Source organism: Larimichthys crocea, chromosome IX (genome assembly GCF_000972845.2).
Source record: "Larimichthys crocea isolate SSNF chromosome IX, L_crocea_2.0, whole genome shotgun sequence".
Lineage (NCBI taxonomy): Eukaryota > Metazoa > Chordata > Actinopteri > Sciaenidae > Larimichthys > Larimichthys crocea.
This window is the reverse complement of record NC_040019.1, coordinates 4,256,427-4,314,582: the sequence shown is the minus strand read 5'-3', so window position 1 is coordinate 4,314,582 and position 58,156 is coordinate 4,256,427. Positions and strand designations below refer to the sequence as shown.

General features: G+C 42.1%; 1 protein-coding gene across 25 annotated transcripts; it reads left to right on the top strand.

Annotated features, from left to right (window-relative positions):
* Positions 1 to 3,523: 3,523 nt before the first annotated feature.
* Positions 3,524 to 57,658, top strand: fnbp1b (formin binding protein 1b). Of its 25 annotated transcripts, XM_019269081.2 has the most exons (20): positions 7,796 to 7,918; positions 20,199 to 20,314; positions 24,118 to 24,174; positions 24,365 to 24,512; positions 30,944 to 31,006; positions 33,005 to 33,109; positions 36,180 to 36,194; positions 37,792 to 37,920; positions 38,486 to 38,632; positions 40,716 to 40,904; positions 42,618 to 42,806; positions 45,308 to 45,400; positions 48,351 to 48,365; positions 48,676 to 48,711; positions 50,885 to 50,994; positions 51,082 to 51,214; positions 51,600 to 51,721; positions 51,842 to 52,014; positions 52,945 to 53,103; positions 54,894 to 57,658. In XM_019269081.2, the coding sequence occupies exons 1-20, from the start codon at positions 7,877 to 7,879 to the stop codon at positions 54,899 to 54,901; spliced, it is 2,049 nt and encodes a 682-aa protein (XP_019124626.1). In that variant the 5' UTR covers positions 7,796 to 7,876; the 3' UTR covers positions 54,902 to 57,658. The 25 variants fall into 25 exon arrangements, with proteins under 25 accessions (XP_027137734.1, XP_027137733.1, XP_019124623.1 ...); XM_027281933.1 differs by lacking the exons at positions 7,796 to 7,918; positions 54,894 to 57,658 and adding an exon at positions 3,524 to 3,859 and having other exon boundaries at positions 52,945 to 53,869; XM_027281932.1 differs by lacking the exon at positions 54,894 to 57,658 and having other exon boundaries at positions 7,795 to 7,918; positions 45,311 to 45,400; positions 52,945 to 53,869.
* Positions 57,659 to 58,156: the final 498 nt, after the last annotated feature.

Here is a 58,156-nt window from a genome sequence, read left to right as displayed (position 1 = left end):
AACTGTAGGTGTTGACCTTAAGTATCTCATGTGGCTGCACTCATGCTCCTTTTAAAGTGGAGCCAGGAAGACCTCAAATTCATGTGACCGCTCTTCCTACAACGCTTAATTTATTGCACGAGCTTCAATCTCAACTTGATTTCAGTAGGTTTTGTGTTTCACTGGTGTCAGTGAAGGTCCTTGTGCACCCCCTGTTGGTGAAACAAAACCTAATTTCAAAGGATGTGATTCACAGATCTACAGCTAAATTTAGTTGCCCCAGATTAAGCCTTCTCAATGAAAGGTGTCCGGGATGACTGAGAACCTTGACAGAAATCTATCAGCCAAATGTAAACAAAAAGTTCTCCCATTATCTTAAAGGATCAGTAGGTAAGATTTAGGTGGATCTGTTGGCAGAATATGGTGGAAATGGTAAGAATTGGGCCCTCATCTATGCAATCCACCATGTTGCACCACCATATTTCTACAGTAGCCCAGAAAGAACAAACAACACACTCGCTCTAGAAAGGGCCTTTCGCATTTTTCTCGGGCTTCATGACCACTGCAGGTTTTCCTCTGTGCTTGGGAGAGGAGGGTGACTGGAGGAGTGTTCAGTTGGTTGCAACCTGTAACTTCATCGCTAGTCTCTAAATCCTACACTCTGTGACAATAGCAAATTCAGTTTAAGTCATTAATGGTTTCCCAACTAACTTCTTGTGGTTAAAGGTTTTAGTTCAGTACTATTTGTTACCTATACTTTAAGACACAATGAAATACTTAGCTTTTATCATGAATCTTTTTCTGTGTATGCAATTATAACTGCAATCTATACAATACATCCATTTTCCATAACCGCTTATCTTTATCAGGGTTGTTGGGGGCTGAAGTTAATGCCAGACATTGGGTGAGAGATGGGTTACACACTGGACAAGTCGGCATTTCATCACAGGATATTTTTTTGTCTCTATGACACAATGTTACAACCATCCACAGATACTTAATCAGTGACCAATTAACCTATAAACCTGCATGTCTTTGGACTGTGGGAGAAAGCCGGAGTACTGAGAGAAAACCCACAAAGACATGGGGGGAGAACATGCAAACTCCACGTAGAAAGCCGCCAACTGGCTGGAAAGTTCTAAGCAGGAACTTGTGAGGCTTATGAGGCTAACTACTGCACCACCATGCCGCCCTTGTATACAGTCCAAAAAATACAAACGCTTTAATGATTATTGGTACTTAAACTTCTGGCTTATTTTGTATAACATTCACTGCACATGCATGTGCACTACAGATGCTCTCTGGGAAAAAAAAACTTAACTGTCATCAAGTAGTTCATTAAGGATAATCGACTCAATAAAAACCAGATCCTTGTTACATAGATAGAGTATGGTGTCAGTGTTGAGCTGCGCTTTAGACTTTAAACTTATTTCTACCATTCAGTCTATCATTGTTTTAATCTTATCAAGTCACGTCTTGACTTGAAATTAAAAAGTAAAAGTCTGCTTCCCATCACAACACAGCAGTTATGTAACTTTAACAACACTTCATTGTGATAGATTACATTAAAAGCAAAAGCCCCCTGCAATGTGATACTTTGTGGAAACAATTGGCTGCCTGAAACAATGTTTTAAAAATCTCAAAATCTACAGACCACTTTGGAAAGTGGTCAGCAGAAATGATTAACTGTAAATGAGCTAAGAAATACCGAACGTATAAATGGTCCTTTGAGGAATGTTTGAGTCCAGTATAACAAGGTCATTTTGGGAGCACAAGCTATGAAGAAACAGCAGGCATTGATCTTGAATGATTTGATTCAATGAGTAATTCAGACAGAACAACCTACTTTGAACTATATTTCTGTCATTTTCCAACTCAAAGTGCAAAGGTTTATTCTATTTGGTGGCTGTACAAATGCTGGGCATAAAATCTTCCAAGAATTCAATAAAATTGGTCATCTGAAGGTCTCCCACTGATACAGGCTGGCTGTAAACGGTGCAACTACTTAACCAGTTGATACTTTAAAATATTTGCCATTTATAAATGCCACAAAGAGATGAGCTCAGGAATCTGTTATGTCATAGTTGACTAGAGACCTCTTTCCGCCGGCAGACGTTTTCACTTATCACCTTTATGAAAGCACCAGGTGTAACTAATAAAAATGTCTGAGTAAGCCGTGCAAAAGTCCAGAGCTCTGGAACACACCTGAAAAGAATAACCACATTAATTAATGTTATTTAATACACCTGTGTTGGACCAATAAAAAGGCTTACTGTGAAATCAGTCAGATACAGATGAGGCAACTGTTACTTTTGGCTTTCCTCTCTGTGTTACTTCCCTGTGTTGTCCGTCCATTGTGTAAAAATTTCCAACCACTAGATGGTAGTGCTGTTGTAGCAATGCAGGCCACGATGAATCAGTCACTTCATACTCTCTACATGAACACAAAGGAATCATTCTAATAAAACTTAATGCTTTTGCAATGATCCATATAATTAATCACAGTGATTATTACAATCATGATGATGATAACTGCTACATACAGTGCATGTTTTATATCTGGATGAGATGTCAGTATAAGTACAGTGTAGTGAGATCACAACTTACTCACAACCACAGATATTTACCTATTTATTTTTGTTTTGTTTGTTTCAATATTTTTACATGTGCTCTATAATTAACTTGACATGACTACTGATGGTCTCATTTCATTTTTGTTTTCCTTTATTTAATCAGGTAAGTCTAGTTGAGATGACCAAGATGGCAGCAGAAAAACATTGTTATAACTATAGATATAGTGCAAATGTAGAAATGTACCTTAAAGCTTAGCTGTCTTTATAAAGTCAGGACAGAAATACTATGAATGGAACAACTATGAGAAGATAAGGATGAAAAAAAAGATGCATATGCACTGATTAGATGCTATTTTAGGAATAATTATGGGGTGATGGGTGTCCACAACTAGTTTCCTGTATAGATTTATAGCTGATGTCTGGTCACATCTCAAATCAAGTTGTAATCTTGTTTACAGATCATGTTAGTCACTGTTTGGGGGCTTTTGAACTTTTTTATGACGTTGCAACAGGTTTTATGTTCTGATTCTTGGTGCATCATAGTTCCTCAACTCCGCTCCTTCAACACATCCCGTGTGCAAAAGTGGAAGCTTGTGGCCGTTGTGGGTAAGATGTTTAAGCAAGTATCTCGTGAGGGTGTTGTCAAAGGCATGCATGGATTACTTTAGGTCTTATCAGACAAGAGAAAGAGAAAGTAGGGTTGATTGCCCAGAAGTTAGTGTTAAGCCCTCTGGGTGTAGTCAATGAAACATCTGCCATGGGTGGTGACCTTTTTTTGAAAGGCACCCCCACCCCCCACCACGACCACTCTTGCATTCATTTCCAAATGCTCAGTGAGTGAGTGAGTGAGTGAGCATCGATATTCATAAAAAGGCTTTTGCTTATTGGACAAACCCTGCAGAGAGACACCACCAACACCAACACCAACCCCACCACTAAACAACCATTTTTTTTTCTTTTCTCCTCCTTCCTCCTCTCACGTGCGCGCGCGCAGAAGCAGCAGCAGCTGTCATTGGGTCGAGAGCGGGTGCACGACGCCGCCGCGCTCTGCATATAGCGAGACTATCCTGTTTGAAGATTATGCTGCAGCTACTGGCCATCTTGTATCATCAGACAGGATGAGACGGTGAAATAGTCTCATAATAGAGGGAAGCTCGGAATACGGAGGAGAACCACAGAGGCTTAACAAAAAAAATAAATAATAATAATAATAATCACGTTTTGCCTGCTGTGTGTGTGTGTGTGCGAGTTGTGGATTATTCCGAGGACATCGTACTGAAACCATGAGCTGGGGGTCAGAGCTATGGGTGAGTCCTCTCTGCTGTTTTTTTAAATATATATTTATTTATATATATATATATAGAGAGAGAGAGTCTGTGCGGTGTTTGGACATAACGGTCCTCTGATAAAATAAACGTGCGTATGACAGTACGCAGTCTGACTCCATGTTTTACCGCTAAAAAAAACGCGCTGTTATGCGGTTTGTTCACCCCCTTTTTTTTTTTTGCAGCCACTTTAAAACGTGTGCTCCAATGACTTTAAAAAGGTTATATATCCCATAGCGTGTTACATTATGCAATATCAGCGTGACATGTATGTATGTTCGCCAGTTTGGCAAACGAGGCTATGCGTGCAAAAAAAAACCTTGCTCATTAACTAACTAACTAACTAACTAACTAACTAACTAACTAACCATCCATTTTAGTTCACATTTCAAACAAACAGCACGCCTCGCAGTCCGCACACACCCCCCTCACAATATAACATGTTCGTGTTCATGAACGTGTAGCAAGCACGTAAAAATGAACTCATGGTGTCCATGCAGAGGAAGTGGATGAGGTTATTAAGTTCTCTTTATTTATACTCGGTGCTGAAGCTCATTACTGCATTTAAGTGATTAATAAACCACTGAACAGCCTTGCAGATGTGTTTATGATCACAAAATACACAAATCTTTTCAAATTTTATGTATATTTTATACCCTAAATCTGCAGCTATTAACTGTTAACATGCACTGAATGCCTGGTTATAGACCACACATTGCATTGCATTTAACTGAATGACCACAACCTTCACAGTTTCATCCTCCGTACTTGTGCAAGAGCCTACTATGATGATCTTATAATGTTATACACCTCCTGAAATGATATGTGATTTATTTTTGACAGATAAAATGCATCCTCTCCAAAACTCTCCAAGCGTATCGAAGCGAAAAATTAAACCACAATGTGTATAAATAGGAACATTTTTTTATATTCATCACTTCTTTTTGAGTAACATTACAAGACAAAGTAAGAGGCCCAGTGACCTTACTATAATAAATTCCTCTGCAGTGATGTCACTTTTCATCCCACTTAAATTCACTTTTTTTTTAAAGGAGTGAACTTCTCACAACCCGGTAGTAGCCCCTTATCAAGCCAGCCACTGTGTATCTTTCTTCAGATTCAGACACACAGATACTCATACACATTTTTAAGGGCAGCGTCTTTGTAAAACTTCCCAGCATACCCATCATAACGACGATTACAGGACTGGTTCAAAAACTATTTTTATGACTTGATAATAAGCAGTCATGGCAGGAGGAATTCCTGATGTCAGGGGGTTTGTCTTTCGGTGTCTCGATGTTGTTATTTTGTTGTGGGAAATGATCCACCGGAAAAGTCATCCTACTGTCTGTCTGAGTGCTGGCAGAGGTGCCGGCTTGTTGTTACAGGAACTCGTCACACGTTTAGTATGAATGGTGGTATGTACTGTATGTGTTCAGTGTATGCGAGCCTGTGTGTCAGTGCAAACACTCAGGAGCTACTACAATTCTGTTTGAACTTGCAAGAAGGGTCACGGTTTATTGACTTAAACCCACGTTGCACCTCTTGGAGGTAAATAACAACAACTACTTTTTTTTTTTGAGTTCATGGATCAATTTTTACTCAGTTTTTTTGCTCGACTCTTGCACAACACCTGACCACAATACTTGCAGTTTTAGTAAGGTCACTGTTATGAGTTGGAAAGCAGAAAAAGGGGGTCTGGAGATAGTTAAATCGGGGATGTGTTTTCCTTTCTAAGAAAAAGATGAGGGGGGGCAGGCAGGCACTCCCATGAATTCTCCAGTAATTTACCTGGTCCAAAGTTCACAGAGGGGAAAAAAAAACACACTAGTACTGCACATTCTTTGCATTTTCCCAGTGATGTCAGTGTATTTTAACAGTACCGCAATGCTCGACCGAGAAACGCCGCTGCCCAGGTAGTCATGCAAAGCGAACATAGCCTGTAGGTATTCTACGGGCATTCATGTGTACCTTAAGTCTGGAAAGCCTTTGAAAGAGACTGAGCTTTTTGCAGAGAGTAATGTATTACAACCAGATGCTCGCTTTTCTTTTTCTTTTTTTTCTCTCTCCCCTCGTAGCGGTCTGAATGGAATCCAGACACTTGTTCCTTTAATCTTAGTCCCTGCAATAGGGCAGCAGACAGAGCACAGCGATACCCTACAGGTGGCTGTTTGTCCCAAACCGGATCAAACAGAAGAAAAACATACAGCAACACCAATGCAGTTACTGTGGCAGCACAAACACTTTATACTAGAGCAACGGCAGGATGTTGCGGGTTAGGCCTCAGATGTTCTTTCCTTGCCCAACTAACAGTCCACCACCCAAAGATAATCTGTTTACATTGATTAAATAATCATATATATATATAATTAATTGATTGATTTATCATTGCAGCATTGCTGAATTCTTAATTAGCCTTGCAAAATCCTCAATTGCCTGTTATTTACAACACCAGCTCAGCACAGATGGCTGCAATTAAACTATTTTTCAGGGCATGATGCAGTATTGATGATTTTGAAAGTGTTTACGATCACTTGGCTTTAAAAAAATGACATGACACACGAAGGATGAGGCACCTTTTATCGTGTTCATCCTGTTGTTCCTCACCGTGAAACAGGAAAGCGAGAGACATTTCAGGAAGTGAAGTCACAGTCGAGCAGAGTTTCTCAACCTCGCATGAACACGACTGCTCTGGTGAGGCAATGCGAGTGTGCTGAATCAAGTTACGACACTTTTGCTCCCGTTTATTTCCACGAGCTCAAGTAAAAGTTTCAAAGATATGCACCCAAAAGGTTTGTTTCTCTCAACTTTTGAAACGTCCACTGGAGCTGGAGCTCGAGTATGAATGTTTGAATGTTTATTTCATTAAGTCATCTCCAGCTCTGTTTCAAAGAATCTGACAGTTCACCTCATACTCGCAGACAACGTGCAATCACACCTGCCACCTGATACAACACTTGGTTTTTTACAACTAAAGAATTTATGCACAAACTCAACAGAAACAATATCACGGAAGCTCGTCTTTGAGTCTCTTGAACCTGACTGCAGTTCTTAGGCGTAAACCGACTTGAGCGGGCAAATGCTCACCTTTGGTGCCGTCTGGCACTTTGGAGGTGATTCCCAGTTTGCACCGTAGTGGACAGATGGCAGACACGTGTATGGTGTCATGCCCCCCCCAAAGAATATGCATATGTGTTGGCCTTATATAGCCATAGTTCAGTGTCTTTCAAAATAAAACTGCACACAGAAAGTTGGAGATATTATGGCAGGAATGGGTATTGTTTAGGCTTTGTGAGTCACATGATAGCCTCCAAAATGTTAGATGCCTTTGGTGCAACATCATACCACTGATTGTAGTCTTTACTAGCCACTTAAAGACAGACTCTGGGAATGTTTGCTGCCATGAAAATGATCAGCATCACTGGCCTGTCCTTGTAACATTACCAACAAGGTAACATATTCCATTGACCTGAATATTCAGGGCATTAAACCTCACTGTATTCTGTTGAAATATAGAGAAAGAATGGGAGTTTTGATTAAATCATTTGTTGCGTAAGCAGAGAATGGCGTAAATGGATCAGTACGCTTCAACATGCGTGCACAGTGAGCTCCTCAAACCCCTTTTTAAGGAGTCATTATGTAAAAACGCAACCGAGGAAGAAGGAAGTCAACTGTAGTGAAACATGTGACGGTTTCTGAGTGGAACAGGGGTCAGAAAGAAAGAAAAGAAATCATAACTGGACTACTTCATAACTAACTATAGATACATTACACTCTAAGTTTGAAGAAAGTTATTTTATCGATGACACACAGGTGGTTATAACGCACACATAACATTGGCCAACAGTACATAGTAGCTTATAATCTTGACCTTTCGCTCATACACCTTTCCTCTGCGACCCACCTTAAACGTTTCACTTCTCCCGTGGGGTTAATTTAGGAACTGGATGCAAGCTTTTCTCAGTCGCGCACACAGTTTCCTGTCAGAACTAACCCAACATGGATAGGGTTGAAACTTTACTCAAAGAGCAGCAGCTTAAGGTGAGTTGACTTTAAAATAGTTGACCCAAGAACCACATGTTGCCAGTTATAGTGTGCAAATGATTGAGTGTTACTCTGTTTACTCAGTGTAACTGGAGGTGTGAATATCTGTACTTCTTGCCATAGGGGACAGCTTGAAAGACAAGCGCACCGCTTAGTCTAATGTTGTTAATTGTAGGCACATGCTATTAGCCATCGCCACCAATGTAACTGAGAAGGGAAAGTGGTATTGTCTGGAGAGAGCCTTTTAAAACGTCTCTTGTTTGCTCTCATGTTGTTAAGTGGTGCGGCAGACTTTGCCAGAGGGGCTCAGACAGAAACCTTCAATCAAAAGCTCATGGTCTTAATTTCAGGCGTACATTCAGAGCAGTGAGACATCAGGGCTGTCCTCCTTGGTAGAGTCACGTTGCGTTTGAAACAACTTTGTGTTCGAGCGAGAGATCTCCTCTGTGTTTTCTGCTGTTGTATCTCATCTTGACTGAGACTCCCCCAGGGGGGGTCCAGCCTCACCCCCTGCTGTTCACTTGACATTCAGGCCACTTCCAGGATTGAAACTTGAGCTAGTTTGTATCCTTCTGTCAGTGTGCTGGAGTCAGAGGGGGGAAGACTTCGACTGACACCCCCCACCCATTAAATCTTACACTCATTGCCACCCACCTGCTGACTCGGTGATACCACCCTGAGCCCGTTTTCTCTTCATGTCTTTTCTTTGAACCTCCATGATGGTAAAATAGTGATGAATGGATTCGCATCTGATCTGTAGAGCCCAAGACTGCACCCCGGGGAGTGAGGAGGAGGAGAAAGAAAGGAGGATGAGAGGGGGGTAGGTGAGAGGGCATTCAAACAGAGTTGGTTTACATTGACATATGTAAAGACATGCAGATGAATGACAATAAATAGGCATGTCTGTTTTTGTACAGATGCTTTTAAAATAGTCTAAAAATACAAGGTTTGGTGGTGGAATATTCCTGGTTTCTCAAAGATTTCCTCTTTTTCGCCAAACGATGGATTGAGATGTTGCTGTCCTGGGCGTTTTCTGACCACACACGTGTCATCCTTCCGCTTTCTTAGAAAAATTAAAAGCAGCGGGATGAGTTATTTTGTAATTTTGTCCCTGAAAAGGTGACTCAATCCTTCCCCACCACGGACTGCTGCAAGCCTCTAATCTTTAGCCCCTTCTGTTATTTGTAAAGTCAGCCTCTAATCACTGCTGTGACAGTGGAAACTACACCACCGTCGGGTCTCAGTCACATGAGCTCTGACACATCGTCACCTGAGCCCCATAGACTTCCGTGTTCTCCTAATTGCTGCTCCATTGCACTACGTACTGTAAACATAATTTGTTCTTTCAGGCCTTGACAGCATTGAGTTTCCCTCGACGGAGTAATGGAGTAACACTAGCACGGAGACTGCCTGCACTGTTAGCCGTTTTTTACGACTATTCAAGGTGAAGGATGGTCGAACAAAAGGGCCACAACCTCTTTTCTCTCAACAAAAAATGCTTTCAAGTCTTAAGTGTGCTTCGTTTAAGGTCAAACTGCGTAGCTCATAAAAAAAGGAATCATTCAGTGTGCTAAAGTAAATGATCAGATATGTGTTTGGACTGAATGCAAATAAAATTCCATTTTTATTCCTGCAGATTTAAGCCCTGGAGAGATTTTTGCATGCTGTGTTTATGAGGCCCTGACAGCACAGATGTTTACTGCGGCGAAGCTAGCACATAAACAGCATGTGTGTGTGCGAAAGCATTAAAGATGCTACTGTAACTTTTGTTGGCCCTCCATCTGTCCTCTTTTGTAATAATATAGTAAAGGGACGTTTCTGAGACAAAACTCTGGGTTTGCTGCACATGTGTGACAGTAGTGGTCTGTTATTGTCCCTGAAATGTCTTCTGGTCTTTTTTTAAGGGATACCAGATGTGGTCAGTAGACGTGGATGTGGTTGGTACCATGTGAACCTTTTTAAGCAGTCACTTTATGGCTGCTTAATGTTAAATGATTCAAAGCCGTAATGAAAACTGGCTCGTGCAGCTGCGCAGTTGCCACACATTTGTTTCCCAACTGGCCTGAAAATATTCGAACTGCTGGAGGTCGGTCCAGCTTTCACTCCAGCCCACTCTTCGCTTCACTTTCTTTAAATTTCCTTATTTGCTCTGCTTTTAATTTCTGCTCTCTGCTTTCATCACACTGACTCACTGGCCTTCCCCCTCTCCTCTCCTGCGATCGCCTTTGTGAGGCTGATATTAATGCATACAATCGCGTGTGTTACATCAAAATAAAGCTCGCTTGCCATGCTTCTTCAGTGTTTCTCAGCTTGGATCTTTTCCGATTACAGTGGGAGAATTAACCTCACATTTTTGTGATTATTGAGAGGCTGTGTGGGCTTGAGGAGGCTTTCTGGCAATATAGTACATCATTGTGGTCTGTTACTGGTCTCCAGTGTGCGGGATGTTGCATCAAAACCTTTGTGCTTTAGCTGAAATATCTTGCTCAATTCAGCAGTTATTTATAACAGGGTGGACATTTGTTAATGCACGTACAGCCAGACATAGAGGGTGGAGGTCATTGATTGTATTAGTAAATGGTTTTGGCAATAAATGGCATTTGAAATTATATCCATCACTTCCTCTAGCGAGGTCTGGCTTCATTCAATAACAAAGACCGTCTTCCTCACAAACCTAATAAGTTTCCATATCTTCTCTCCCCGAGTAGGTGTTACCCGTGGGTGCAAATGTCATGCATACAAGTGCATTAAACACACCGAGAGATCTTTCCCAGATGAGTAAACAAAGTGCCATCTTTACTCATACCCCGAGATGAGACATGGGTCAGGGTGAAAGTGCTGCCACCCGTTTCACAGGACTGAAAAACGGTTACCGATGCCAACGACAAAAAAGCACCATGAAGAGATTTGATGATACATTTTGATGATACAGTGAAAGTACTCCTATGAGCCTAAAAAAAATGGGGAGGTTGTAAATATTCTAGCAACACCAGCAACAAGAGAGAATAAAGCTCCTCGTGGGCTGTCGTGGTGTTTAAAAAGTGTTGTCTTTTCATTCAGGAGAATAAAAACAGCCGAGGAGCTCTATTTTTATGCGTTGGGTGGAGGAGATGATGTAGTAGGGGGATTCGTCATGTCTTCCATCGCTCTGGTAGTTTTTTTTTTCTTATTCTACTAATTTAGAGTCAATATTTCATCAGCAAATGTGCGTGAGGGAGTAATGCACTGTTGATTATTAACAGCAGTGATCAGCCACAGCAGCTATATCTGTGTTTATTCCAGTGAAATACAATGCTCTGGCTTAAAATAGCCCATCGCCCTGCTACACTAGCTGTACGTATCTGCCTGACTTTTAGAACGACACCTTTCTGCAATTATTTGGAATGTTCACCTGGAAAACAAATTGTCTGAGGCTCAAAGGAAAAAAAAAATGATGATGATGAAAAAGAATCCTACTTCAATATGATTTGAGCCTCAAGGGAGACATTGGGCTCTTGTCATCTGAAGCCAAGTTATTAAGTTGTAGCTGTTAGTGAGTATAGAGCCAGTGCAAGAAGAGAAGCCTCACACGACACTGACTGACTGAAAAGGGCAGCACGTCACACGGGTCTATTTATGAACTGAAACTCTCAGCGAGACTGAGAGAGTCGGGTATAAGTGTAAAAACACATAAAAAACAAATGTTTAATCTAGTCTCTCATTTACTGACATCATGTTTGCCAGCAGACTTAATTATACGCTGGTGCTGTTTGTTTGTAGCTTATATGTTTTTTTTCCCCCCTTCAAAAAGTTCCACGGCAGCTACAGTATGATTAAATTCAAAGACTGACACCTATTGGCAAGGGAATATAGTAATCACGAAGGTATTATTTTGACCCTCTGCAGGAGAACATGTAGTTATTATGTTCAAATCATGGTCGTTGTTCGGCGGAAAAAAGGTCACACAGCACATAGCTCGAGTGCCTTAGCATGAGATTCACCTGAGCCATGTATAGCATACTATTAGTGGACAGCTGAGCTGGGGGGGTGGTGTCATTTATAGTAACACTCAAGTGTTAACTAACCCCTTTTTGCCCATTTACCGTTTACCCAATGGACCAAGAAAACATGGTGTAGTCGGACTGGTAGTGGATTTTTGAAAATGTATAACTTCATTTATTCATTTTCTTTACATCTTGATATGGATACCTTAGATTTTTTTTAAGTCCAAAACACTTGTTGAGTGAGAAATTTCACAGTGTAAATAACCTCAACCTCAATTTCTGTCCTGAAATTTCTTGGTACTTTCTTGGGGTAGATTCACAAGAGAGTCTCAAATAGTTTGTAAGACTGGGTGGAAACAATTTAGGGTGGTGACGTGTGAAAAAAAAGAAGTCTTAACAAGCTTTCTCCGTGTTACAAAGTGATTCACTCCAGTTTGTTACACTTAGGAGAATTAGGGGAAGAGCATTGTTTCTGGTAGGGCGTGTCCTTGAAGTAAGGGGCGTTTGCTAATTCTTAAGAACCTCGTTGCATTTAGAAATCCCCAGAAGATTGGTAGGCAACACCAACAAACACAAACACCCACTGTATGTCAGTACCGTTGTATTGACATGGATCAATTTCTCCCTCAGTACTTGCTTCCACCATATCCATGTAATATTATATGCGCTGAGAGATGGCTTATCTCAGTCTGCATCGCTTGGTGATTAAAATCGAAGCCAACAGCTTGCTGCGATGTAGCACTTTTAAAGTGTCATTGCGGCTCTCTCGTTTTGGGTATAAGTTTGAAGTTTTTCCTTAATTCCAGAGAATGTGTTACGTAAGAGTTAAAGAGCTTTATCCTCATAAAAGAACAAAAACAGCTCAACAAGAACAATGGCTAATGTGTCTTTGCCGAGCAGGTTTAATCCACAGAACGGCGGAGTCCTATTGGGTGGTTGGTTGGTGGAAAGGAGGTGTAGTAATCCGATTAATAACGTCATTTTATCAAGGTCTTGTAACTACATTCGTCCCCCGTCCTTATACTTGTAGTTTTGCCAACATTCCAACATTTATGGTGCTTCGATCGATGAGTACGTTATATTAGGCGTGATGTGTTCGGATCCGGTTTTTGCATTACTGTACGCAAGCTCTTAAACCTGTCAACACAGCTCTGCTTCACTGACCCTTGTTCTTCCGTTGTATTTTACTCCTCTGAGATGGATTAACCTCGCCCGGGGCTCTTTTTTTTCTCTGCTTCGTTGTGACAAGAAAATACCGTGACTATGTTGCGTAGAAAAAGTGAGTTTTTCGTTTTCCTGGACAGCGTCCGTTCCGTAAAATCGGAAAAAGAAGAGCGGGAACGGGAAGAGCGCCAGCCGAGACCTTTTGAGGAGTACCTGCAGGTGCTGCTGCAGATGAAGATGACGAGCGCTGTAAGTGAGCAGAAAACGTACTCCCGCAGAGTTATTCTTTCCATTCAAACACGCGGCGTCATTACTCAAGTGAGAGCATCAAAGCGTGCCAGTCCTGGTGGTTCATACCATTGTACGACATTCTGCTTTGTATAAACAAAAACTCAATTTTTCTGGACCTTTACAGGATGCAGCAGTAAAAGTTTCTTTTTGATGTCCAATGAATGAGTTGACCACCCTTCCAGTTACTATGACTCACAACTGGCAGGCAGCAATTTCCTGTTACTTAACCGCCACAATAAGGCTTGGTATTTATTACTGTGTGAAACTGACTACTCATACATGATACTGGTCATCATGACTGTTAGGTGGTCATGGACGGATTAAATAGCAACTGGGGTCATTGCACGGAGAAGAAATGTTTTATGAGCCCATGGGCATGATACACGTGTGGATACGCCAACACGCATTCTTAAATTTCAGACGAGGCAGAGACGTTGTTGCTATAAATATCTACGTGGCATGCATTCAAGAGGTCTTACACATAAGGTCACCCCGCTGTGCTAAACAGCTGTTCATATTTTGAAGAAAGTTCGGTGTCTGTTAGCCTGTACATTTCTTGTCTTCCCGTGTTTGTTTTGTTTCTTTTAGGGGAATATTTTGCAGCTGATGATGACTAGGCCAGTTTAGATTGCCCGAGCCTCTCATTACATTAATAATGTAATAAGAAAATTGGTTTGCATTCATATGTTAAATCCTCTTTTTGAGGTGGGTTGTCAGGGGGGCTGACAAACACTTTTAATAACCCAGAGAGAAATAGCTGAGGGCAAGCCTTTCAGTGGTCAAGCACATGATCATCGCTCTTTGTTTACATGTGTGCACGAGCGCGTTAGTGTGTGTGAGGCTACTGTCCAATTTATTTTTTCTTTTTTTTCTGTGACTCCTCTCTGACACAGGGGTTACGCCGGGCTATGGGGGGCATTGTTCTGCCCCGCTATCTTGCACAAAGCCCGGTGTGTGTTTCAAAGAGGGTTTGGCATCTCCCCCCAAATATTTGTTCTCGCTGTCGGACGCCCACTGGTAGGCTAGACACAGTGAAGCATTGCATTGAGCAACTGGACGGCAGCAGATTTCACTGGCTCTTCTTTACCGAGCTTGTCTTGAGTCATCTCTGTGTGTAAGGCTTTGGATAATTACTAGAATAAAAACTCCAGAGCTTGAAACGTTTTCTGCCACTTTTCTTTATTCGATCCGACAGGGGTATTTTCTCTGAAACAATCGGACTGTTTGTTTGTTGGTTTAATTGGCAGAACCCTCACGGTCTGATGATTAGTTTTGGATGATGTGGTTTTCTTCCATTCTCACTCTCACTGCTGTTTGGGGGTTTGTTTGCTAATGAGGCTCTCTAAATAACTCATTGATGGTTAGCATAATAATAAAAAAAAAAAGACTCTGGAGCCGCCCTATCTCTTTTTACTAACCAGCCGAGTGTGACTCAATCAGTACTTCCGCCGCCGTTTCCAAAAGACGGCTTCTTGAGTGTTGACTCATGAGTTTCAGTCAGTCTTAGATGTTGTTAGTACCCACCAACCTAACCTACTGTCCTCTCTCAACGCATTGAACCATTATTTAAAAAAAGACAAAAGCATCTATTGCCTCTTGTCCCATTGTGCTCCCTCCAGCAGAACATCTGTCCCCTTCAGCCTCCGTGGATCCCCCCCCTCTTACTCTGGCGTGACGGCAGGCTTTTCTTTGTCACAACAGGTTTCCTGTGAGGGCTTACACTGCATATAGAAACCACTGATGCAATCTGAAAGTGTGACGTGTGAAGTTTGGAAAGTCTAAAACTTTTCAATCAAACCAGTTTTAGATGTTTAAACATATGTTGTTTTTAATTCATACTGGTGCGTCCAGCTTTTATACGCCACACGCCGGATTTGATTGGATTTTGAAATTGGCGGAGGTTAATAATTAATCTGATTAAGGGTTGTTATCGGTTGTTAATCAGAAATGTGATCAGACTGTTTGGGGTAAGTTCATATCAGGTCATGTAGGAACTAATCAGGCATGCTATGCATCTATTGGTTGCTGAGATATGTCCACTGCTGCACCACCAATTAAATGAATGAGATATCTCTTTAGATTTTTCTATTTGAGAAGTTGTACAAGAGATTTTTATTTTTATTATAAACACTATGTATGCATTTGATTCATATCTGCTTTTACATCTTTTTAAACTTATTCGTCAGCGGTTTCCTGTTGTCTCTTCATTCCTCTCAGTCTACCGATAAAACGACTCCCCCTTTTCCTCCTCTCTTATGTTTTAATGGGGTATTGATTTTTTGCTGTGATCATCAGAGCAGCAAAGCGACCTCTGCAGAGGTGGTACGGCTGTGATAAAACCAGAAGCGTTCCCCCGGAGCCCGTGCTTTACGCAGGGATACACCAAACACTGTTGTTTAAGATCTCATCATCCTGCCTTTTATCTCGCCGAAAAACAGAGATGACCGCGCCTTATTTAGTGTCGTCTGCATTCCTGCTCCATGAACCAACTTGCTCGCGTGGTTCACAGGTGCGTTATTATATGAAACCCATCTGTATTTAGGACATTTGTGGTCAGCTCAAAGAACAGTTGTTGCACACATGCTCCTGTTTATTCACACAGCTTGTGTCTCGAGGATGGAAGCGTCTCAATGTGCCAGAGATGGATTTTGTCATTACGTTTATTGTGTCACCCTCAGGAAAATCACAATGAATCATTTCTTCACTATAACCCTGCTTCTGCTGCCGGCCTGTCACCGTTAGCAGCGTTGTTGTTACTCTACACACTTTGATTGTGGTCAGACGTCGCATTTGGCGTCAAACCTCACTACATTTGACTGACAGTGAGGGATGCACCGATTATAGATGCGGATGTGATGCTCCTGAGAGGATGACATGCTGTTTTGGTGATGCCGTTAATTATAAAAAGGTGCAGTGCTGCTTTTCCAGTTGCATCGAAACCTTTAGCTTATCGCCACGTCGTGGTTTGTAAGTGACAGAAACACGTGGTGGAGCTAATAGTAGCTTAGTAGTCAAATTATTTTAATCACTACATCTCAGCTGACACAAAAACTGTGAAGTGTGTATTTCATACCTGATAAGCTATGACTATAAAGAGCAGGAAGTTATAAATAGCCTTCAAACGGGCGAACAAGTTCAAAAATAAAAATGTTTCAGTGGTGTTTAGATTTCAGCGTTAGGAAATAGTGGCATGCAGGTCAATGGGCCCCTCAGTGTGGGGCCAGATCAAGAGATCTCATCTGGAATGGTAGCTAAATAATGTGCATTAGTCCAGATTAACTGGCATTGTAATACATTAAAACTGCACCATAATCTCCACCACCAGTTGGAAAGGGTCGGAGGTCAGGAGGCTGATCCTTAAACAAGCATGTGTTTGTTTTCTCACAGCCCACGAACAACCTACGTTTAGCAGCGGCTCTGCGTCTCCTTTGTTCTCTGTTTGAACCTGTTTCCTGCTCAATAAAGAAATATTTAGCTTCGCAGTTCTATTTATTGTTTTTCATGTACGGCCACAATAGTAGAGAGCGGGATCGGGTCCTGGAATAACAAGCAAAGTAGGGCTGGTTCGTCTCCTGAAGGGATCCCTCCCCTCTCCTCTCACTCCCTCCCACAGGACCAAGGTCATGTGTCAAGAGGCCACAGATGACAGAATGGAAGCAGGTCTAGAGTCGGAGCAGAAATTATGAGCGTTTAGTACGAGGGGGCCATAGGAGGAGGAGGAGGTTTTTTACAAAAATTCCTTTGCAGGTTTGAATATGAGCGCAGTTACCGTTCAGCCAACTGTGACACTGTGTCTGATTTGCATGCAGTGCAAAGGTTATAGGCAGAAGTACAGCGAGACATGTTGGAGAACTACATCAGAGCACGTTAAACTGATGTATTCATGTCATGTTTGAAGCTTTTTACATAGAACAAAATATCACAGATACTGAAATTGGTCAATAAAATGCTATAAAAGTTGTTTACATATTCAGATTTGTTCTTTTGCCTGGCTAACAGTCCAAAACTCAAAGATGTTAAGATGACACGTCTATGGCCCGCACAGAAGAAACTGTATAAAACGTACAGGTGTAGATATTTTGTTGATGTCATGAAGCACGGAGAGTTACAATACCGTGTGCCCACGCCTGACACGCTCTCGCATAATGTGTTGTTGTCTTCGCTCCGATTCATTTATTATTAATCTGCTCTTTCTCTGCTAGCTGGAGAATAGTTGATGACGATGACTTTTCCATTTTACTTGAGCTACTGCTGCCTCTCTTCCACGCCATCTGACTCTGTCGAAGAGTCATGAGCTCACCGTGACTCATCATATTGCAGATCATACACTCCATACTTAATACCATATAGATGATCAGATTTAAGATACGGTAGTAAGAGCTGCAACCATCAGTAATTAATGTAACTACTTTAAAATCCAATTTATTGTTTCGACCCATTCAAATTTTCTCAAATATGTAAATATCTTCAAAACACTTCAGGCGTCACCTTGTGCTTTGGGAAACAGTGGTCAACATTTTTTTCACCATTTTCTGACCAAACAATTATTCAATTAATTGAGAAAACGATCAACAGGTTAATTGATCATTAAAATAATTATTAGTTGGAGTTTATGAGGTCCCAATAATGTGGCATAGTAATCCCCTCCCATGTAATCCCGCCTCTTCTGTCATATCTACTCCTTTCCAGCCCCCCCTTTCCTCCCCTCCCTCTGTTTTTCCGCTCTCTCTCTCTCTCTCTCTCTCTCTCTCTCTCTCTCTGTCCTCCTCTCCCATCCCACTTATTCCACCTTACGCCTGATGGAGCATTAAGCCTGAATACTGTGGGCAGCCACGGCCTCAGATTCACTCAGTGTGTCTGTGTGTGTGTGTGCTCGAGCCACCGCTGCATCGGTTTCCTCCCCATGCACTCCGGGATTCTTGTTCCTCACCAGACAATCGGGAATTACTTTGTTACTCTTTGTTATTGTGTGGGAGAGAGAGGGGGTCATTGTTCCCACACGCTCTCTCTCTCTCTTTCTAATGTACACTTTGGATACCTGGGAAATGCTCTTGTGGATGCCTTCTCTCTAAACTAACCTCAGCCCTTTGTTGCACCGCTTCAGGGGGGGCGGGGTGCCTGAGTTGGATGGACATTTTTTATTTTTTTTTGGATTGGGATATTTCAAAGGGTACACATTCCACACGGAGACATGCCGGATAAAATGGTGCCCCTGCAGAAAAGGGTAATCTGAGTTATGTGTGTGTGTGGAGAGAGAGAGAGGAGGGTGATGTGGCCGCAGTGACGTGATTGCTGATTGTTGTTCTGTTTTACATCTGAGAATATGTTTGGTACCTACTCGTGATGATGAAGTAAACACTGTTCTATCACTTTAATTGGCACGCGGATGTGAGAGTGATGTGTTCTTGGATATTGGAAGAGAAGGGAAGCTTGTAGAAAGGAGAAAAACAGTGGAGATGTGTCTGAGAAGGGCAGAGAAGCTGTGCTGGAAAAACAAAGAAAAACAGGAATGATGAGGTGTTTCCTCTTTGTTTCCGTAAAAAAACAAAATTATTTGGATTTATCTGGTCACTGTTGTGTTGAGTGGCTTGTTGATGAGTGATTACTCATTGAAACTGACTAACAATGCAGACTGGAAAGTCCCCCCTCGCTCAAAGTACTCTATTGTTGTCCTTGAGTGCTTCAATTGGGACTCCTTTAATTTGTAAATGCTGACTTCAAGAAAAGGTGTTGGAGAGATTTTATTAAGATCACACTTAATACGACTTCAGTGAAGCTGCAACAGCTTCACGTCCTGACTTTATAACACGCTCTAATACTAACAACCACATCAGCTAGACTTTCAGGTACCTCATAGTGCTGCAAGCCTGCGTAGGCTATAGCACAGCGATTCTCGAACATTTCATCACCACAACCGCTTCCTGTGATATGAAAATGCTTTTAGTGCAGAGGTGCTGCGAATACATTGCATGGTTTATTCAGAGAATCAGTTGAAACATCCTTCGAGCTCACACTCCTTCATGCTCAGCGCGTCCGATTAGAGGAACTATTAGCTGAAGATTTCAAACATGTTCGAGGAGAGGATGGGGGACTGCTGGAGCCGCACCAAGGTTGTTTTCTCATTGATTCGTCTATGCAAATTGTCGTACGGAAGTAGCCGTATAGTTGTCAGCAAATATTAGCTGTGGCATGTGTGTGTGTGAGTACATCGGCGTCCCAGATGAAATGTTTTCTGAACTGACGGATTTCAAGACGTGACCTCAGCCAACAAAGAGGCTCATTTTTTCCTCACAAGTCAGGAACAAATCATGAATAATGAGTTCAGCACCAACAGCTGTATTTGGTTATCAGTAGTGGAGGCTGTTTTGACTATGCGCTGCACTTTTTCCCCGTGCGATAGACCTCACTTTATGATGATACTAGCTCAGAATGATTGCATCTCGAGACGATAGTGTCAATCACAAGCCGGGCCGTGCCACCTTTGAAGGAGGTCAGTTTTTGAGTGGTTGCTGTGGGAGGAGATGAGAGGCGTTCTGTCTGATCAGTGGGCTGAGAATAACCACATGGGCTGACGCATATATGCCCGATTATTTTGGTTGAAAGGAGGCAGATGCACAATGCCCCCATAACAAATAATGCACAAGGCTGTGAATGAGTATGAGTATATGTATTTTATTAATAGTTAGCTGCACAAATACTAAGATGAGTGACAAAAAACTGCATTAAACAATATCTGCAATGCTTATCTTCCTTCTTTCTCTATACTTGATAATGATGGATTGCTATCTCTGTTGCATGTTAATAATTTAATCACTACGTCTTCTTCTTCTTTTTCACAGGATCAGTTTGACAACTTAGAGAAGCATACACAGTGGGGGATCGAATATGTGGAGAAGTACACCAAATTTGTCAAGGAGAGGTCAGAGATCGAAACCAACTATGCAAAACAAATTAGGTGAGTACTCAAGCCGGCATATGAATCCATCCAAAACCTTCCTCGACGACGGATTTGACCCACTGAAGTGTCCTTGAAACAAGAGACTGGATCCTTAACAGCTTGTTATGCGGCTGACTGTGACCTCTGACCTCCCTCTGAGAGAGATTACCCAGCGACACATTAGCAGTGTTATAGTAATCGGCATATTTTTATAGTGTTTTTCTTCAGGGAGACATAATTACTTTAAGTGTAAAGCTAAACAAACAGACCCGAAGAAGTCTAGCCCCCCACCCATCTCTCTTTATTTTTTTTTTATAAAGAGACTCACTGTCTGCCTCTCCTGCACTCTCTGTCTGTCCGTTGTTGCCAGCTTTTGCTTCAGGCGAGAGGAAGTCAGGTTGTTGGGGGATGGGGGTGGAGCTTGTGTTTCCATAGAGACTAGTAGGTATCAGCATTATCAACCCCACGTCTGACCCAGATTTCTTTTCCTCCAACCACAAGTGTCGGCTCCGCCCCCCCTACAATTCTCTCCACACAAACTCTGTTTTGGTGCAGCCACTGATTTTTTTTTTTAAAGGCGGTGATGGGAGCACGAGTGTATCTGAGACTGGGAGGATGCATCTGCTGAGGCCTCCTGAATCACAACAGAGTCAGATACCCCCCTCCCGAATCCACAATCCCCCTCTTTAAAAGAGGCCTGGCAATATGGCTAATGCTCTAAGTATTGACCCCAGCCCCCCCCCCGCGCCACCTCATTTCACAGTGATTAGCCAATGCCAGTGCAATATGTGCATAGCAACCCCACGGTAACAGATCCTCTGGTACTCCTCTTTCTGAGTCAGCTTGAGATAATAGGTTTAGTACTCTGTGTTTACATGCATGAATTAACCATCGTTGCTTAACGACAGATGCATGAAATATAGATTTTTTTCTGTTTTATTTGTGTGAATTGTTTTGATATATCTTTATTTGGTTCGTCCTTTCACCTTTTATACATTTGCAGAGGCATTTTACTTCAGAGAAAACCAAATCCAAAATACATTCCTTTAAAGCCCAAAAAAAGCAGCTTTTTTTATTAAATACTGTGGGCTAAAATCACATGCAGTCACAGATTTGCACTTGCATTCGGACACACAGATATCCTGTAATTCAATTAGTCGGCATCTGTCTACATTATGTCTGACATAAGAACAAGGGCTAGTGTCATCTTGCCATGGCAGGTTGGCTTTTATTGAACTTCAGGCTCCACAGATGGTGCGGATGTTTTCAGTCGCTGTGCTTACACAGAGGGCCCCCCCCTGTCAAACTGGGCCTGACACACACACACACACACACACACACACACACACGTGCGCACATGCACGTTGGCACACTTGACAGAAAAAATGAGGAAATTAGGATGTACAGACGGGATAGCTTGAGTCATTGGGTTTTCCTGTGCTCTCGACACGTCATGCTTCTTTGTTGTGGCACTGCTTAGACATATCTGAAGACTAATTACCCATTGTAATCAACTTAGGTCATGAAACCAGGTTTAATATAACGGGCACACTCAGACCAAAAGAAACGCAGGGCTGTTAGATCTAATTAAGTAATTGAATTGGCCTCTTTTATCTAGTCCTCTTTTATCTCAGCTGGGTTGTGGGGGAGATTTTTTTTCAGTTTTTTTTCCTTTCCTTAAAGAGGGAACAGAGCTTTTCATGGCCAATTTTTTTACGACATGTCACAACAGGAAAGGCACAGGTGTATTTAAAACATTCCTTGGAACTGTTAGCTCTGGCTCACTGGCACGTCTCGCAGGGGTGGTAGGAGTCACGAAATGATAAGTCGATTAATTCATAAGTCAGCTGACGGAAAGATACTCAACTATTTTGATAATTAATGAGAGTTTTAGGCCCTTTACAAAGCAAAAGAGCCAAACATTTTGTGCTTCCAACTTCTCCATTGTGAGGATTTGTCTTATGTGAAGGTAAATTAAAATATCTTTTTTTGTTAATTGGGCTAAACAGGCTATTTGAAGACATCACCTTTGGTTCTAAGAAGCCATTTTAATATAGAACAAATGAATAACTGAGAATACATTCAACAGATTGATGGTGAACATATTTGTTAGTTTGGGGGAGTTGGGTCGTGTTTGTTACACCTGTGCTTTCCCTGCTATAGTACAAGAAAAGCCTGGCAGAACTGGGTCAGTCAGAGTTATAGTTTTTAACTACATGAAATGACCTACATTCCGAACGTCGTCCGTGGCTACTACACTACTTTGCACCATTTCTATCACAAACCACCAACCACACGCTGCACTAATCCACGAATAATCCGCTTCCAATGTACTGGTGTAAACATGCACAATGCTTCGGTCTAGTCATCACGGAGAAATGCATTAACTCCCCCTCCTCCTCCTCCTCCACCTCCTCCTCCGCCCCACAAATTCCAGTCTGGCATAATCCATAAAACAGGGGGAATAAAGTCCTGGTAACAAAAGAGGCTGAGTGAAGGTGAAAAAAAAAAAAATCTTCACTGTGGTTTTTTTTAGTATTAAGCAATACGAGGCAGTCTTACACTCATGTGGCATCATCTTCTAACACACACCCAGCTGTGCTTGTTCAATCCTCCTAATTAAGCACTAGCCGCTACCCTAATTTTGCCTAAGTTCGTCAAATATGTTGTCGAGCCGGACGGGCAGATACAATCCGACACATGACATCTGGCTGCGAGTGAGTGAATGAGTGAGTGGGAACCTGCACTATAATTAGACATGAGGTGAGAAAGACAGGGGAGTGGGATAGGCCGATATATGTCTGCCTAGCAACAGCGCAAACACCACTGGGGAGCAGAGGCGTGGAGGACGCTGGCAGAGAGAGCTGCATGCTGGATAGAGCGCAGACACGTTACATGTTCTTTTTCTTTACACATGCATTATTTATGCGAGCAGGAATGTTGCATGGCTTTTACAACATGTACATGCCGAGGCATTTAGATTTGATCAGAGAACTCATGAGGGAAGTCACCGCAACTGACTGCATCAGCTCTTTTAAGGAAATAAAAAAAACCTCAACATACATTTTTAATAAGCAATGGTCTCAATTGTAAAATCTAAATACCGTAATCTTTGGTAAAAACCATACGTACATTCAAAACATAACTGGCTCGTCAGCCTGTTTCTGTGCTCTTAAATTACTCGAAGCATCCTTAAGGCATCAGCACACAACGTGGACCCAAATCTATCCTAACATAGCACGCGATATTATGTGCCGTTGACAGAGTAGCCGTCAAACAGAACATGAGCGCGGTCGGGCGGCGAGTTTGTCACACTGTCACGATGAAACAAATGTGACACGATGCCCGTAGCCTGTCAAACACACACAACAGTTGCTAGGAAAGCCTGTCGTGACCATAATAATACCCATTCACCCGCAGCGAGTGACATCTTTTATCCTTACGCAGCTCTCGATACTATACGTCTCATTTTACTTCTCCTCCTCCTCCTCCCTCATTCATCTCGTGCCACTAACATGCAGCTGGAGTCGAAACAAGGACAAATGGTTACAGGAGAAAAGCATGCTTGTTTCTGGTGACTGCTTCTGCATGTATACTCCTGAGGGGGGGTGATTTATGACCTGAAGAGAGGAATGGGGGCATAGTAGCAAGAGCAGAAAGCACTCTGCTGGATTGAGTGTACTGGATGATCCTTTGGCAGGCCCATAAGGGCAGTGTCAGGGAAATATAATGGGAATGGCGCACTACCCGTCTGCAGACTGAGCTCTTTGGAAAGATACTGTTAGAAATGTCTGACAAGGCTGAACTCTTTGTCCTCACAGGAATTTATCAAAGAAGTATCAACCCAAGAAGAACTCGCGAGAAGAGGAAGAGAGCAAGTAAGTTAAAGGATCTGGCGCTTTAAAATTAAAGGGACATTTCCACATTTTGGAAAATACGTCATCTGGTTAGATGAGTCGAGAAATACTGTAATAAACAAATAGGTGTATTTGTCATCTGTCAAACCAAGTCCAAATTATTGCTACTGTGTTGGCAGACTAAACTGTTTTTCCTCTGACATCTCACCAGGTACACCTTCTGTCGGGCCTTCCTATCGACCCTTAATGAGTTAAACGACTACGCGGGTCAACACGAGGTCATAGCGGAGAACCTGACATCTCAAATCATCACCGAGCTTTCGCGCTACCTGCAGGAGCTCAAGACAGAGAGAAAATCGGTGAGTATGTTGACACTTGTAGCTGATTTTTTTATTCTCTCCACGCTTTAGACAGGAGTAAGACATGGACTCGGTGAAGGAAACTAGAAACACTGGCCTTCAAGAAATTAAGTAGCATTTCCACTGCATACTCTATTCTGCATGAACTGAGGTCATCTCAGAGTAAATATAGATACACCCAAAGGCTCACCCGAAGTGCAGAACGTGACTGACTGAGTCCTTTTTATGGAACAAAGTCATCGTCTCTCTGTCATTACAGGCCTATTTCTCTCTTTTAAACCAACTTACAAAAGATCGGTGCACCACACGCTATTCTTAAACGCTGAAGTCACTTTCTTACTTGCCATTATAAAGTGATTTGGAAGAGCAGCGGACCTGCAAACGCATGATTCATAGATAACAGTGTGGTGCCCATTAAATCCAAAGAGCTTGCTGGAGGAGCGGAGAGAAAACTACCCAGCTGGAGAAAAAAAAAAAGTTTCTGAGTTATCTGTCATGGACTCTTGTGTCACGTAAGGCCAGCTGAAGGAACTGGAGTGGAAAACCAAAAACCGGAGGGCTGCTCAAAGGCACAGTGACCTTTTTTTTTTTTTTTTTTTTGGAGTATATTTTCATGTGCACAGCTGTTGACAATACATGTTGCTGCACACGCTGCTGTACCTAAACACAAGAAACCCTGGGTCACATTATTAGTGATCAGTTTGGATTATCAGCTTGGTTTTAGATTGCAGCAAACACAGAGAAAGAATGGGAATTTCCAGTGTATCTAAAGGGGAATCTATTTTTTTTAGCATCTGGGTCTCTTGTGTCCTCATAGGAGGGTCCATGGAAAAGACCCCTGCTGACCAGAGGATGCAGGATGTCACTCTGACATCCCTTTTCCTCTTCACTTCGCCGCACTTTTCCTCTGTTTTATTTTTAAATATCAGTTTATCTAACCTCTCCCCCATCCTTCTCATTATCTCCCTTATCTAGTGTATGCTTCACAACCTTTGCACCCCACGATTTCTCCGTTTTCTCAGCATCTTTTTTTTTTTTGCAGCTGACATCGTGAATAGTTTAGTCATGTGTTGTCCGCCTCTTTTTGACCTAACAACAGTGTTTCTTCAGTTAGTCAGTGTAGGGGGGTTTTTCCTTCATAGCATGACCCTACATTTACAGTCTTTTCAGAACAGTGGCTCGCTTCATTTAAGGAACAAATAGTTTCTCCGTCTTATTCAGAACAGTGTCCTTGTAGGGTAAATGTAGCCTTTATTTATTTATCTATTTATTTCTGTTTTGATTTAAAGACACACTCATGCCCTGGAGAATGACACTCTTTTAGATGTTCAAGTTTTGAAAAGACTACCAAGAATAAGAGCGACTACACAGAACATTCATAGTTTCATAATAAGTGTAACGTTCTGAAAGGTGTTTATAAAGCCTCCGTAACTCATGACTTGGCTTCCTGTCACTTTTTATCTCCGGTTTCATTCACATGAATTTTTAAACACCACTCGGCGTTCTTTCTGTTGTAGCTTTTTTGATTTGTGTCTGTGTCAGACAAAGCTGTGCAGGCAGACCCAGACAGTGGGATTAGAGGTGGGCCAGCCTGCCCCTCCTGGGATTATGTGGAGTTTATAGGGCAGGTAAAATCCAAATCACCAACAAAAAGGAGAAAAAAAGAAGAAAAACTCATTAGTTTCTCACGTGGGGTTGTTTTTCAACTCCCCACCTTCCTTCTCTCTTACCCTGAGTGTACCTCTTGCTAAGTTCAGCTTGGGGTGGCATAAGAGGTGAGGCCAAGAATGTTTGTCTGAAAGGATTTGAGAGCAGATTTATTTGTTTTTTCACAAAAGTGGAGGCCAGAGTACTCCACTTAACATCTTATGAAAAACATATTTTATTCATTAGATTCAATTTATAAAAGCACTGGAAGAAAATATTCAAATAAACCATGACCTCACCAACTTACCATTACGTGTTTACCACTTAATGATGCTATGATAATCAATGATGAAGAGCAGGCAGGGTTAAGAGGGGATGAAGAGCCTAAGTCTCACTGGACTGTGATTGTGCTGAGGAATCATAATAAGGTGTTCTGTCAGCATAGTGCTGTCCTCGCCGGGACTCTGATCACAGGGCTTAGATATCCTCTCTAATGAGGTCTGATAAGGACCCTTAAACACTCACACCTCCGGCGAGGTCACTATAATATATTTATTGCACATATCAATGTGTTACTGAAGGAGTCCACTCGAGGGTTCTGCTCTTGCACCCACAGCTCAGCACGTAATTATATCTTTTTGGTGTTGGGGGGAATTCTGCTGGGATGTGACTTGTTCAACCAGCTAGAAAAAAAAAAGAAAAAGAAGAAAGATACGTCTTATTTAGCTGACAGAGCCAAAATAACCATTTAGCATTTAGCGAAAAGTCAGCTGAAAACCATAATGTACTATAAAACATCTTTAGGTGGCTTTGGCAGTGGATACCGCCCTCATTTATCTCTCAGAGGCCGTGAGGAGAGAAGCAGCCACAGTGCGACGGCATAAAAACAGTGTGTCTCTATGAAGTGGCCTCAGATGCCTTCTCGCGTTGAGTGGAAAGACAAATAGGAAGCTGGGAGGGGATTGATCGTTGGATCTTCCCATCGTCGCTGTGTGCACTTCTCACTCCAGAATGCAATATCACTCTGTTTGAACGGCCGCCTAATGGTTTAAACATGAGGAGTCAGTCTCAGCGGAGCTTTCACGTGGTTTAATCATCTCCCCTGGTTTCTAGATGTTGTATGACTTGTGGCTATTTCTACTACCTAATGATTATCTATGCGTTGACATCTGTACAGGACTGCAGGTGCACATTCCTGCAGTCACGTCAATGAATGACTAACAGATGAGCCTTGCGTGTATGCACAGATGTATGTGCGCCTCTTCACACGTGTAAACTCCAAAACGCAAACGCAGGAGCGAAGTTTTCGTTCCTCTTTTGTTTGTCCGACAGCAAAAGGTGATTTTCCCTTTTTTTTTTTTCACCCCCATGACTTTGATCTGCTCAAAACTCATTACACAGTTTATGACTGTACAGTCACACAGGGTGTATGTCACACTCACGTCAGACCATCAGAGCGTTTCTGACACTGACACTGGAAAATAGAGACAAGGTAGACAGTAGATAATGGAAGTTGTAGCTTATTTGAGACACGATAGTACACACCTGTCGAGGTAGTATTGTTTGTGTGTGTGTACGAGAGAGAGATATTCTGTCTGTTTGAATTGTGTTTATTGAAGTCTGTCAAAACTAGACTCCACAGAATCACAGTTTTCTATCTCCTCACATCTATATTCACTCCTGCTTCACATTATTAAGTAAATATTAAATCTGCTGTCTGATCTAATGTGTTTGGATGGATAATAATCACATTTTCCAATCCCACTTTTATTACAGCTGTTATATTGGTGTACTTAAAACTCAGGAGTCCGGGTCAAGAATTTGTTAGCTCGTTAAGTCCAGCTTTTTTTCCCCCCTCTCAGTGTGTGTTTAAAATGCCTGGGTAACTGAGAGTGGCAGCTCGAGGTCGCCGACCTGTTGAAGTACCTCAGACGTCCCTGACAGCGCCAGAAGTCACATGCTCCTACCAAGAGGGAGAAACACTGGGTGTCTGCTCTTCTCTTCTTCTTGTATCCCTGCAGCGTTATGAATTCAAACACAGCAGAACATCTGCCTAGACGGCTGCAGCATGTATACCTGCACCACAGATGTCGCAAACGATGATGCAGTCATCGTGTTTGAAAAAGTGAATGAGCTCATGTGCCTCGGTTCGGTAACGCAAACACGATGTGGTCTTCATCCCTTTCGGCAGGGTCTTGTGAAAACGGCGGAGCTGTTTGGGTAAGAGTGTCAGCGTAGTTTGTTTATCTTCGTGGTGATGGAAGATTTGTTGACGCGGACAGCATGGGATGCTGGATATTTTTCAGATATGTTGTTATGGAGACAAATATTTGGTTGGAAGCATTCTCCACAGTAACAGTGATGTCACACAGTCTGGCGCTGTGTGTTATGAAAAGGCTTTATGGTATCTTCGCTGTATCTTATCATCACAAGACAAGTTCGTTTTGTTCTCATCAAACAGGTATTTGAAGGTCAGGGCCTGAACAGCAGTTGAAAAAAAAACAAAAAACAAAATGCTTGATTGAACATTTGGTTTGTCACTTCCACAATGTCCTATTTTCTGTTCAAGTTCAAATACTTCCTCTGAAACACTGGAGCACTTCTGCGTTTTGTTTAGCTTCCCTTGAAACTTTGGGAAAAGAGAAGTGTGACTACCTGAGGTAAACCAGGGCGCATTCTCACTAACTACTCTCATGTTCAACATTATTCAGGTGGGATTAACCTTTGAGGCCTTCAGCGTCAGTGTGAATTTCACATCTCTTGCTTGTGCGTTTGAGTTAGTGCACAGAATACTGAGGACTTGTCCAAAGCGCTGAAATGCAAGCAAAGTACAAGCAACAGCTTTCTGTTCTGTATAATGGCTTGTGTCTGTTATTGAATGGCAGCATCGATATTCAGCTCAGCTACGGACCCCGGCTTCCTCAGTCTTTGTAACCAAGGGATACCTCATTAACAGTCAAGTCTCTATGTCATTTTCATTTTTATTCGATTCTTTTTGGGTTCTTTATCAGATTTATGTAACCCCGGGCGATGGGGGAGTTATTTGTATGCTTTGTAAGTAATCAGAATCTAGTTTCAAAGATACAAATGTTTGAAATTGGTGTTTTATGTTTCCAGGGGATCTGGCTGTGATCCATACAGACAGCCAAGCGCTGTGGTCCCCTGGAATAACACAGGCCAAGTGAGGCCTTTTAGAAAAACACACAGCGTATGTGCTGTGTGAGTTCAGACCAGCAGCTGCCTCCTATCCTTGTCTAGTATGCCACACTTGGCAGTGCCAAAATCCATTGTGACTCGCCTGCGTCCCCTTAGATTACAGTATCTGACTCTTCTCTGTATGCTTGTTTTATCTCATGGTATGTTCACTCTAAGCTTCTTGTTGCACACAGCCATTGTTCTTACTTTATCAGTTCGCCTTTTGCAGTTTCTTCTTCCACTTTCTCATCTAACAGTTGTAACCGTCATGTCCAGGATGTTTTCTATCCCATTTGTTCAGGGGCAGGGCCAGTAACAGTTTTAACAGTCAGAACATGTGTTTTTTACCTCGCTTTCCACATTTTAGTGTGCTTACATGCATTACAAATTAGCAGTAAAAACAAAGTTAACAAAATTATAAATGCAACTTTGCTTCCATCATTCATGAGTTAAAGTAAAAGACTTCTCCTGCACATTTTAGAGTGGTCTTTATTGTGACCGGTCACAAGGCACACCTGTGCATTACCATGCTGTTTAATCAGGATTTTGATGTGCCACACCTGTCAGGTGTCAGGTGGACAGGTTATCTTGGAAAAGAAGAAGTGCTCGCTGACGTGGATTGTAATAAATTTGAGAAGAGACAACCTTTTGTGTGCACAGAACTTCAGCTCATAAAAAATGGAAGCATAAAAAAAAAACTGAACAAGTTAAAATTTTTGCCCGGATGATGACACTAGATGGAAAAGTGAGCGGATCACTGAAGTCTTTAAAAATCATCCCAAGGGCAACATGAATATTTCAGTCTGGATCGACCAACTGCCTGAACAACAGATCCTGCTAGTAGAGCTCAACATATTTTATAGAGTTTAGAGATAAAGTTGAAAGTTTATATAGAGGAATAGTATCGAGTTATTTCATATGATTTGTTTTGCTACTAAAAAATGGTTCATTGCCTTTATTGTTAAAGCATTTTGTTTGCATGAAGCTCTAATCGAAAGCACAGAGGACTGTTTTTTTAACAAGACAAACCTTGCCGTTGGTACCATGGCATGTGACTTTCCGGCTTCATAAAAACAGCGTCTGCTATTGGTCTCTTGGTTGTCATTGTTACTTGATCTACAGTGTGTCTGACCTTTATTTTATTGGACTCTCTACATAGTCTAAAGACTTCTTTCTGTTGCTTTTTAGTAATGGTGCTGAATTAATGTTGAAACCGTACCCCTGTTTCTCCAGAGCTGTAAAACATACACACTGGGGTGCTATGATCTGGTTGGTCTTTAATCATATAGACTTATAGCCATTTGCTCGAGCTTGTACAAATCTCTGAGAGTTAAGCCTGTGCTCATGATATTTAATGTGGCTCGAGTATAGGGTCTATTTGAATTTGCCCTACTTTCTCTAATACTGTCATAGCATGAGCAATATTCATAGTGTGTAATGGTATGGTTGAGACTCCCATTCCCACTGTTTCGAATTTATTATCCCTACTATGTCAAGGTCAGGTTCACCTGCTTTTTAAATTCCTTACGCTTCTGAATAGTGTGATAATATTTCTAATGTTTTTTTCTCTTCCCCAATTCTTCTCGCAGCACTTCCACGATGGGCGTAAGGCGCAGCAGCACATTGAGAGCTTGTGGAAACAGCTGGAATCAGTGAGTGACACCTACAACATGCAGTACTTCAGTTGTTTACAGTTGGTACAGTGGTTCGAGAGGGACAATACTAGAACATAACCAATAGATCAAGATTACTAGGTGGAGAAAATAAAATTAGACACTAGTTTCCTTACATCACTATCATTAGTATGGAATCACAAAGTATTTCAAAATAATTTAAAGTTGTGACTACAGTTGGGATTTAATTTCATTGAAGCTGAATTTAATACTGAATCTAATTACTAATTGGGTCCATCATTGTCAAGATTTGCAAGTAGCTAATGTTATAAATGCCTAAATCTCAGAGATTCAGAGAGACTCAGAGATCTGTAATCAGCTTTTGTTGGCTGAGAAGCCAGAAACTGTTTTTAGTGGCAGACTAATTAATGTTCACAACCAGTAGATCTAGCTCCAAATAGAGATGAGAAGGATACAATATAATATTGTTTTTAATTAACTACTTTCCTATTACTCACACACAGCCCGAGAAGAGAAACCTGCTTGGAGAGAGTACATTAACCAGAGTTTGATTTAATTTGAATTAATCAAGAATTAATTAGCCACTGATATAATCTGCTGTAGGTAATGCCATTTTAAAAGAAGAAAGCAATGATCAGTGCTGGCTAAAGAAAAGAAGCTTGCTGACGTTACTGTTTTTATTTTGTAATAAAAATAGGAATGAAAAGTGAAAGGTAGTTTGATAAGATCTCTCTGATGCTAAATGAAACCGGCTAGACAGCATAACTCAACCTTAGTCGTGACATAAAATGTAATATTTCTCTATATTTTTGGTCTCTATGTCTTCAAAGAAAACACCATGAACAAGAATAATTAAGCTATATACTTTCAGTTGCTACAGGTATTCAACAAATCATACATCAGTGGTTTAGATGGTCTATTGACCTCAAGCTACAATCAGTCGTCAATGCAACGCCACATGATACAAACTCACATGCTGCAACACTTAAGGAGGAACCGTGTGACTATAGAGTTCATCATCATCAGAAACTGAGGAAGCACATACATGAGGTGGCAAACTGTAGCTTTCTAAATGGAAAGGAAAACATCAGCAGAGGGCCGTGCACAGACCCCTGAGGGACGCCCCGTTCTGTCTTCACCACAGACCTCAAACAATGTGACATTTCTTTTGCTCGAAATGGAGATGTTGTGGGAAAATACACCAGGCAGCCTCTCACACCAGGATGGAATTATAACAGATAAATGATGTTGTAATGTTTCTGCATGATTTATGTTATCCTGTCCTTGAGCTGCAGGCTGATAATGTAGAAAGAATGTAAAAAATCCGAAGAAGTAGAAATACAAAAGTAAATTTCATTTCGAGCTGTGCATCCTTTCAGTCGTCAGAAGTAGGTCAGACTAAGATTAATTTAGAATGTGTTACTGTACAATCTCAGGCTTTCTTAAAAAAAACCCGAGATAAGAGTCGATCCAGGAGTGTCTTGTGTTTTAGTGAAGGAGTTGGAAGAGCGATTGCACAGAATACCACTTCTTATCTCTGCCTGGCCCCTTTGACGGGGGAGAGGAAGAGTATGGGAGCGATGCATAACTGCCTTGTCCTCCTCAAACTTCTCCGTGCGTTCAATGATCCCATTGTGTGCGAGGCAGATAGGCATAGTTCAGAGTGCACACTGGCCCGACAAACACTGATTGTTCTGTTAGAGGGGTCGAAAGAGGGTTGGATGAATGGTTGTTTTTCTGTACACAAATGGCCACTATGAACATTTGTTTAATCTGCAGACTGCAGACTTTGACAGGCTCCATTGCTGTGTCAGTGACAAACTGACCTCTGTCGCACACAATGCTCCGCCTGAGATCTATTTGACGTATATGTACATGTTATGACGTTAATTACTATGCTTATTTAAAGGTCAAGTTATATAGCGTCGCCCCCCCCCCCCAGCTACAGCCCATGGCAGGAAATGACTCATGTAATGTCTGTGATTATATTAAATTTGATTTTCTCTGTTTTGTCAGGCTAAAAGAAAGTTTGAGAGGGACTGTAAAGAGGCAGACAGAGCACAGCAATACTTTGAGAAGATGGACGCCGACATTAACGTGACTAAGGCCGACGTGGAAAAGGTACGTGTCAGTCTCAGTCCTGTGCAGCAGCCACCGATCACGCAAACTTGTCACCGAACACAACTGCCTGGCTTCCTCACCCTGCCACCTAGCACGCACCTCCCTCCCCCTTTTGCAACCCTGACTCCTCATTCCACTGAGCCCCGAAGGACAGCAAAGATTGAGTGACCATGTGTTTGATGCCAGGGACTGTGTGTGTGTAAAAGCTGGCATTGTTTCAGCAGCACAGCGATCTGCTGCTAAACAAAGCTGATAGCAGCACCGAGTCCCTCATTATCGCCGTAGAGCAGCCACCAAACATTCTGCCGGGCTGAATGGGCCTTAGCAACAGAGATGTCTGTGTGTCCATAGCAATGCTTGTGTGTGTGTGTGTGTGTGTTTTTTTTTATGTGTGTTGTGGATATAAGTTGGCCTTAGTGAAGAATCGAATCATTTGGTCTCTCTGTTATCTTGCGCCCTCTTCAATAAATCAATGCAATGCAGCGCTCATCCGATTCTCATGACTTCTAAACCAAAGCCCCCCCGGGCTTGTAGCTGATGTCATTTCCTGTTGTCACAACCAATTAAAAAGAGCCCTCAAAATCTCAGCCTTTAACCCACACAGCTCCCACGCCCGCAAGGCATCATGGGTCAGCAGCGCGTGCTCCTGCTGCTTCATCAGCTGTTGGAGCAGAGCTCCGGCTCGGAGTTGACACAGTTCAGGCCCGATTATTATGCAAATATAGGCTGGAATAAAGAGCCTTTCTGGACTGTGGACGTACAGCCAAACAGCTACAATAGGCTTAGGCTAACACTGAACTCAACTGGAAAGACCCGGTACAGCAGCTTTAAGAAACTGCTCCTGAAACAAGAGCGGCGTTGTGTATGATTACAGTTATTATTTCATTTGTCGAAGCATGAAAGACTCATGCATTGCACAGAAAGCTGCATATCTTTGCTCTCATTCATAATGTAAACAGCTCTTTAATATCCTTCAGCTGAGAGAACTGCTTGTGTTAACATTTTATTGTCTATATTTACATTTCTGCTGAGCATTTTCTATCGACTTTTAGTTTCCGGTTGTGTCACTGTCGGAGCTGCGGCTATATACTATTATCAACAAAAAACACAAAATGAAGCTACAACATTATTTTTATGTACACTGTCCACTCACTGCTTTTGTTGTAAAGACAGAGATGAGCAGTTTATGTAAAACCGAAGTTTATTCGGAAAGCTTTACTCACTCACGCCGCTCGTCCTAATATATGCTCCTATGAGACCATACTTTCCAGATCTCTGTAGTGAAGGTGGTGAAGTTATTATGACGCATAGTCAGAAGGGGCCACAATACTTAAGAATAATACCCAGTTTTTCTCTTTAAGGTATGATTTTCTCAGCTGCCGAATGTTATTCTTTTAATATCTCCTTTAGATAATGTGACAAAATGTGTATCATATACTAAGAGTGATTATATACATTATCTCAAGGAATGTTGATTTTCAAGCTATAGATGAAAGCTAATGGCTGCGATGGAGGTAGGAAGTAAATCTAAAAGCCTTTGTTATGCATTTGAACACTTAACACAGCTTTAAAACTTGTGAATCACTCCCTGTGTGTTCCTCGAGCAGACCATATAGCGAGATGCTGTGGCAAACAATACCACGCACCTGCTATACTCCCGATAAATATGTATGCTTTTCCGTATCTTCGCCCTGCTTGCCAATGTATAGATCACTCGCTTTCTCATTTGCGGTTCCTTTCTGTGTGGGTTGTTTTTTTTTGACCGACCTCAGCTCTCTTTTTTCACCTACTCACATTTCCATTATTCCAAAAAACTTGACTGAATTCACTCAGATGAGCCACTGCGGAAGATGATTGGATTTTCTTCCCACACATTTAAAAAAAAAAGAAGAATTCTTATGTTACAGCTGTTACAGATGTTTTGTAACAAGCCTAGAATATGAAAAAAGGATAAAGGGAGTGGGTGTAATCATTTCATATCTGTCAGGTTTTGTGAGTCTTTCCACAGTTCAGACACTTGAGCTTCGACGCCGCATGACATCGAGCTCAGTAGCATAAAGAGCATATGAACATTTCTGTTATTACGTCTGCTGAAAACAAGGCAAATCAAATGTAATCGTGCACTCAGTTTTTTTTTTTTTCCGGGGGTCATAAAACAGATTCGGTCATAAAACTTACACCACAGAAAAGAATAGATCATGTGTCTCGATGTGTTTTCGTCTTCGCAGGCGCATATCCCTTCATTATTCTGAGGTCTTTTGAGTATTTATCACCAGAAGGGATGACATGTCACAACCTCAGCCTAGTTTGTGTTTGTGTTTTAGCCGCAGTTAAACCCTTGGAGTGTAACTAGGTCTTGGACAGAAAAGATGCATCGTAGGAGGAGAAGAGAAGACGTGTTTGCAGGCTTAGTTGTGTTTCTACTTGTGTGGCTTAAGGCCATCTTAGGATTTGACCGATGAAGAAACTCTCTCTAGTTAGAGAGTTAAGTTATTTCTCTAGTTAAGTTATTTGTCTGTAACAATAAAAAAGAACCCACCAGTATCTGACAAAGACATATTTTGTCAAGGGCTACAAGTTTTTGTCTGTGATGGGACGCTGCTGTTTGTTGAGCTGAGGTATTGTGGTTTTCTCTGCAGCTAAAGCAAACCTCTAACTGTTCCCTCTCCTCCTCGGGCAAACAAATCCCTCAATTTTGGGTTTGGAGTCACAGCCCAGATATCCACAAAGTCTGTTACAGTTCTTTGAGGGACCCCCGGCGCTCACACACACACTCACAGATTTCTCAACTGTGAACATCCTCTGCCATAAAGCATTTAAAAAAAACCCATAACACCTCCTCTCCACATGTGTTCTGTCTCTACACCAGCAGTATTTTAGCTGTGATTGTGTGTGTGTGTACCATGATACCAGTTTCCCCTTTTGAGTGATGACACACACACATGCTGGTCCAGGAAGTGCATCTATGGCAACTTCTTGTTTAGCTGGCAACGGCTAACAATACTCTTTTTTTTTGTTTGTGTGTGTGTGTGTGTGTGTTTGTATATCTATTTTATGCTATGCCTTGAAGCGAATTTCCCATAAGGTAGGTCGAGCGGATAGAGAGCCTGTTGTATCTGTGGGAACACACACTGTCTCGACTTGTGTCTCGATAAACACACACACACACACACAGACACACACTTTTTTGTAGAGTCAGTCCTGTCTGACTGTGATCTGCTCTCTGTGGCTTGTCTCGCTGTCTCCTGCCGAAAACAGTTTCTCGCTGAGGTTTTTACATGTGTGAAGTCAGAAAAATGAAATCATAGGCGACAGCTTTCACGCCGTGTTTCATTCAGATTTTCTTTTTGCCTCTTCTTACATGAGAGCCTTATATTCCGATAGATGCACATTTCTAAATCGGTGCATGCAGGCACATTGACAGAAAGAAAAGAAAAAATCACATCATTTCTAGAAAAAGACAACAGGATGTGATGCGGCTGCAGGCACAGCACCTTGTTTCGAGGTTTCGTTATTTACCAGGTTGCCATGGCAGTGACGTCTACCCTCGTTACTTCCTAAAGCCTTCAGCACATTTTGCATGCACCTATGCTATGGCGTTGCACATAATCCACGAATGCATGCTCACAGGCCGGCAACGTAGATTTTAAACAGCTGGACTTTGACATGTGCTTTTTAGCTTTTCCCCAGATTTCACATTCCTTTTGTTTTTTTGTAGGCTGTGACTATCATTTTCCACCACAGTACTAACTGCCATCCCTCCTGTGCTGGAAATAATGTACCTTTGTGTCTGATGAGTATCTCTGATGTCCTCCTTTTGTTCTAGTATGTCATCTATTACTTACCCATGTGTTTCAGAGTCTCATTTCTTGCCTCAGAGTGGTGTGTGGGTGAAAAACTGGACGAGGTATTTTTTAAATGCTTCCCTCAGCCCCTATGACAGATCAGAGTTATGTTTCTACTGCCCCACACAGTTACAGTAGGTGGCTGCAGTCGTTTTTCCCCTCTCTGCATCTGCATTTGGTTCATCAAATGCAATCAGGGGTTCCTAAGGTGACCCTTTGTTCTAAATGACCCAATGAAAACGCTATTTACGTGCGGACAGTCCTCAGATCTGATGGAAAGAGGAAACAGATATGAGTACTTAGCTACACACACACCCCACATGCTGACTAGCTGAGATAATCTCATCTCCATCTGCTTGCCTTGGATCTAGTAATAGGCTGCTCCCGCTGCGTTTCTGACTGCCTGCCTTAACTCCCCGAGACAGAACTAGCTTAAAATAATCAACATTATCAACAGTAGAGAGAGGCCAGACAGGGCGGGCAATCAAAAATCCAAATCCTTCCATTCTGCAGCCGGTGCAGGCTGTTGTTTTCTTTTTTTGTATATGTTTGTTCTGGCCTACATACAGTACAATACAGTGGCTGTTTCTGCTGCCCGACACGGATTTGCACCTGTGACCGTGCATCTACAAGCTCTATGTTTATGTGTGCATGCATGAACACTTGTATGCACAAATGTGTCAACTAATATAGGTTTTTAATGCTCTGGCTATGTGTGTGTGTGTGTGTGTGTGTGTGTGTCCCATATGTTTGTGTCAATCAGGAGACACTGAGGTTTAGAGAGGAGAGCTCGCATCTCTAACGTGCATGTTTGTGTCGTGTTTATTTGTTCCTCAGGCACGACAGCAAGCTCAGATGAGGCACCAGATGGCTGCTGACAGTAAGGCCGACTACTCCTCCTACCTGCAAAAGTTCAACCAGGAGCAGAATGAACATTACTTTACCATTATCCCCAACATATTCCAGGTAAATATAACCGCGCGTTCCTGATTCGTTGATGATAATAATCACACTTACAAGTTGTTTAACAGACATCCAGTTTACCAGACATCAAATCTATTTAGGTCACCACCCAAATAGGTTTACATCTACCCAGAATTTATTTATTTATTTATTTTTCATATTTATGCCTGTCTTTCAAAACTGTTCTGCTCAAAGTGCCGCCTGCTTGTCTGCCAAAATGGTGCATTCATGTGCAGTCATTAGTTAGTTCATTTGCAGCCCCACTTCCCCTCTGAGTCAACAACTAAAAATAAATCCACTGAGGGGTAACAAGCCGTCATTATGAAAATTGCAGTTATTTTGTACAAGCCATTCGGGCTGTTACATTTTGACAGATCGAGAGTTTCGAAATACAAAATAAGTCTCTGCATATATTCATGATTTTTGAGTGTTGTTTTCTGAGAGAAGGGTGAAAGATTGAAAAAAGATGGAAAGCGCACGAGAGATTTCCCAGACGGTGTGACAAATCTTTGACGACAGCCTTTTCAGACATGACAAGCCCACTGCCCACTCTCAATATTTTCTGTAGAAACTTCAAGACATGGAGGAGAAAAGAATCGAGAGGCTAGGAATCTGCATGAAGACGTTCGCAGACGTGGACCGCCAAGTGCTGCCCATCGTGGGGAAATGTTTAGATGGCATGACGAAAGGCGCCGAGGCCATCGAGCCTAAGACTGTGAGTATATAGAATAAGATATATGTGCACACACACACACACACACACCACCATATGGGACATATTACTCACTCAACCAGGGGTGTCGGTCACAACCCACACACTACGACGGACTAGGCTTTCATTTAAGCAACAAGTGTGCCAGTGGGTTAGTACTCTTAGGGGGGCTTCTGGAGAATAAAAACAGCCAACCTGTGACCAACAAAGTGCTGTGGGAGGACAGGACTCTAACTGAGAAAACAGCTGAACAAAGTGATTCGATTTATGTGTTCACCTCCCCTTTACAGTTAGAGAACCAATGGGATACGAGCACACGCTGTATTTCCCCCATGAGGAACTCCAAGGGCTTTGTGTCACCAAAAAAATACCATGCCATAATCCCCCCCACACAACAATAAATGACAAATAAGTTCCATATGAACACGTGAATGATTTCCCCTTGAGTTCCAGGCAATGAGCTAATCGCTGTAACTGCCTGATTTTCAGCTTTACATGATGCAGAAACTAAAGAGGGAATGACTTGATGCATTACTCACAGTAACGTCTTCCAAAGGACTGTCCAGTCTCCGTACGCACAGTCTCTCTCGAGAGAGAGTGGCGCCGAGTATTCACTGTCAAGCCAGTCCATTTAATTTAAAAGAAGTAGTTTGAAATCTTAGGTAATTTGCTTATTCGCTTTCTGGCAGAGACTTGTGTCTGCACTGTAAACATGAAGCTTGCAGAAGTATAAAGAGTGCAAGCTGCTGTCCAGTGGTTACAAATCCTCCTGCAAGCACCAAATCCTTTCAAAAACAAAAGTTTTGAAACTTTTTTTTTTTTTAGTCAGGATATCAGGCTATTTCCTGGCTAGAAGTATCTGCCAGGTAACCAGTGCAACTCCAGGAAGTTACTGCTAAAATATCACCCTGAGTCAAACACTAACTTGTGGTTTTTACACGTTGGTTTTGGTACAGATTGAACAAACAAGATGAGGAGGCTGGCTTTCCCCCCGTGTTTTTCCAGTCCAGCCGCCTGCTGGCTGCTTATTATTTAATTGACAGATACGAACGTGGTATTAATCTTCTCATCTAACTGACTGCCAGAGGCCAAAGAAGGTTATTTCCGCCGTCCCAAAAAACGGTGTCTTTGTTAACTGTACCTGTTATGGGAAACAGGAGGAAGTTGCTTCCTACAGTCTAAACCTTGTGTTGAACAAAGCTCCTGAGAACCCTCTTTATTTTCAGTGTACACACTTTCACAGTCGCTGATGTAAGCCTGTCTCATCGTCGCTGATTGTTATTTATTGTTCGGGTGTCGACATGAAAGGTAGAATTCGCCTACGATAAAGAGAAAACGAGCCATGTGATATATTGAAATGTCACATGTTGGCTGCTTGCCGTATGACAAAAAAAACAAGACTTTCCCCCAAGGGATCGCTTTAGTGTGTGTGTGTGTGTGTGTGTGTGTGTGTGTGTGTGTGTGTGTGTGTGTGTGTGTGTGTGTGTGTGTGTGTGTGTGTGTGTGTGTGTGTGTGTGTCTATCTCGAGCTGTGTGTATGGCTCAGCTCCAGGGAGATGACTCCAGCCTGTGACTGGCTGCTGCAGTAAACAACGTCGGGGAATAACATATCACATGCTCCTTCCCTCTCTCTGTCTCCTCTCATGTATACAGCGTACAACAGCAGATCTTCGACCCCAGATCCTAACTCCAACCAGACACTCTGCCTTTATCAGTACAGATAGGCCAAAGCACATGGACCGCACTTGATTAATGCGCCTCTTCCTGTGTCTGATGTCCCCGACCTCAGTGTTTTTGTCATAACTCCTGCCTGACAGATTTAGGTCTTTTCCTCTTTCTTCCGTGGCCCACAAACTGAACGACAGTCTCTTTCCCTTCTTTCTTTTCATGACCAACTCATGATCTGTTATCAGGCAGAAACCACAATAAACAAGAGAAGCCACCAGGCCACTATTGTGTTGTATCTTATCTCCAGACCTGCTGATTAGCTGGACAATCTAAACAGAAAAGCTTTTAGTCATTGCTTTGGATTTTAATCAAAGATGTATCTGTCACTGATTTCTGCAATCACTCTTCAACCCTCTAGGACTCGAAGCAGGTTGTCGAGTCCTACAAGTCTGGGTTCGAGCCACCGGGCGATGTGGAGTTCGAGGACTACGGCCAGCCCATGAAGAGGACGGTGTCTGAGACGAGCCTGTCCAAAAACGAGGCCAAGGAGAAGCCCGCTGGCAAGAGCAAGACCAAACTCTGGCCTTTCATTAAGAATAAGAACAAGGTAACAAATGAACACACACATTTTTTACACTCGAGTGTGCAGCAAAGCCTCGCTGGCTTTATTCCATTTTTGTTTTTTGCGAGATTTTTCTTCACATGGAAGTCACCTTGCACTGCGGGGATTGTTTTGTGGGGGTGGGGTGGATATTAAAATTTGTATCATGTTATGTTGGTTCTGTCTCGTAGTGCAGCGGCTCTGAGAAATATATGTGTTCAATGTCACATTTGTAGTATCTGTTACATTGCCAGCATTTGATTTAGCTGCATTTTTGTGTAGATCCTTTGACTTTCGTTAGCTTCTTTTAAGCTCAAGAAAATCTGTTGCTAGTTTCATGTTACTATTGCCATTTTTGTTGTTATTATTATTATTATTATTCGCCACCCGTTCCCCCACCCCCTCTCCCTGGCAATCACCCTCTCCGATATTGGAGCCTCCCTTTCTGTAACACACACTAATGCATTTCTACCTTCATCCTGTGGATTGGACTCAACCGGCAGATATTAACTTGGTCTTAAAATAACAGCCTCACCTTCACCGTGTTTTCCATTGACTGGGGGATCAACCTCGAGTAGCCTCCTCCTTCCTGGTTTCCTGCATCTGAACAGCAAAACTGATCTCTGACTGTCCTATGGGCTGGTGGCACTGTTGGTATCGAATTAGACGAGAGCATGAGTGAGTAACTGGGGCGTGTGTGTTTGTGTGGGAGAGAAAGGCTGGAGCCTAGTGGGTCAGGATGAGAAACCCCAGCATACTGACTGTCTAGAAAATGGTGTTTGAGCTCACTGTGTGCAAACTCCCAAAAACAGAGGCTACGTATTGAACAGTATTACAGTATTACCTTTGCTTGCTATTTATAGTGAGTGTTTGGGAACACAGGCAGCCATGCAGAGAGGTATTTTGCACACGAGCATGCAAACGTAACAGAAACACGCAGCGAAATAAAACATCATATCGATAATTCAGTAGAAAAACACCATCGCCTCCTTCACAGAACCAGCGTCTCAGCGATCTCTTTGTGTTTGAGAGGAGCGTTTCTCAATCACTCGCCCATGCATGCGCACTGTGTGTGGTGTCCTAGAACCCATCGCTGCTTTCACTCTCTAACTCTTCAACTACCGGTCGACGAATAATGCAGACAGAAGTTTTAGGACAGCGGTAAGCAATTAGATCTGTCCGACGATGACCTCAAAATTCGGCTGCTGCTATCCTCTGAGATGTGGTGTATCTCTCGTCCTAGCTGGCATGTGATGAGGTCGGGAAAAGAAAAAAAGGATTTCCAAAATGGAAGGCTGCATGCGCTTTGACTGAAACTCTCCGCTGTTTGTTTCATTGCAGCTTGCTTTAACACGTTTTACGCTTCCTACTCACTCTGTTTTTGCTTTCTTCTTTTTAATTGTGTTTTTTTATGTTTTATATGTTTTATATGTTTTTTTTCTCTCCACAACATAACAACTGATACACTAGGTTTGACGTTCCTTCGGTTGTCCTTTATGTTCTGTTTGGGTTTTCTGTTGTGTGTTTAATTTTTTAATATTTGTAGGAGGCTTATTTATTTCGTTTGTGTTCCCTCCTCCTTTTTCCTCTTTTGTCTTTTTTCGTTGGATTCTTGCCCCCTTCTTCTTCTTCTTCTTCCATGTTTTTCCTTCTTCTTCTTCTTCTCCTCTTCCTCCTCCTCCTCCTCCTCTCCGTCACGGCTCCCTCTCTTACTGGTAGCTTATGTCCCTGTTAACGTCCCCCCACCAGCCCCCACCTGCCCCCCCAGCCTCATCCCCGCCCTCACCCTCTGCTGTTCCCAACGACCCCCAGTCTCCCAAGCAGCAAAAGGAGCCCCTCTCCCACCGCCTCAACGACTTCATGACCTCCAAACCCAAAATGCACTGCCTCCGGAGCCTGAGGCGAGGGGTAAGTGTGTGTGTGTCCAGCAAGCTTTGTGCACGTGTGTGTTTGTCTCTACACCTATATCTGAGCTGTGTACCTGCTACACTGTATGGGCGAAGTGATACAAAGGTGGAAAACTTTGTATCTGTGCTTTGACATCTGTTTCGTAGGTCATAATGCTTACATGGTATCATCATTACCTCTGTTTCTAGTAACCGAATGAATCTATATGTAGGCAATGTGACCTCAATGATAAAACAGTGCTCACATTGGCTCTTTAATTGCCACATTTTGCTGTTCAAAAGTGATACGTTACAGCACAACAGGCAAACTCTTACCTTCACTCATACAGTGCTCAGCCTTTTCGCTTCTCGAGCATGCTTACGTAGCGCCTAACTATGAAATCCATGGTACTTGTCTGACTCACCAGCAGTCTCTCCATCTTGTCCCTTCATTCTCCATATTAACTCTGTGCTCACAGTGACAGTCCCTCTCACCTTCCTTCCCCTCCTTTGACAGAAATGAGCAAGACGCCCGAGCAGTCTTGGCAGCAGCATGGAGACTGCAGTCGCTCCCCTGCGCACTTCTCTGCAGTCTATGCTGGAGGCGGATTGTTTTTTTGTTTTTTTTTGTTTGCACGTGATGTGAGGGAAATAATAGAAGAAGAAGAGGGTTAAACCTCACAATGTGAACAAAGGATAAGGTTGTGGATATGGCAGCAGGATTACTGAGTCACTCCATGTGGTAGGGAAAAGGCCAGGAGAGTAATATTTGAGTGCATTCTGGACCAGTTCCCTGTTGTAAAGTCCAGTGTGTGTTGTAATGGAGTCCCTGGGCTGGGTCAGGTCATAGCACGCCTTCCCGTATTGCACTTCCACCCTCCAGCTCTCCCTGACCTCAGGAAGGGGCGGTAACTCACGTGTTCCTTCCGGACCCCTTGCAAATATAGCCTTTTTGTTTATGCTCGTATTTTTGAAAGGGCAAGCAGTTACACAAAGTAAAAAAAGGAGTCGTATGAATTGGTGCTAAAATGACGTCTAAAAACAAAAACAAAAAAAAGGCCCCAAAAACAATATGGTGCAACAGTGCAGTGCGCGAGCATATCATAGAGGAAATGATTGAAGGTCGGCAGAAGAAAAGGGGAAGCGTGTGTTTTTTCTAGCGGCGCGCACATCGAGCAGGAAGCGCACGTTTTCTGAAAGCGGAAGTGCTGAAACAGCTCTTGAAAAGAGCGATAAAAAGCATACAGAGTTAAATCAGATGCATTGTGTTTGACTTCACACAGATTAAAAAGTAGTTTGACCTTTCATTGCACAAGAATGAAGTGCCTGAGCTTGAAACTGGAGCAGAGTTCATTTAAATGAAACCGATCGGGCCTTAAACTTTACTCCTTTCCACATCTCATGACAATACATTGAATTAATTTGTACCTTTTCATGTCTCATGGCAGTAACCTGTATATGTTTTCCATCTATATAGATGTTGTACATTTTACAATATAATTTTCCTTCTTTTTGGAATGAATCTATAATATATTACCTATAACTAAAAACAAACAGAAGTTGCATGGTTACTCCTGTTAAATAGCAACAAGTCTTTTGGGGACACCGGCTCCTACTCCCTCACTGACACAGACAGTTTGAGCTAATGCCTCTGAACAGCTGCTGGTAGAGAGTCACAAACAGGCCTGCATCCATCTGGTCAAACCGAAGTAACTAGCATAATCAGTACATATTTTGAATTTTAATTTTAATGGGGTATCTGCAGGTCCTGAAAAGCTTTTCATTCCCTTAAGTTACAGAGGTCTTTGTATATTCTCTCATTAGTTAAAAAAACATCCGACTGTGGGAGACACTCCAAATCAAAAGTGTGTTTGGTTGCGACATTGACTTGTAGGCGCAGGAGTCTGTTCAATCCTTTTTTTGTGTCGTTTCAGTCAGAACCATCAGACCTGAGGGAAGCTCATCGCCTCATAATGGGCTGATGATCATGTCCTTAATAATTTAATTCACTTATCATTAGGAGTTCTAATTATATCCTGCTGGGGAGTACTGAAAAATATAATAATAAATAATTCTAGGGCACATTGTCCCTGCTGGTTTTCCGTTACACTTTTTAAATATTTTGTCTGGAATGATCGTGAAGTTGGCAGAACCCCCGTTTAAAGATTTAAAAGAGCAAAAGCACCTCCTGCAAGCAGCACACAGTATCACATTAGGGATTAGTGTAGTTGTGCCAGTGGAGGTGGGGTGCTGTGTCTCTCTGCACAGTGGAGGGATGTCTACCCCTGCAGGAGAGCCTTTGTGTGGTGCATATTAGCTGTCTGATCCATCCACAGTAACGCAGTGTAGTGTGTGCGCGTGTTTGTGTTTTTGGAGGAAAAAAAAAAAAGAGGAAGCGTCTGTGTTTTTGGAATTCAAATTAAGAGCGTATACAGTATAAGAGCTTTAAAAAAAAAAAAAACGTCAGTGCTGTTTTCTGAGTTCTCATTGACAAAGCTGTATTTTCTCTGACAACCACCACAGCAGCAATCCCCGCGCTCGCTCATTTGTCACAAAGAGCTTATGAAGAGGACTCTGGGCCGACCCACATATGCTTTCGAAGCAAGGCAATATGTTGTAAGTGTGTGACGGTTGTGTGAGTCCCAGCGGTGTGAGTGTGTGTTTTTCGTGTGAGCGTGAGCAGGTACGTGGCGTGAGTGAATATTGAACGTACGCGGATGTGTGTGTGTGATTAGTAAAAAGCCACGTACGGCACATACAGTAGCCTCATTAATAATTATCTGCCCTGTGACACGTTCAGCTTCCGCGAGGAGGATTGTTCGTCACAGTTAATGAGGCAAAATGTCCTCACAAAGGAGGCTAGTGTCTGTGCCTGGCTCCGTATTGATCACATGGCTCTGACACGTGTAAAATCGGGACGAATGATCGGAGAAGATGATGACTTCATCCCCCCATCACATGTATCAGCTTGAGGTTCTTGTTTGCTCGTCGTCCTGCAGCTGATTCAGGGCTTCCCCACCGAGCATCTCCTAGGGGTCAATTCACAAAGTGTCACAAGCACCTGAGAGGCTGTGGGGGGGATTCTGGGTGTGAGGATGCTATTTGTCCCCCCCAGCACTCACCCATCCTCACTAATTAAATCTCACTCTCACCTGGATGTAATATTAGACAAAGGTGTTGGTTACACTTTGGGTCTGGGTTCAAACTACAGTACCCAGAATTCACCCCTCCAGGGCTTTCTTTGTGCTTTTGTGCCATACTACAGCGATGTTATCTGTCTGTCAGGGCTGTGATATAACTGTATATATATGTCTGTCTGGGTGGTTGGAAAGAGTTCAGCTTGATTTGTGGACCAGGGTCCAAATTTATTCAACTTCTAAGACACAACAGGATTGATCACATGCTCAGAGCAGCCAATCAGAGACAAGAATGTATCTGACATCTGCTCCATTCTTTATTCTTTAAAAAACAAAAAATCCTTACATCTTACTCGGCTGCTTCATGATTTAAAACAATCAGTTTGTTAACATCAATCCGGTATATTTATGAGATAGATGGGGATGAAATAAATGCAAACTGAAAAGAAATTCTGGCTCCTTAGACGAGGTGCATCAGAGAAATCATAAAACAAACCACGCTGACAAGTGCGGACAGTGTGGATGAATGCAAAGTCATTGCAAACTAGATCAGTGCCAGCTGTTTACTTGCTGTTTGTACACCTGATACATTCAAACACAGAGCAATAAAAAGTGGCGTAGCATTCTGTCAAATGCAAATAAGAGGTTAAAACTACACTGTGTTCATCACAGGGCTCGACAGTAACTGTTGCCAGGTTGAGGCGATGACTTTTATAACATATAAAAAGAGGAACAACAAAACATGCAACCTAAAATAAACACATTCAAATGATTTCCTGCATTAGTTATAATATAATATTGTTGTCACAGTCCAAACTAGAAGCAGACAATGCTCCATGTGCACTGATGTTGTAAACAGCAGCTGCACTGCTGGTGCTTTGTATTCCAGGAGTTGAAGGCGGACACGACATCCACATCACCTTTTGATTAAGCTGACATTTAACTGCAGACTATTATTAATAATTCAAAACCAAAGGGGCCTAAATGTGGCAACCATATTTTCAGTTTCGGCAACAAAAACCTACCACAACTACTTCACACGTTAAGTGTTGATCCCTGCATCATGAACATGTCTCAGAAGGTGTAGCCCACCTCCGTCTCTGCATCTAACATCTAATCCTAAGCAACTAAACAGATCTCTGCGCCTGTCTTACATTTAAGAGGATTTTTGAGTTGCTCACGTTAAGAGATATGATGAATGTCTTTTGTTTGGCTTGTTACTTCATATCTGAACCACTGGAAAGAGATGAAAAAGGTCCAAACCAGATCCTGATCTAGAGTTCATGAAGCATTTTATTACTTTTACTTGCTTCAGAGAAAAAACCCAGAAGATACCTTCAGTGACATGAATGTATAGTTTTCTTTTTACAAAATGATGTTTTGTCAGCTTCACACATAGGAAGTGTAAGAATAATAAACTGAGACGAAGCGAGCCAGAGGATCACAAGGCGTCATAGCAAAGGCCATAATAGGCCATTCCAGGTGGATGACTTGATTAGTGGCCTAAAGTGAGTCGAGCTCCTCTGTGCACCAGCCTGTGAGCCTCTAACAGGATTACAAGTCATCTGCTTCAGCCAATGGTTGTTAACCTGCTCTCTACTGTTCTTTGTATTTCAAAACATGACCGTGTCTTTTTGGTCTAAATAAGCATTTCAAACACTTTTACAACCATTTTTTTTTTCTTTTCGTTCTCGTTACTCGACTCGCCTTTTGGTTATTTGTTTTGGACATTTCATCCAGCCACTTTTATTTGGGACCTGGATGTGTGTTTATTTTTCTCTGTGAGTGAGTTCTTATAGTTTGGTTTCTGAAAGCAGTCTCTCCAGCTTTGTTTGTGTACAGTATCTGCCTCCATGTCAACGTATGAATCCGCTAATGTGACACATGCTTTTGGCGCCCCCTGCTGTCTCCCGCGCGTCATTGTAATGGCAGCAGAGAGGGATGAAGAAGTAAAGGGTCCATCCGTCCCTGCCGCAGTCACTCTCCCTCTACTTCTTTCTCTACGTTTATTTTCACCTGTCTTCCCTTTATTGTTTTCATTCTTTACCTCATGCTTGGGCAGTAGGTTGGCCTTTTCGCCAGCATATTTCTCATTTTCATTAATCCATCCTGTTAGAGATGTTAAACTTCACCACATTAGAAAAGAGTGTGTGTGTGTGGGGGGGGGGTTTATAGCCAAAACTATACCTGAAAGATCTTTTTTATGACGCAATTAGCAAATCCTTCCGCCGTTAAGCAGTGTACCCTCTTTTCTTGAAGTGGTGAGGTTTGGCACAGTGTTATGAAGCACATACAAACAGTTTTTGTTGAAAGGAAAATGCAACGAATGGCCGTAATATTCTCCTGATGTTGACTTTTGTCTGTTGTTCTCTTTCTCTCCTGCTCCCTCGCCATTTCTCTCTCCTCCCCCTACCCCCCCCTCCATGAAGCTTTCTCTCAAGCTGGTAAGCATGACCGTTAAAACCGCACGACCATAGCGGCATGACCATAGCAACGCATGTCACGTCCTCCCAGTAACACCTTGTTCATAACGTTCTGTATGCCGTTATGTTTCTGCTGTGCTCTCCTTTTTTTTTTTAAATTTGGATTTGAGTTTTTGTAATTAATTATTTTTTTATTTTGCTGTGGCACAACGATGGACCTCACACTCATGTCGCTGTCTGTTATTTTGTTGTTCGTGTGTGTGTTTATGTCGTGGTTGTGTCCTCGTCATGTCTCTCCCAAACTTGTGTCTGTGTGGTCTCTATGGTGCAGATCACACTCAATTCCCACGTCCGGAATCTCATTGAGGTGATCAGATTTACTCGATGTTATGTATGTCGTCTGTCTGGTAGTCCTTCTTGTCTCGATGAATCGTACGTCCTTGTAACAAATACTAATCTGATCTTATGTAGCGGTTGCTCACTCATACATTGTCCTTACACTGCATGCCAATGTCATGATTTCTATTATAAAATGTTGTTGTGTAAAGCATACCGTACTGTATGATGGCAGAAAAGCACCTCTATTAATATCTTACTCAGAAAAAACACACTGAGTTTTATATCATTGATTTAAATTTAAATTTTGGGATATAAACTTATTCATTTTCTCGCTGAGACACCACTCTCATATCTATGTGCTAAATATGAAGCTACAGACTGAAAAACAGAGAGCTTTAGCGAGCTTGGCTCACTCTAAAGGTGTAAAATCCAAATACTGACTGTGAAGAGAACTATCTATAAATGTTTTTGTTCCAAAATAATTCCAAAAATTAAATTAAAAGAAAAGAAGTTTCCAAGGCACGTACACTTATTTCTGTTCTGCTGACAATTAGATGCAGAAATGACCTTTTTCCGGCTCCACATCTGTCAGTAATGATGCAAAACAATGATTAACAAGTGTCGAAATCTCAATTTTCTGCTTACAATTATTGGAGATGGGCAGGGAGTCACGGCTCCAGAAGACAGAGCCAGACCTGTTTCTTCATATTTAGCACACAGACATGACAGTGTCTTTCTGCAAGAGAGTGAATAAGTGTAATGTCCAATGGAGCTAATGAATATTATTATATACTATATGTATCAAGAAATGACTCAATGTCTGCCGATAGTTTTAGTTTGGTCCTAGATCATAGTGTTTTCACTCGTCTCTGGTTACATAGAGGATGTAAACACTAATACACGACTTCTGTACTGGATCTTATCAGTCAGAAATGAGCATGTCTCTGCATGATGATTTACAAATCTTTGTTATATTGCATGCCCGGTAAGTGTTGGGTGCTGATACGGGGAGATGGGGTAAGGTAACCTGTGTTTGACGTGAATTCTGTCCTGAAAGTCTGTAGCTGTTATATCCTGTCTCAATAATCTCAATGAGATCCAATCAGGCCTTCTAACTATTCAGTCCGTATTTGCAAAGCAATAATTTAATTGAACATGATTTTCTTTATTTTTGACACTTTGAGTCTGAACTCTATGGAGCCCGAAAGAGTTCAGTGTTAATTGGATAAATAAGACTTCAGACATTATAATTAATGAATTAATTAAAACTCAACTCATTATCACAATAACGTTATTTCATTATAATTTCTCCAATAACAATGTTTTATTGGAGTTCATCTTTATTAGCCATGGTATCACAACCTCTGTACTCAAGCAGACTTTTCTCATTTATTTTACTTTAATATCACTTTTCTAGAGTTGATGAGAAAACATGAAATCTAAAAATCCGTCTCCTCGCAGTGTGGCTTTTTGCCAGGTTTCCTCCCAAACCAGTCCAAAGATATGCAAGCGAACAGTTCGATGGGTGTACCCCGCCTCTTGTCCTCCATCCTGATGGATGTATGGTTAATTACATATTTCATCTTGATCTCTTTGGGGCTCCATACAGGCCAGCTAGCGAGCTTCAGAATGCTGATACATTGTGTCCAACGAAGGTTTTGAGAGACTGCCGAGAAGTATGACTCATCAGTTCGGTGTTACGGACTGGAAACCTTCTCATCAGGAAATAGAAGCAGCCAAAAAACCTCTCACACACACACACACCACCTCCATTTTAAGAACATGCAGTCCTCTTAGAGAACAACAGCGTTGGACTCATTAGCCACCTCATTTTGAAACACTATATGAGCAGTGATGGGATGCAGCAAACACTTTATTACATTTCCCATGGATTCACAGAGAGCATTAGACTGAAAAGGTGAAAGGCCTCAGGTCTATACACAGACAAACATCCCAAAGCAGTGAGTGTGTGTTAGAGAGCGGCTGCAGTATCTCCTTTAGAGGAATTACGTAGATAGAACATAACAAGAGCTCCATTTGTCGAGCCGTTATCCATCTAGTCTTGGTTCACAGGGTTTACAGCAAAGGGACAACAAATGACGGATTATTGAAGTTGCTTTTCTTCATCTCACGGCTTCTCTCCATCCCTTCCCTATTTTTTTTTTTTCTGCCTCTCTTCTTCCCCCTTTTTGCTCTCTCAGGGCTCCGGACCAGAAGACTTCAGCCACCTGCCACCAGAACAGAGGAGGAAGAAGCTGCAGGGCAAGCTAGACGAACTGAATAAGGACATTCAAAAAGAAATGGACCAGAGGTATCTTTTTGAAGTTTTTTAATTTGGCAATTGAGGAGCTGGCTCAAAGACTTTGTACTGACTTTAGTAATGTGTGCTCTCTGCCAGGGACGCTCTAACTAAGATGAAAGACGTGTACGTGAAGAACCCTCAGATGGGAGACCCGACAAGTGTGGACCCCCGGCTATTAGAAATATCCCAGAACATCGAGAAGCTCCAGTTTGAAGTTCAGAAATTTGAGGTTGGTTTCAGTGCCAGTCCGAGCTCTCATTGCTGCTTTGAGTGTTAGTGTTGGCGAAGATATCGTGTTTGGTTTACATAAGACAGTAAATAATGAGGAGTTCAAACACACACACGTCTCCAGCTGGGGTACCTCCAAAGAACTCTGCTGTTCATCCATATTAGGAGAAGATGTGATGCAGCTGGAGAAGGCTGGCTGCATGTTCGGGCTCTGAGCACGGAGAGAGGAGTCCCAGAGCAGTGGCCTGGTTTAACCCTGTAAATAAATGGCAGACGCACTGCTGCGTGAGGTGGAGGTGTTCCCTCTGATTCACGGATGACAGTTGCCTGGAAGACGTTTCAAGTCGTCAGCAAATATATACATAATGATCACGTGTGTGTTTCAGGGCTGGTTAGCGGAGGTGGAGGAAAGGATGCCATCAAAGAGCGATACACACCGAAGAAGTGGACTCTATGAGACCCAGAACAACACAACAGTGGCCAACAACTGTGCACAGGACAGAGAGAGGTATGCTATACTCTGACAGACGACCAAGCGTCAGAGCCAGTAGGGTTGTTACACGCCTTTTTTTTTTTCGGAAGAAAACTATGTATGTTTTCACAGTATATTTACTGTGTGTGTGTGTTGGCCCTTGAGCAGCCCGGATGGCAGCTACACCGAGGAGCAGAATTCAGAGACTCAGGTCAAAGCCACCGTCAACCCCGTTCCCACCTCCAGCACACCAGAGTTCGACGACGAGTTCGACGACGAGGAGACCCTGCCCACCATCGGCACCTGCAAAGCCTTGTACCCATTCGAAGGTGACAACAGCCACGAATGTAACAAATCAATCCACGTAACAACATTTTAAATATTCCAAAGAACGCGGAGAGGTCCTGATATCTCTGGAAACAGGGTAGAGGAATCTGATTCCAGCGAATAAGGAAGAGTAGGGTTGTGAAATTTCGGAGGAAATGTGTGGAGGAGGAGAGAGCGTGGATAGAAGTATCATCTTTTCCCAGCTATAAATCATAACTCCTGATAAGATTGTTTAGTTCTCTGAGTAAAACAAGAAATTTATTCTTCTCATTCTTCTTAGATAGTTATCATGATAGTAAGATAGTTATCATACCAAACAATAAATATATAAATAATGATCCCACCAAGGATTTTTTGCACAGCTGTTCTGGTCGCTGAGTCATTTTACACTGACTTGAAGATCCTTGGATATGTGCCACACCCCGTTACATGTTCTCTATGATAACAGCGAGAACTGCAATGAAACATTAAGTCTGTGCAAAGTAAGAATAACTACTATAACTAGCTAAATTTATACGATATATAAAATATCGTCAAGTTTCTGAAATTAGGTGTCAGAATGAGAAAGAAATCTCAGACTTTAAGCATGGTGGTTAAACATAATGTATTATAATAAACCTTAGAGGGGTGCATTGACTACAGATGTGCATAAAACATACACATGAAGCAAACAGAACACCAGCAGCAAAAAATAAAAGCAGTAATAAATATAATCCCAGTAGTTGAGGATTAATAATAAGGCAGAAAGATTAAAGGGAAGGATATGACATCACTACCAGAGGGGTCACGGCTTTCTAACACACTCAGGAAGACTGATTTGACAAAATAAGCAAAAGTAGTTCCTCCATGTGCGCAGGATGAACATCCATCATCTATCTATTCATCCTCTTATCTCGTCTTCTCTCTTATTTTTCCTTCCCCTCCTCTCGCAGGTCATAACGAGGGCACCATCGCCGTGGCGGAAGGCGAGCTGTTGTACGTCATAGAAGAGGACAAAGGAGACGGCTGGACACGAGTGCGCAGGAACGAGGACGAGGAGGGATACGTCCCCACATCCTACGTCGAGGTCTTTTTGGAAACAAATGCCAAAGGTGCTATGACATACATTTAACTCAGAAAAGTGTGTTAAAGTTACATTTGGTAGCTCAGATAAGAGAACAACACCCTTACATACACACACAGATTTCCTGTCTCTCGTAAGAGGGAAGGACCGATAAGATTTGTCCATTGTGCCTCATGACATTTGTGACAGATAGTGTGAGTGTGTGTCACTGTACGCTGGGTTTTTTTTCGAGCCGTGAACAAAAACATTTGTTTAAGACACTGAACACAAGCTGAGCCAGGCGGATGTTGTGCACCAGAAAAGATGCTTGTAGTTCCTCACCTCTCATTCACTGCAGTGCCACCTAGTGGCCACACTAGATGAAACACCTTCAGTCAAAGCTTAGCATGATGGGACGAATCACTCACTGACAAACATCACGTGTACATTTCAAACAAACTTGACTTGATTTTTTTTTTAAATATATATTATTTGTTAAGATTTAAAATGTTGTTCCACTCAAATTAACATGCTTTTAATTAAGTTTCGGCCAAATATGTGAGTCAGTATGGTGATGAATCGGTTTGAACTCAGCTGAGTGAATGTACGCACCAATCTGAAATGACAATGAGCATCAAGTGGAATTTAAATCACAACACACAATTTGTGTTTTGGTCACTTGTTGTACCTAAAAAAAAAGGAAAAGCAAGCATGCTCCATGTGCAATCATGCAAATGTAATTTAAATCTGCTGTAAATTATGAATACATATTAAAAAGATATTTTTGTAAGCTAAACACAAAAATTAAAAAAAAAAACACACGCCCCCTCAAATGTTGCATGCTGTAGATTGATCATAGCGCTGTTACAACATTTTTCTCTCCTACTTAAGGGTCATTTTATAAGAATTAGTTAGAAATAGCCCCTTAAAATGTGTCTTCTTTTTTTTTTTTGATTCACTTTTTGATAATGATAGTGTTGGGCTGCTCTGGTCCTTTTTTTTTTCCAGGCCAGTGGTAGACTGAATAAAGGACTGAGAATTAGCTGTGCTAAGCTATATGGTGAGACTGGGCTGAGATACGGAGCTGGACGTGACTTTTAAAAAACTCTTTGTGGTTTCTTGCATGGCTCTCTGAGCTCCGACCTCTGCGAGCGCTGCACTGTTTTACCGTTTAAAAAGCATGGCGTGTGCCACCTCTGCGTCATCTCACATCACCGCTACAATAAGACATCCTGTGCTACTTTTTTTTTCTTCCAAGATTGGCATCGGCTCAGAAATCATCCCTATCATAACTCATTACGTAAGCCTTTGTTTAACCTCCTCTCACACGTTTTTAATCAGCCTCGATGGCTCGTTTACCGGCGCAGCATGGGGTTCCTGTGTGCAGGATGTCATTTTACATCAGCGCTATAAATAAAACATTTCACGCCTCCTGTGATTTGAGTTTTTTGAAATGTGTTGCATGAGGCAGCATTTATGGGAGATTTCTCCTTGCCATGACATGATTTCAGCATGTTGTGATAAAACGAAGTGGCTGCTCTCTGACATGCATTTATTAGATTGGAATAAAAGGATCGTAGATGCATCTTTGGGTTCATGGAGGTCTTTCACACACATCACGTGCAGATTACATTCATGGTGAAACCACAGTGTTGTCTGTTTTTTAGTAGTTTCATATTATACAGTGACTTCTCTCTTCTTCCTTTCCATATCTGAATATGTGGGTTGCTTGTCTTTGACTTTCCTTTAAAACTATCTAACATTTCTTTTGTTATTTTTTTTTTCTTTTTCTTTTTTCTTTTTGTTTGTCCGTATTTTTCCCTTTTTTTTGACTTGCAGATTCCTAAAAGTGCGAGGCTGGCTGAGGAATGGCAGGGCAAGCAGCCTCGGAGGACAAAAACCACCATGTTCCTCACGCGCTCACAGAGTCAGAGAGAGAGAAAGTGAAAGATGACCTGAATCTAAAAGAGAGTGAGAGAAAGAAAGAGAAAGAGAGACGGCCGATTAGAACGCATCTCAATTTTTCCAAAACCATTACGAGAAAAACTTATCGGCAGTGTTGCGCTTCTTCTGCAGAACTCTGCGATGTTGAAGCAAAGATAAGAAGACATCCATCTAAATTTTTTAGCTCTCATAACCTTTTTCCATTCTTAACACCCCCATACAGCAGTCACAACCACAGTATACAATTTGCTTTCTGTTGTTTTTTTAGCTTTGCTTCTTAATGGAACTAACTTCCGCTTGCAAACGCGCGCGGTCATGAACGCGGCTGTTGGCTTCCTCGCTCTGAACGCCCCAACCCAACCCAACCCCCTTTTTCCCACCTCTCTTTGCCCCTATTGCACACACACACACACATGCATATGGCAAGAGGGTGTGGTCAGAGACAGGACGGAGACCAGCAGGGAGCCTACGGACAGCTGTCAAAAAACACCTTCATCCAGCGGTGTGTATGTGTGACGAAAGAAAAGAATCATCCACCTACATGGATGATTGGACCTCATGTTCACCCCCCCCACATCCCTCCCACTAAAATCAGCTCCATGTTTTCAGGTTTGCACCCAACTGGCAAAGGAAAAAGTGCTAATCATGTATCTGCTGTGTTTTCACGTCGTCTATGTCGTGTTTGTCTGATTTGAACGCTCGTACGTGTGTCTTATTTTGAAAGTCTTGTGTGTTTGGGATGGATGATGGGTCATTTCGCCATCGCTCATCTTTACAAATTCTTGTCTTGTCACTGGTGTCTGTTCCTCTCTCTGACCACCAACCCCCCCCTTCCCATCCCTCCTTTCCTCACCTCCTCGGCCCCCTCCCCTCCTTCCTCAGGCGGCTCAGGCTCTCCCTCGGCTGCTTGGAGCCCCCCTTTCCCCTTTTTTTTTTTTGCAACAGCTCAGGGCGGGGGCCTTCAGCGTTGTGGTGTGCTGCATGCTTGCCCTGTCTTCCTCCTTGCCCCCCTCTGCTGGCAACCCAAGAAGGTGGTATGTGTGTGGGGGGCTTGGGGGGTTGTGTTTGGTCAGCTTACACACACCCCCCCCCGTCCCCTTCCCTCGCCTTCAGCCTTTCTGTTCAGTTAACCCTCATTGCCTGGTCGTACTGTTCGAATTAACCTGAATGCTACTGTTTGGGTTCAGTGCCTGTGGTTCTTTTTCTTTTCTTTTTGTTTCTTCTGTTGGGTCAGAAAGCATGATTTCCTGCTCTTAACAGCGAACGAGCGAGTGATCTTCTCCTCCCAGTGTTCCCCAGTTTTAATCTTAAAAACTGTCAGCAAAGGACGACAGGGACCCTGAAATATTGTTTTCAGAACGATCTTATGCAGAAATAGGTCATGGATGTTTTTTGTGCATTTGTTTTACACAGTTACAGTATGTATGTAAAAAAATTGCATTGTATGTTTTGATCTAAGTGTCTAACGCAAGTTGGTGTTGTTAGTTTACAGTTAATCACCTTGTGGAAATGTCTCCGCTCGGTCAAAGCAACAGTTTACCCCACAAAATAACTTAGGATGGTCCACTGTAAGTGTCTACTGTATATGAAAATATACTGTGATCCACATTTTCCTGTGAGTTTGTGACTGAAATGAGACCCCGAAACACCTTCTTCTTTTTTTGGGGGGGGGCCTTAACTGGGTTTCTGAGAGACATAAAGATGCTGATGGTAGCTGCGGTATTGTGAAAAAAAGATGAAGATGTGATTATCTCAAAAGTTTTGGGGGGCAAAATTTGAGAGTTTTTATAATCAGAAAACTGTCAGATGAGAGAAATGTGTTCACTGTTCAGTCCCCGTCCCCTTCCCCTTCCTGCTCAACGGCACATAACGTACGTGATTTTAACATTTCTGTTTTATATTTGATGATGTTGAGATTCTTTCTTTTCTTTTTTTTCTTTTTTTTTAAGCTGGAAATCTATGTTTGTAGCTTATTCTGCCTGAACGGGACTAAAAAAATCCCTTAACTGCAAATATGAGTAACATTGTTTTTGGATGAAGCCATTCTTAAATATTCATCTGATGCAGCGTATTATGAACACTCGTTAAAACGCAGGAGTGATAAACATGATGACCCCTTTGGACTCTCGATGGAAGGAATGATCCCTGCTGAATCCACCTTTAAAAAAAAGAATCATGTATTGCTTTCCATCGCTCGCCCCCTCGATGACGTCGAGGTATCAAACAAGCCACTTTTGTCTTTGATGATTTTCAGCGACATGATAAATCCTGATGAGGCACAGATCATCGCTTTGAGGGCAGCAGTAGCTTTACAGCAGCCCGCCGATCGCCTGCAATGAGACCACCACAAACCTTTTAGTCCATGCCCCAGAATAACCTGCCTGTACAGAGGAAAATGGCACATCGGAATTAGAGAGAATATATATGAATATATAAATAAAGTTTAAAAAGGAAAAGACATCTATTTTAACTATTGAGAGTCTTACCATTACTTTATCTGCTTTGCAAAGTAAGACTTCTTTTCCTTTGTAAAGTCTACCAAATGGTGTGTTTTGCACTTTTTCGTTTGTGTTCCATTTGGTAGCCCATGCTTGTGTTTCGGAGCACTGAATACTTTGTATTGTGTTTACTGTGCCAATTAAATATGCCTGGAAAGTCAATCGTGTGTTATTTGTGTCTTGGTTCGCCTCCTCGTGGGAATTTAGACGCAATCAAAAGCTGGAATCCCACCGTGTCAATTATCCACAGTTATCAATTCTGTGTTCACGAGAACACACGAGATTTGTCGTTTGAAGTATGAACAGTCTGATGATAAAGATTAGTGCTTTAATTAAATGAATATTACTCGCAAGCACAAATAGCCCAAATATATTTACTTGTTTTCTCGCTTTGCATTTGTGTCGCAACAACAGTTAATAAAATGTCAATTCTGAGAGAGCAGTATTTGTCTAAAACTCAAAGATAGTCAGTTTGAAATAATACAGAAGCTGAAGGCAACTCTAATACCTAATAGATAATACTAATAACTAATCACGACCAACACTGGGTAAGAACACAGACTTACTGCATTGTTGTATAAACACATACGTCTTCCATTCATATAATAAAAGGGCTAAACACAATATTAACATTAATCTACACAGTCAAAATAACTAATG

Coding starts and splice junctions, on each gene's coding strand:
- fnbp1b (XM_019269078.2), top strand. CDS start 7,877: ATGGATAGGGTTGAAACTTTACTCAAAGAGCAGCAGCTTAAG. Junction 38,633..40,715: donor AGGCCATCGAGCCTAAGACT/GTGAGTATATAG, acceptor TCAACCCTCTAG/GACTCGAAGCAGGTTGTCGA. Junction 51,722..51,841: donor TGTGCACAGGACAGAGAGAG/GTATGCTATACT, acceptor GTGTGTGTGTTG/GCCCTTGAGCAGCCCGGATG.